The 70,610-nt window shown below is 42.7% G+C and overlaps 4 protein-coding genes across 12 annotated transcripts; all 4 read right to left on the bottom strand.

The window, feature by feature from the left end:
• Positions 1-12,076: 12,076 nt before the first annotated feature.
• On the bottom strand, positions 12,077-17,222 carry AURKAIP1 (aurora kinase A interacting protein 1). Of its 3 annotated transcripts, none has more exons than XM_070758254.1 (4): positions 17,019-17,222; positions 16,730-16,792; positions 13,369-13,841; positions 12,077-12,414 (listed from the first exon to the last, which is right to left on the bottom strand). In XM_070758254.1, the coding sequence occupies exons 2-4, from the start codon at positions 16,779-16,781 to the stop codon at positions 12,307-12,309; spliced, it is 633 nt and encodes a 210-aa protein (XP_070614355.1). In that variant the 5' UTR covers positions 16,782-16,792; positions 17,019-17,222; the 3' UTR covers positions 12,077-12,306. The 3 variants fall into 3 exon arrangements, with proteins under 3 accessions (XP_070614355.1, XP_070614354.1, XP_070614353.1); XM_070758253.1 differs by having other exon boundaries at positions 16,999-17,221; XM_070758252.1 differs by lacking the exon at positions 17,019-17,222 and adding an exon at positions 16,940-16,983.
• Positions 17,223-19,549: 2,327 nt separating this feature from the next.
• Positions 19,550-41,261, bottom strand: CCNL2 (cyclin L2). 7 transcript variants are annotated; one of them, XR_011559719.1, is made up of 12 exons: positions 40,799-41,219; positions 35,612-35,686; positions 34,116-34,225; positions 32,810-32,930; positions 30,613-30,677; positions 28,746-29,603; positions 26,426-26,525; positions 25,203-25,307; positions 24,618-24,756; positions 22,826-22,946; positions 22,043-22,135; positions 19,550-21,737 (listed from the first exon to the last, which is right to left on the bottom strand). XR_011559719.1 is itself a non-coding variant. In XM_070759138.1 (11 exons), exons 1-11 carry the CDS (start codon positions 41,150-41,152, stop codon positions 21,365-21,367), a joined length of 1,773 nt encoding a protein of 590 aa, XP_070615239.1. In that variant the 5' UTR covers positions 41,153-41,261; the 3' UTR covers positions 19,550-21,364. The 7 variants fall into 7 exon arrangements, 6 of the variants coding, with proteins under 6 accessions (XP_070615239.1, XP_070615240.1, XP_070615243.1 ...); XM_070759138.1 differs by lacking the exon at positions 28,746-29,603 and having other exon boundaries at positions 34,116-34,342; positions 40,799-41,261; XM_070759139.1 differs by lacking the exon at positions 28,746-29,603 and having other exon boundaries at positions 40,799-41,254.
• Positions 41,262-44,501: 3,240 nt separating this feature from the next.
• On the bottom strand, positions 44,502-47,904 carry MRPL20 (mitochondrial ribosomal protein L20). Its single transcript, XM_070759194.1, has 4 exons — positions 47,690-47,904; positions 46,183-46,293; positions 45,458-45,535; positions 44,502-44,756 (listed from the first exon to the last, which is right to left on the bottom strand). Exons 1-4 carry the CDS (start codon positions 47,774-47,776, stop codon positions 44,583-44,585), a joined length of 450 nt encoding a protein of 149 aa, XP_070615295.1. The 5' UTR covers positions 47,777-47,904; the 3' UTR covers positions 44,502-44,582.
• Positions 47,905-49,979: 2,075 nt separating this feature from the next.
• ANKRD65 (ankyrin repeat domain 65) lies at positions 49,980-59,251 on the bottom strand. Its single transcript, XM_070759192.1, is given in 6 exon segments — positions 49,980-50,495; positions 53,063-53,295; positions 53,298-53,611; positions 55,876-56,104; positions 58,639-58,835; positions 58,960-59,251. Coding segments are annotated over 5 exon segments (1,155 nt in total). The 5' UTR covers positions 58,646-58,835; positions 58,960-59,251; the 3' UTR covers positions 49,980-50,123.
• Positions 59,252-70,610: the final 11,359 nt, after the last annotated feature.

Here is a 70,610-nt window from a genome sequence, read left to right as displayed (position 1 = left end):
CCTTTATTTTTTTGAGAAGTATATACCATATTTTTCACTGTATAAGACACACCTTTTTACTTCCAAAAAGTGTGCCAAAAACTGGGTGTGTCTTATACAACGAAGGTTGCGTGGGGGGGAGTTGGGTGGTGGTCAGCAGCGGTGGCAGCAGCATTCCCATAGTCCTGCAGTGGTGGCTTTTAACATGGTTTGGCGCCATGCTGCCTCTACCAAACTGTGCAAGAAGCTGCCACCGCCAGACTTCAAAAACGATGCTGCCACCCCTGCTGCCACCGCTGCTCACCACTGCCGTGGCAGCTCCTCTCAGCGGGCTACTTCCCCGTGCAAGGTTTGGCGTAAGGATGCTGCTGAGGGACAAAAAGCGAGCCGATGGATCAGCCAGCCTTTGCCCAAATAGAACTTTTCCCTTCGAGCAGATTTGGAGGATTTTTTTAAAAACAGTTTTTATTAGAGTTTAAAATTCAAAAGAAAATATGAACATACAAACAATAACAACATAAAGAAAAAAGAAAAGTAAAAACATACACATAACACTGTAAATACATTTACCAAAACATCAGGATCAAACACCTTCCTTGTATTCTTTTGTTTTCTTGTTTCAGCAAAAAGTCTGTAAAAAAAAAGAAAAATCATTTTGGTTATTAAATTCTCTATATCTCTATATTTGTTATCTTTCCTAACACCCTATCTTAATCATTGGCACAAAAAATTATATAATTGAAATAGCCAAATTCAGTGTGTAATTTGAACAAAAACCTGTTTTAATATTCTGAAATTTTTGGATATATGTAATTCATACATAGTTATATTATATTTTTAATTTTCCTTCTTTTTTTTAACCAATCATAAAATGAATTCCAAATTTTATAATACTGTACTCAGTCTTTTTTATTTCTCAATTTTAATGTTAACCTGTCCGCCTCTGTGCAGTCCATGATTTTGATGATCACAATTCAATCAACAGATATTTCAACTTGTTTCCAATTTTGTGCTATTGCAATTCCAGCTGCTGTTAACATGTGAATAATTAAATAATACTGATTTTGTTCCATTTTCTGGTCAATAAAAAGCCTCAGGTTTTTTATTAATTGTCCCTTTAGTCATATCTGTCAACCATCTTCGCATTTTGTCCCAAAAAAATTTAATAGATGGTCCACCATATGTGAAAATAGGTTCCCAAATTTTCTTTACATCTTCAGCAAGAAAGTTTTAACTTAGGATACATCTGTCCTAGTCTTGCTGGTGCAAGGGAGATTTGGATGATTCTTATGCACACACTTTACCCTTAAATTACTGTTGACCTCTCCTTGATTCCTAAGAGGTCAGTAAGGGGTGTGCATGTGCACCAGCTTGCTTTTTGTCCCCTGTCCTAATGTTTCTCTCTTACTAGTATCATGCATATAAACATTGTTATATCTTTGTATACTACCAATACCTACTTGACAAAACAAATGAATAAAATAAAATAAATAAATATGAATTTGACCTAATTTCATCCATATTTTTTTTCTGGGCTGTTTTGAAGCTGACAGCTAAGCCAGCTAATTTGAAAATTAAGGGAGACTAGGATATATATGCATGTATATATAAAGATTATTTTAAAAAAAGATTTGCATTACTGCTTCTGTTCAGGCCCAGTTGGGCAGTCTTCCACAGAGATCAATTTGCACCCCCAAGTGTCAATTTGTAAGGGTGGGGTCTGTGTGTAAACCAGGGGCTGGAGTAGGGAGCAATTAGAGCACAGAAAGACTTCTATAACACAGTGTCCACCATAGATTCCAGGATGGGTGAAATCATGGGAGTAATAGCAGATTACAAGCCTGGCAGGCCTATAATTGTGGCTGTATTTCCAAGGGATGCCTTCTTGCGCAAGAAACCCCACCCTGCCAACAGCTAAATATTGTTAACCCTGCTAGCTGGATGCCTTTTATATGCCTGGCTTGAAGGTTTGGGGTACTCACAGGTGCCGATAGAGTATTGTTAAACCGTATCTAGTAGTGCCTTCCTACTGGTATGGATGAGGATGCCGTACTGGTAGTAAAACTGGAGTTGCGCCTGGTTTGGGGTCTCTGGTGCACAAGTATGTGTCCCAGCGAGATTTTGCTCCTGCGCATGCACAGAAGCAAAATCTCCTTGAGACAGCTCACCATAGAGGAGCTGTTTAGGGATGCGATGGTCTGGCATCCTAAGAACATGGCCTGCCCGGCATGTCTAGGCTTTCATCAGATCTCTTCTCTACTCTACTCTACTCTGCTCTACTGTACTCTATTCTACTCTACTCTTTACTCTACTCTATTCTTCTACTCTACTCTACTACGCTACTCTAATGTACTCTATTCTTCTACTTTATACTCTGCTCCATTCCATTCTATCCTATTCTATTATTTCAGACAGAAAACGGACACATATACAGTGGTATATGTTCTACTTACGAACTTAATTCGTTCCGTGACCAGGTTCTTAGGTAGAAAAGTTTGTAAGAAGAAGCAATTTTTCCCATGGGAATCAATGTAAAAGCAAATATGTGCGATTGGGGAAACCACAGAGAGGGTGGAGGCCCTGTTTCCTCCCAGGAGATTCCTAGAGAGTCCCCCACGGAGGTTTCTCCTTGCCTTTTCCTGCCCTGTTTCCTCCCAGGAGATTCCTAGAGAGGCCCCATGGAGGCTTCTCCCCACCTTTTCTGGTTACAGTTTCAGAGACTCAGGTTTGTAAGTGGGAAATGGTTCTTGAGAAGAGGCACAAACCCCCCGGTCCTTATCTAGAAAAGTTCATAAGTAGAGGTGTTTTTAGGTAGAGGTACCACTGTATATGCCAAAAGTCTTGGGTTCAATTTCCTGGAAAGATGAGCAAAAAAAAATTCTACATGGAACCCTGGAGAGCAATTGCTAATCAGGATAGAACGAGACCCATTGACTCAATACAATGTCATTTCTTATGTTTCCGATTCTTCTTTTGGGAGTGGGTGGCGGTGAAAACATCTCCCCTCTGAATAAATCTGAGACAGAGAAGCAGGAGGAAATAACAGAGCAATCAAATCAGCATCATTGAGGCCTCATCCAAAATCAGGTTTGCTTCCAAAATCTCCCTAACTGTCCAAAAGTAAAAATTCCATTGCTCTATTACTCATCTCTTGTCCAGCAGTTTTTGGAGCTAATGTTTCAAAAGTAAGCCAATCAAGTATTTTTTAAAAAAAGAAATATTTCTGTTTACCAGAAAGTTTGAAAATCCAGATTGCCACCGAGGTTTTGTTCATACACTGCCCCAGTTTGAAGACAATGGTGGCATTCGAGGTACACAACATGCTAGTGTTTTTGTGGTTAGGGAGTTGCACAATTCAACCTTTCGGTTTATCTTAATGAGTCAAACTATGGGGAAAGCCAGCAAATGAATTTAATAACAAGATGCTTTGGCTGAGAACAACCTATGTGGTCCAGTTTTACTCAAGCGGGTGATTTCCAAATGTGCTGGGTATCAAGTCCCATCATTCCCAGCCATTTACTGGAAATAGAATAGAACAGAATAGAATTCTTTATTGGCCAAGTGTGATTGGACACCCAAGGGATTTGTCACTGGTGTCTATGCTTTCAATGTACATAAAAGAAAAGAATCATTTGTCAAGAATCATGGTTACTGATCAGTTTCCGGTCACAATTCAAAGTGTTGGTTATTACCTATAAAGCCCTTCATGGCACCGGACCAGGATATCTGCGAGACCGCCTTCTGCCGCATGAATCCCAGCGGCCGATTAGGTCCCAGAGAGTTGGTCTTCTCCAGGTCCCGTCGACTGAACAATGTCGTCTGGCGGGACCCAGGGGAAGAGCCTTCTCTGTGGCGGCTCCGACCCTCTGGAATCAGCTCCCTCCAGAGATTAGAACTGCCCCTACCCTCCTTGCCTTTCGTAAACTCCTCAAAACCCACCTCTGTCGTCAAGCGTGGGGGAACTGAGACATCTCCCCCTGCCTATGTAGTTTTTGTGCATGGTATGACTGTATGTATGTTGTTTATATTGGGGTTCCTTGCTTTTAGATTTTTAAATGTACAATTGTTATTTTAGATTCTAATTATTAGATTTGTCATTATATATTGTTTTTATCACTGTTGTGAGCCGCCCCAAGTCTGCAGAGGGGTAGCATACAAATCTAATAAATAAATAAATAAATAGATGAGGTACATCTCTTAACGATTGTCATAGGGTGCAAATAAGCAGTCAGAAAACAATTAATATTAATAAAAATCATAAGGATACAAGCAACAAGTTACAGTCATAACTGGGAGGAGATGGGTGATGGGAATGATGAGAAGTAGTAACAGTAATAGTAATGAAGATTTAGTGAATAGTTTGACAGTGTTCAGGGAATTATTTGTTTAGCAGTGATGGCATTTGGGGGAAAAAACCTGTCGTTGTGTCTAGTTGTCTTGGTGTGCAGTGCTCTGTGGCGTCGTTTTGAGGGTAGGAGTTGAAACTATTTGTTTCCAGGATGTGAGAAGTCTGTAAAGATTTTCCCCGCCCTCTTTTTGACTCGTGCAGTATGCAGGTCCCCAATGGAAGGCAGGTTGGCAGCCATTGTTTTTCCTGCAGTTCTGATTGTCCTCTGAAGTCTGCGTCGGTCTTGTTGGGTTGCAGAACCAAACCAGATGGTTATAGAGCTGCAGATGAGAGACTCAATTCTGTCAACTCTGGATTGGCAGATTCAGGGCATCTTTGCCAATGCTTCAAACCACAGCATTCTCTATCTCCTCCATTCCGAAACCACATTGGGGCATCTGTCTCCTTGGGAAAAGCATATTTCTTCCCTTTTAAATTAACTCTCCACCTTGTAAGCCTGCCCATTATCCCAGCTGACAGGAGAACCCCCAAAAATGAAGGAATTCCCAAACCACCCACAAGATCAAAGAATTATTTCTTCAGTGGCTGCGTTAGAAGTTATACCTCTCCTAAAAATATTGTTTTAACAGTTGCCTGGGCTTTCCAAACCACTGTCCTTTATATATATATAAAGGATATATATATAGATCAAAATAGATCTCTGGGCTGCAGAAAAAGGCCACACAAGGTTCAATTGGTAGAAGAATTCCAGTGCCAAATGGAGAGGCCATGAGATAGAGTACATCCAAGTTTTGGGGGGGGGGTTCGGATTCCAAAACTGCTGATTAATTGAGGGGGGGGGACCACCACCAGGATACTATTTTAACCCTAAAATTAAAAAGTTTCATTTTGGGAATGTATCTCTTAGTTGTGTGACTCCAAGTTCAAGATGTTGAATCAAACAGTATCCCTTGGGTACCGTTTGTTGGGGGTGATGGGAAAAGGGGAGGTTGCATTCTCTTTTTGCTCAAGATCCCTATGTACAATTGGTGGGCCACTGTGTGACACAGAATTTATTTATTTATTTATTTACTTATTGTTATTTATTTACTTATTGTTATTTATTTATTTATTTATATTTGTTTATTTATTTATTTATTTATTTAGTTAATTAGTCCAATACACAATGAGAGTTTTAGTGGGTATATATATCTATATACACATAGTAAAATACATGATGGTTATAGAGGAGATACTCATAGTAAAATATATCTATGAAAGAATAGAAAAGAAGATATAGTAATAGAACATATCGATGGGCTTTGGCCCGATTCAGCATGGCTCTTCTTAGGTTCTTATATTCTTTTGTTCTAAAGAGGCAAATAGCTGGACAAGGACAATAAGCTGAGGGTCAGGGGTGAAATTCAAAATTTTTCGCTATCAGTTCTGTGGGCAAGGCTTGATGGGTGTGGCAGGGGAAGGATACTGCAAAATCCCCATTGCCTCCCCACTCTGGGACCAGCCAGAGGTTGTATGAGGGTTATCCGGAAAGTAAGATTACAAGGCATGTAGCTCTCGCGGGGAATGTTCGCGGGGGAAGTTGGTATTACTATCATGTAGGGGGAAGCCAATGGAAGAGAATGAGCAGTGCCAGTGGTCAGTAGATCATCGACTGGCGTTGTGGGGGAGGTTAGAGATGAGCGCCCTCATTCCGTTTCCCTCCAAGGGCAAAGTGCGCGTTGTAATACGCTACTTGAATGCTAATGGCATGAGCGTGCTGCGTTGGGTGCCCAAGATGCTTACTGAAGCACACAAAATCAACAGTCAGTGCTGCCCAAAAATGTCTTGACCATTTCAAGATTGAAGGCGAGGCTTTTCTTAACTGTATAGTGACAGGAGATGAAATTTGGGCTTATCACCCTACTCCAGAGAGCAAACGTCAATCAATGCAGTGGCGCCATACCCATTCCCCTTCAGCCAAAACATTCAAAACTCAGCAATTGGGGAGAACTTGGGCACCCATCGTGCACAAATCTTGGGCACACATCGCAGCAGCGTTCAGGCCCTTAGCATTCAGGTAGCTACTCAAAATTTCTACTACCCGTTCTCTGAACTACTCAACATTTCCGCTATCCATTTTCCGAACTACTCAAAATTTCTACTACCCGTTCTCCGAACTACTCAAAATTTCCGCTACCCGTTCTCTGAACTACTCAAAATTTCCACCAACGGTTCTCCAAACTACCCAAAATTTCTGCTACCTGTTCTCCAAACTACCCAAAATTCCCGCTACCGGTTCTCCAAACTACTCAAAATTTCCGCTACCGGTTCTCCAAACTACTCAAAATTTCTGCTACCGGTTCCCCAAACTACTCAAAATTTCCACTACCCGTTCTCCGAACTACTCAAAATTTCCGCTACCCGTTCTCTGAACTACCCAAAATTTCCGCTACCCGTTCTCCAAACTACCCAAAATTTCTGCTACCGGTTCTCTGAACTACCCAAAATTTCCGCTGCCGGTTCTCCAAACTACTCAAAATTTCTGCTACTGGTTCTCCAAACTACTCAAAATTTCCACTACCCATTCTCCGAAGTACTCAAAATTTCCGCTACCCGTTCTCCAAGCTACCCAAAATTTCCGCAACCCATTCTCCGAACTACTCAAAATTTCCACTACCCGCTCTCCGAACTACTCAAAATTTCCGCTTCCCGTTCTCCAAACTACCCAAAATTTCCGCAACCCGTTCTCTGAACTACCCAAAATTTCCGCTACCCGTTCTCCAAACTACCCAAAATTTCCACAACCCGTTCTCTGAACTACCCAAAATTTCCGCTACCGGTTCTCCAAACTACTCAAAATTTCCACTACCCATTCTCCGAACTACTCAAAATTTCCGCTACCCATTCTCCAAGCTACCCAAAATTTCCGCAACCCGTTCTCTGAACTACTCAAAATTTCCGCTACCCGTTTTCCAAGCTACCCAAAATTTCCGCAACCCGTTCTCTGAACTACCCAAAATTTCCGCTACCCATTCTCTGAACTACTCAAAATTTCCACCAATGGTTCTCCAAACTACCCAAAATTTCCGCTACCCGTTTTCCAAGCTACCAAAAATTTCCGCAACCCGTTCTCCGAACTACTCAAAATTTCCGCTACCCGTTCTCTGAACTACTCAAAATTTCCACCAACGGTTCTCCAAACTACCCAAAATTTCCGCTATCCGTTTTCCAAGCTACCCAAAATTTCCGCAACCCATTCTCTGAACTACTCAAAATTTCCGCTACCCGTTCTCTGAACTACTCAAAATTTCCACCAACGGTTCTCCAAACTACCCAAAATTTCCGCTACCTGTTCTCCAAACTACTCAAAATTTCCACTACCGGTTCTCCAGAACCTGTCCGAACCTGCTGGATTTCACCCCTGCTGAGGACGGGTAAGGAGAAGTGTCCTAAACCAACAGTGTAATTGAAGCTCTGGAATATCTTTCACAATTCCAGCCAAAGCTTAGTGGCTTTATAGACATAGTTTTAGAATATTGTTCCTTATGGTTTACTTAAGAATCCATGGAGGGGGGAGGCACAGGTGGCATTTTTTATTCTTGCCCATCTCGTGTGTCAGCACTTAATCAACCAGATTTTAGAAGACTTAAGCAGGGTTTGGCTCACACTTGCAAGGAAAACATCAGGAAATTCCAGGCTCGTAGACTAAAGTGGAATGTTGGGACGGGGGGAATCTTGCGGTTTGTAATCATTCTAAGCCCAGACATTCTAGATTTTGAAGAGGAGTTTTAGGGATAGGTTCCGAAATTATTCTATAGCTAGTGTTTGGTTTTACCGTATTTTTTAGAGTATAAGACACATGTTTTTGCTCCCTAAAAGTGGCTGAAAATTTTGGTGTGTCTTATACTCTAAAAAATACCCACAGAGTTGGCCTTCTCCGGGTCCCGTCGACTAAACAATGTCGTTTGGCGGGACCCAGGAGAAGAGCCTTCTCTGTGGCGGCCCCGACCCTCTGGAACCAGCTCCCCTCGGAGATTAGAACTGCCCCCACCCTCCTTGCCTTTCGTAAAGTTCTTAAGACCCATATCTGCCATCAGGCATGGGGGAACTGACACATTTCCCCCGGGCCAATACAGTTTATACATGGAATGTTTGTGTGTTTGTTTGCTTTTAATAATAGGGTTTTTAGTGTTTTTTAAATTATTAGATTTGTTCTTACATTGTTCTTGTTATTGTTGTGAGCCGCCCCGAGTCTACGGAGAGGGCCGGCATACAAATCTAATAAATAAATAAATAAATGAACGAACGAACGAACGAACGAACAAACAAACAAACAAACAAACAAACACTCTAAATGTAGCTTTTTTCGAAGCTTTTCTTTCCAGCCCTAACCAGGTGCTAAGGATCTTCCCAGCTCTTAACTTGCAGGCTCTTTCATTGTTACTCTCTGCAAATAATGTTTTCCAAGTCTAAGTCTTTGCAGTTTTTTTTTCATTGCTCTAACTTGCTCCAAATAAGTTTCTTTCCAGCCCTAACCGAGTCTTCGGAGAGGGGCGGCATACAAATCCAAATAATAAATAAATAATAAATAACCAGGTGCTAACAGTGTTCCCAGCTCTTACCTGCTTGCAAGCTCTTTTATTGTTACTCTCTCCGAAGAATGTTTTCCAAGCCCTGTTTTTGCAGGGTTTCTTTTATTGCTCTACTGGCTCCGAATAAGTTTCTTTCCAGCCCTAACCAGGTGCTAACAATGTTCCCAGCTCTTACCTGCTTGCAAACTGTTTCATTGTTAGTCGCTCCAAATAAGGTTTTTTAAAACTCTAACCAGGGGATAAAATAATATGCTGAAGTTGACCAGACTTAAGGGTGATAGCCAGATAAATATCTAGTAAGCAATTTTCCTCTCTATTTCCCTCCCCCAAAAACTAAGGTGCGTGTTATATTCCAGAACATCTTATACTCCAAAAAATACAGTAATTCAGATTTGGGCCTCATGCTTTTTGCAATGTTGGAAGGAAGACAAGCTAAGAAGCCGGACCAGTTCTGTGGCCAGTCAGGGAGACAAACTCCGTGGAGTATCCAGTTGGTTTTCCTCAGCAATTAAGCCTCCTCCTTTTTTTTTTGTCTAAGGCAAGATGACTTTGAGTTCAAAGTGCTGGTCCTGCACAACTTTGCCTGAACTTTTGCAGATCGTATCTTTTACGCGATGAAGTCACCCGGGTTGTAAGAAAGGAAATAGACTTGACTCAGAAATTATTAAAGTAACTAACTGGCATGAAAACTAAGGCTAAGTCCGCAACCACATTTATTTTGGCTTTCTCCCTCTTCTTCCAATCCCCTGTAAATAATTCACTGATGATTCTTCCTTTCTGCTTAGCTTTCTTTTAAGAGAGCCTTAAAGTTGGAGCCAAAGTTTCCCCACCATCATCCTTTAGTTCTCAGCGATATCTTTGTTTCCTGGAATTCGATGAATTGTTAGTTCTTACAAAAGCCTTTTTTATTTTTTAATGAAGAAGTGTCTGGCTTCCGAGGATGGAAGAAAAAGATTATGAAAGGCTTACTAACCACTGGGAAAAAGATCCATCAATGCCCTTTGATAGGGAATCCCTCACACGCAAGAGATAAATTGATTAGCATGGATCGGAGTCCGACAATTGAAGAAAAGTACTGAATTCTCAGCTCCCTTACCAGTGAAGGACTGCCGCCTTCGGTGCTAACAGTACGCCCTCTGATGTGAGATTTGGCTTCTGCACATGCGCAAGTGAAATTTTATGTGAGGACACGCACGTGAGCAAGAGAGCAAAAAATTGAAAATCGCCGAACTCTCAGTCCTGCAAGCGTCTTCACATGAGATTTTGCTGGCCTAGTTCTAGGTTGCTTCCCTCCTTGTTTAGTTTCCACCCATCGCTTCTTGTTCTACCCTCAAGTGCTTTGGAGAATAGTTTCACTCCCTCTTCTTTGTGGCAACCCTTGAGATATGGAAGACTGCTATCCTGTCTCCCCTGGTCCTTCTTTTCATTCAACTAGCCATGCCCAGTTCCTGCAACCGTTCTTCATATGTTTTAGCCTCCAGTCCCCTAATCATCTTTGTTGTTCTTCTCTGCACTTTTTCTAGAGTCTCAACATCCTTTTTGCATCGTGGTGACCAAAACTGGAAGCTCTTCAAGCATATTAGCTTAGAGTGTGTGCCATCTTTGGCTAGTCTTAAAAAAACTCATACAGGCCCAATATGGGTAGTGCCTGGGTGGGAAAACAACAGGGATATTCAGGCTACAGACAAGGAAGGGAAAACATTTTGGAAGGCAATAGTGATAAGATGCTCTTTTTATACAGACATTAGGAAAAAACATATTTTGCCACTAATCGCAAGGTATCCTGGCCACTCAGACACTACCTATCTCCAGTGGCTGCTTAAAGATAAACAGGCCATAATTACAACACAGGTGGCCAGATTCTGTGCAGTAGCAGTGGGGATTCATCGCAAGTGTGTGCCTTCATCATAGCGAGATATATACATCTTTTGTGTATTTACAATGGGTCAATTTTGGTTGCTCAGCCAAAAGTCATGAATTCTGTAAGTCATTTGTCTCCAGATGTCCAAGAGCCTAAACACCTAGCATGTCTTTGTTGACTTGGGTGACGACCAACTTTGGATGGTCAACGAACTGCTGTAAGTCAAGGACTACATTTATCACCCAAGAATCTGGTACTAGGATCAAAGAGATACTAAAATGTCTAGTTTCTAAGAATCTGAAACGGTTCTTGGATGTTGATGTTGGATTTTTAAATATTATTATTATTATATTGATGGTCTTTGACTGTAATAAAGGTCTATTATTATTAGATAACATGAATACAATTTTGTTTTAGATGTCCAGGAGTCAAGGAAACTTCACTCGCCCTCTGCAGCTCAGCTCAAACTAATGGGCCTTTCGCTAACAGATTCCTTGTGTGGGGGCTCCCTCTACCGTTCCCAGCAGTTAAAACCATGGCTAATGTTAAATACACACATAATCAGGAGTGAAGGTTCTTCTACCCTCAGAAAACTTAAACTTTGTAAGAATGCTGAATCATTTTCCTAATTTTTTCCCTTTCCCTTCTTTCAATATTTTTACTCAATCTCATAGAAACATAGATTGACAGCAGAAAAAGACCTCCTAGTCCATCTAGTCTGCCCTTATACTACTTCCTGTATTTTATCTTAGAATGGATCTATGTTTATCCCAGGCATGTCTGAATTCAGTGACTGTGGATTTACCAACCACGTCTGCTGGAAGTTTGTTCCAAGCATCTACTACTCTTTCAGTAAAATAATATTTTCTCACGTTATTATTTTTTTTCTTTTTCCTCAACAACTTCCTTGCCCAAATGGCTTTCATTGAGGGTTTTTTTTTTTTGGGGGGGGGGGGGGGGGCTGGGCTAAGAATCTGTTTTCAAAGTATCTTTTTCTTTTCAGGTTAGAATTGTGTCGCTTGCACAAGTAAAAAGTAGGAATTAGTATTGACTGCAAGTATGTATGTGGTTTTTTTTTAATGATATTTAGTTTGTATGGCACTGTAGATTTTATGGGTGTTTTTATTGCTCTTTTTATTAGCATTATATTTATGACTGTTGTTAGCCGTTTGGGGTGAGCAGCAATATAAATGCAATAAATAAATAAATGAATAAAAATAAAAAGATTTGCGTTCTGAGCCTCTGATAGGGTGACAGAAGTCAGAAGCGTTTTCTAAACGACTGCCAGCAGACTGTAAAAAAAAAATCCCTTTGTACTCATTATTGAAAGGACAGTCCAGCACAATCTATTTATTTTTTTAACAATCTGCCATAGAGATTCGACACTGCGACTTTGCCATAAGGATGGCTGTTCCATTTCAACATTCTTGTATAAATGCGGTATAATTCTCACTTTGGCTGGGGTGAAGGTGGGAGAAAGCAAGAAAAATTCTCTCTGTCTTTTAAATAATGTTTTTAATTAAAGACATTTCTACTCAAAGCAATTATCAAGATTTCACATGTCTGAGATAAATCTTCGGAGTTACCCAACCCTCTGGGGGACCTTTCAAGCCGGCTTTTTTCCACATCCTTTTCAGTTCCCTTTCTAATTTTTTCTGCAAAGAAAGGAAAAACAGAAATTGAAAGGCAAGCTGGTTTGGGAACGATGATCTTAAACCTCAGAATTCATGGCCTGATTTTAAGATTACAATCTCGTATCACCTGGATATAACAACTAAAAAAAAAACGTTTTTCCCCTTCATGCCATCACTTGGCCGAACAGAGCAGTCTTAGGTCTAAGTAACGTGTTTCCCCCAAAATAATAAATGTCCTGATATTAAGCCTGTTCTGTCTTGCACGGCAGCCAGCCTGTAATTAGCCTCAAATTAAAACTCAAACACAAAGGTTTCAAAATGAACAAGAGTCTATTTACAAAGACGTTTGTTGAACTGCACAAACACCAACCAAAACAATGTTGATAAAATAAAGTCCCACACAGTTGTTTCTCGAGCAAGTCTACTTACAATATTATTAACCCTATGAATGTCCAGTACTTTAGCAAGGTGTCAGGCCCAAAGTCATTATGTTGAGACAAAGTTTGTCAGACAAAAACACTCTTCACAGGCTCTTCTCCTCCGGAGGCACGAACGTTGGCTTCTTGCAAAGAGCACCTTCCAACTCCTCCTCCTTGTATACTCTCAGGGAGAGCAGACTATGCACAGCTGAGCTCACTTCCCCTTTCTGAGCTTCCTTAACTGCTCCTGCCTCCCCTGCATCCTTCTCACCCATAGTCAGGATCGGGTCCCTTATCTCCTCTTCCTCCTCCTCAGACCCTGGCAAAGTCCCAGTTGAGGGCTGCAAATCCCCAGTTGGGGGATCTATAACATCTGTAGGCTTCTCACACCCAGACTTTCCCTCTTCCTCCAGGTCACTGTCTGACTCCTCTGACAGCCACACAGGCAGACCGTGCCCAGATGGCCCCAATTCATCAGGCTCAAAGTCAGTTGCTAGAGGGCCTGGCTGCAAGCCAACCACAACAAAGCCCAAGAGGGCTTTTATGCCCAACTCACCTGTTTCTGCCACATCCGCCTTTCCTCGACTTTTCTCCGCGAAAACTTTGTACGTTTCATCAACTTCTTGTATTTGTGCCTATTCATCTTCCTCCTCCGGATCTTCAAAATGTTTCTGCATTCCATTCTGGGCGGGTTTGTCTCCCCTTTTTGCTCTGTCTCCTCTTCCTCCTCCGCCTCAGGGCCCCTGGAAGGAGCGGGGAGATCATAGTGCTGGAACGGCTGGGGAGCGTTTCCCTCATGAACGTTTATGATGCCTCCATTTTTAGGGAGGAAATACTGGACCGTCAGCCAGCTTTCGAGAGGCGAGATGGACATCTTGCGAGGCACCAGCATTTCTTCCAGTTCAAGGTCGAAGGAAGACCATTGGTGAGGCTTGGTGCCATTTTTGCTCGATGGGTGCGTGCTGTAACTTGTCAGAAAAGTGGCTCTGGGAGGTGGCAGGATAACAGATGGTCTCAAAAAAAAGCATCCTGTGGACAAAGTGGGAACAAAATTCATAAATACCGAATTTTTTGAAGTATAAAACACACCTTAGTTTTTTGGAGGAAAATAGGGAAAAGAATCTGCTTATCAGGTATTCATCTGGCTAGCATCCTTAGTCTGGTCAGCTTCAGCACATTATTTTATCCCGATTAGGGCTTTAAAAAAACCTTATTTGGAGAGATTAACAAAGAAAGAGATTGCAAGCCAGATAAAAGCTGGGAACATTGTTAGAACCTGGTTAGGGCTGGAAAGAAGAATTCTGAGCAAGTAGAGCAATGAAAAAAAAATGCAAAGACTTAGCGCTTGGAAAACATTCTTCAGAGAGAATAACAATGAAAGAGCATGCAAAGAGTAAGAGCTGGCAACTTCGTTAGCACCTGGTTAGGGCTGGAAAGAAACATTGGTAGCAAAGTAGAGCAATAAAAAAACCCTGCAAAGACTTAGGGTTTGGAAAACATTTTTCGCAAAGAGTAACAATGAAAGAGCCTGCAAGATAAGAGCTGGGAAGATCGTTAGCAGCTAGTTAGGGCAGCGGGATGGTGGTGGTACATTCAGAGTATAAGACGCAACCAAATTATCAGCCTCTTTTAGGGAGGAAAAAGGTGCATCTTATACTCCCAAAAATATGGTAGGTATTTGTGAGATTTTGTGAGAATAAAGTCCTGTTTATTTTATTTCCTTGCTGATTACATGCTGAAAGGAGACTCTGTCCAGCTTGCATTAAAACAACCATCATCATCATGTAACAACCCCATAATCCCTAGGCCCCATGGCAACTTGGGTGTGTATGTGTCTCCAATTTATCCCATTTATTGAGGTCTCCATCCTCCTATTCAGAGGAGGCATGACTCTCTCTTCACCCCCAGCAAAAGGAGACACACAAAATGATAGGGAAGCTCCCCACCCCTTTTTTGACCCCCAAAGCCCTGGCCAATTCCCAACCCAGTGGGAAGAAGCGGGTAGCTTCCAATCCTAGCCAAAAAGACATTGATTGATTGATTGATTGATTATTTCAATTTCTAGGCAGCCCGTCTCCCGACACTCAGGACCTGTCCTCCTTTTCTATATTTTAAAACTAATCTGTTAATTTCTGTAGTCAGAAAAGCTGCGTTGAACTATATGTGTCATGTATAGTTCAGAAAGACACGATTATGAAACACATGCACAGGGCACAAAACTTCACGTGTCTCCCCCTTGTCTCCCACCATTGCCTCTACGGAAAGGGGGCGGCATACAAATCTAATAAATAAAATAAATATTATACTTTGTGTTTACTTCTAGTGGAAATATGAAATTATTTCTCTCTTGGTGAACATGATAGCTGCAACATTTACCATAAAATTTAACATGAAGGATATTTCTTGCTCTGAAATTTCCAATACATTGGTGGAAAATGATATATGATACTCATTTAATGAAATAATTAAAAGGGATGTAAGCATAATTAGTGTATTTTGGTTTGAATTGATAAAATGTTTCATTTATTGACGTACTTTTTTCTTAAATTTTTTCATCCTCCTTTTCATTGTAAAAAAAAAAAAAGGTCCTCTTATTAGAAATCGAAGTTAAAACTAGGCCAATTCAAAATCTAAAAACCCATCAGGGGTACTAAAATCCAAATTAAAACGACCCTAAAAACCCCTATCTCAGACTCAATCCAGACAAGACGGAGGGGCTGTGGGTACTGCCTCCCAAGGACATGTCCATCTGTCCGTCCATCACCCTGGGGGGGGGGGGAGAATTATTGACCCCCTCAGAGAGGGTTCGCAACTTGGGCGTCCTCCTCGATCCACAGCTAACATTAGAATACCATCTTTTGGCTGTGGCGAGGGGGGCGTTTGCCCGGGTCCGCTTTGTGTACCGGTTGCGACCCTATTTGGACAGGAAGTCTTTGCTCACAGTCACTCATGCCCTTATCACCTCGAGGTTCGACTACTGCAATGCTCTCTACATGGGGCTATCTTTGAAGAGTGTTAGGAAACTTCAGCTTGTCCAAAATGCAGCTGTGCGAGCAGTTTTGGGCCTTCCAAGACATGCCCATATATCATCATCACTCCGCAGACTGCATTGGCTACCGATCTGTTTCCAGAAACAATTCAGTGTTGGTTATGACCTATAAAGCCCTACATGGCATAGGACCAGACTATCTCCGAGACCGTCTTCTGTCGCATGAATCCCAGCGACCGGTGGTCTCACAGAGTTGGTCTCCTTAGGGTCCTGTCAGCCAAACAATGCCGGCTGGTGGGACCCAGGGGAAGAGCCTTTCTCTGTGGGGGCCCTGGCCCTCTGAAATCAGCTACCCCAGGAGATTCGTACTGCCCCTACCCTCCTTGCCTTCCGAAAAAGTTTAAAAACTCATCTTTGCCGCCAGGCCTGGGGTTCCTTAGATCTTCTCCCCTGACCAATGAATGCTTTAGTTTGATTGTTGAATGAATAATATTGATAGTTTTTAAATTAGAATTTTAAAGATTGTTTTTAATGTATTGTTTGGATTGTTATTATTGTTCCAGTTTTTTTCTGTACATGCTGTGAGCTGCCCCGAGTCCCCGGAGAGGGGCGGCATACAAATCCAATTAAATCTAAATCTAAAATCTAAATCTTAAAACCCCCTTTTCTAAGAGGTCTCTGTAAGAGGCATACATAAGTGCACCTTTGTGCCTACTGTCCCTTGTCCTAATGTCTTTTTATCTTTTCTATCTCTACTTTATACTTATGTTAAATATACTACAATACAATACTATATTTTTATGTTATATATACACACACACAGAGAGAGAGAGAGAGAGAGAGAGAGAGACAGAGACAGAGAGAGAGAGACAGAGACATAAATAAATTCATTCACATTCATCCATCATTATTCATCATTCATCTTTACCTGCACAGCGCGATGCCCTCACGAGGGGAGCCCTCAGCCGAGAGACCAGCATGTCGAGGTCGTCTAGTGAAAAACGAGAAAGAAAGCAGGGTGGTTAAATAAAAGCGAAGAGGCCCAAAGCCGGACAGGCCCATCGAGTAAAGGCCCTATTCGAGGCTTCGGGCCTAGTTTTGAAAGAGGCAGGAAAGACCCCACGCGCGCTCTCCTTACACAAACACAAATCCATACACACAACGATACGCACGTACACAATCATATACAGTATATACCTCCCTGCCGAGGAGTTTACCATCAATTTTTTTTTAAGCCGGGGGAAACGATACGAGTGTGCACTTCCGGTCAGGCGCGCTTCAGCCCCGCTGTTTTAAAAGAGGCCCTCCCGGAAACGCGGCCTTCAAGGAAAAGGTTCTCCCCCTGTATTCCTTCCCTTTGTCGTCGTTGCTTTCCTCTCGGGGTAGAACGGCGCAGGTTGATGACGACAAGAGGGGAAGTCTAGTTGAGCTAAGCCGTCACAGAAGAGCCAACGTTCCCTACCCCTGAGCTAAGGGGTAGGCAAAGTTGGCTCCTCAATGACATATGGATTTCAACTCCCAAATTTTGAACCAATCGTGCTAGCTCAGGAATTCTGGGAGTTGAAGTCCACGTCATAGAAGGGCCAACTTTGCCTAACCCTCATGACTAAACAGATCCTTTAGCAATAAGGATCTCCAGTGTTGTAATAATGATCATTCCCTTGTTTAAAACTGGGCTGTTACATCATATTCATGTTTTTCTTTTTTAAAAAATTATAAATTCTTTTATTATAAATAGATTATAAATTCTTGTTATAAATAAAAAAACTTATAAAAAATTATCATTTCCCTTATTTTATTAACTCAATTTCTATGCTGCCTTTCTCCTGAGACTCTCTGTGGCTTACAACAAAAGTAATTTAACATGTTAGAAATCTAAATAAAATTACCATCTAAAATCCCCATAATTGAAAGCTAAAACAAATGATTCTCACACTATCCATCCTAGATTCATTCATTGTATGGGGCAAGATATTAAAATTTCAATGGCCTCAAGCCTGCCAGCAAAGGTGGGCCTTTATAAAATTTTATGGAAGGCAGGGAGAGTGGGGGCAGTAGCAGTAGGGAATCTCCAGGGGGGGGGTTTCGTTCCAAAGGGCATGGGCCACCATAGAGAAGGCTCTTCCCCTAGGCCCCGCCAGGTGACAGTCTAGCTGACAGGACCTGGAAAAGGCCAATTCTGGGACCTGACCAGTCACTGGGATGTATGAAGTGTTAAAGTATTTATATCTGTCCCTACCCTCATCCCCACCGAAGATTAAGGTAGTACTTCTACCTTAAGCTACTTTTTAAAAAACTTCTAGTACTTAAGGTCCCTTCCGGTTCTATTCTGACTGACCTATCCCATTCTTGCCTCTACTTTCCCCCCCACAACAACCTTGTGAGGTAGCTTGGGGTGGGAGAGGGGAGGAAAACTGTCCCAAGGTTACCTGATGAGCTTCCAAGACTGCGGGAGGACTAAAAGCTAACACACACACACACACACATACACAAAGAGCCTTCCCCTTTTCTGGGTGCTATTCCAACAGTTGAATTGCGACCCTCCCGTTTCTTTAATTTGCAGCCCATGACCCTGGGTGGTTTGCATTCGAACAATAAAAAGCATCAATATATATATTTAGAATAGAATAGAATTCTTTATTGGCCAAGTGTGATTGGACACATAAGGAATTGGCCATTGATGCATATGCTCTATGGACACAAGCTTTGTCTGTCATCTGCATCTCTATAACTTTCTGGTTTGGTTCTGTAACCCAACAAGACCGACAGACTTCAGAGGAGAATCAGAACTGCAGAAAAAACAATGGCTGCCAACCTGCCTTCCCTTGGGGACCTGTATACTGCACGAGTCAAAGAGGGCGGTGAAATTATTTACTGACCCATCACATCCGGAACACAAACTGTTTCAACTCCTACCCTCAAAACATCGCTACAAAGCACTGCACACCAAGACAACTAGACACAAGAACAGTTTTTCCCCAAACGCCATCACTCTACTCAACAAATAATTCCCTCAACACTGTCAACTTTTTACTAAGTCTGCACTTCTATTTCTACTAGTTTCTTCTCATAATTCCTATTTTTCCTCCCACAGGACTGTATGACTGTAACTTGTTGCTTGTACCCTAAGATTTTTATTAAGATTGTTTCTTCATTGCTTATTTGACCCCTATGACAATCATTAAATGTTGTGCCACGATTCTTGACAAATGTATCTTTTTCTTTTATGTACACAGAGAACACGTGCACCGAGACAAATTCCTTGTGTCCAATCGCACTTGGCCAATAAAAATTCTATTTTATATAAATTGCACGTTGCAAATAATCACTAAAACAGCATGAGATCAGTTAAAGGTAGCAAATCTTTCTTGAAACTTAATAAAATGGGGGAGGGGAGTAATTGTTACTCAATAGTTGATAACTGGACAGCTTTAGAGTTCCTAAGTCGTCCAATACTAGTGTTGAAGATAGAACTTCTAAAAAACAAGTCCACCATAGCTAATTTAAATGACAATGACCATGTGCAACTGACAGACCAGATTTCATCATAGATTTTGTCTGTTATTTATTATTTTGTTTTATAACTTTTGATTGTATATCTGCTGGGTGTTTTGTTTGTTCTGGTCTCTGATTGTAATAACTGTAATAGTGTCCTCCCTGGCAGCAATAAGAGTATGTCTGGGGAAAATTGGGATTTAAGAGTCATTTAGTAGAATGCACATTGTAGAGTCATTTAGTAGAATGCACATTGTAAAACCAAATGAAGTTTATTGAGAGATTAAAAAATAACCTAGAAAATAACCAAAAGTCTTTACTAGTAGAATAAATTATTTTCACATTGTCTGTTCCAAGTCAAGAATCTTGAGATTGAGAACTTCTTCAAAGTGCACTGCTGGAGAACGTTCGGCTTCGTGCTTGGAAGTGGAGTTGTATACATTTCAAAAAGGTTGTTATCCCACCGGCTTATTAGAGGGCGAATCTTTCACCAAATGTCTGGAAGCTGCCACGCCAAGTTCATACACCACACTAAACTGTCGTTCCTTTTTTCCCCCAACAACAGCTCTTCTTCCAGCCCTCTGATCCATCCACACAGCTCTCCTCTTCCACAGTAAAAATAAATGGGAAGAAAAAGTAAAACCAAATCAACTTCCGTAGTTTTGGAGCAACAGCCAAGGCCAATTATCTGTTATGAATTGTTGCTATGTGCTTTATGCGGGAGAACCACTTGGCAGTGTGGAAATATTTTTTGGATAATAAAACATTAAGGCAAAGTGCACTGTTATTTAAAAAAAAACTTTTCAGAAGCCAAAACTATATCCCCCTGGATCCAATTTGACACCAAGCGTCAACATTCTGCTTTGTATAAAAGACAAATTAGTAAAACCAGTAAAAATCTGGTACTGGGGGGAAAGAAAACATATCAGAAATTTAAACAGCTATTCAATACAGGGTTGAAGAGCCCAAGCCCAAACATTTAAATATAAAATCAAATACTTTAATGAAATGAAACTATAGGAGCAGGAGGACAGCACAGATATACCACTAAAACGGATATTCTGGTGCTGCCCACATTTCTCTCTTTAATATAAACACATTTTTCTTCAGCAAGCTAAAAACAGACAAAAACAATCATTTCTTTCAGACTTTTTGAAAAGATCCTGAGTAAATTTTTTTAATTAACTAAACCACGTAAAAGTTTTAAGCTTTATGAAATCATCCACAGCTTGGAATTGGTGACCAGCACCAGGAATTTTTTTTTCTTTTTAAAAAAAACCCACTTTCAACACGTGGAATTTAAATACTATTCCATAAGTTCTTTCTGTTTTGGATAAAAAAAATAACAACAACTATAATAATAATAAGTAGGCCTGTGGGGAGAAAAACCTCCAATTAAGGAACGTAAACATTTGCATTCTCAGGATGCGAGTTCCCAGTTCCAAAAATTACTTGAAACACATTTGCACTTTGAAAGGGTTTAAAGCTTTTCCTCCATCCTTCCCGTTTTAGCATCAGATACTTCTTCCCTCCGCAATCGCCTAATATAGGCACTAGATTTTAAGAATCTGGAAATCTCCTTTTCTGTAACAATGCAAACAGGTTCACTGTAAGAAAAAAAAGACGAGAGAACAGAAAGGAAAATGCTGTTAGCACCAAGCAAAATGTTGTTGGGGAGTGACCTTCCGAGATCCTCTGTGAGAGAGAAAGAAATTTAAGTTTTAAGAATCGGGAAGTAGGGGGGAAATCTCAACCCTCTATAAACAGTGTCCTGAGGTTCTCCTCCATAGAATCCGATGCAGGCCACAATCCTGCTTGAACAGTTCCAAGGGATATCACAAACCAGCAGGAAGCAGAGACAAAATCTAGCAGACGAGCAACAGCCCTATATCAAGACAAAGGGGGGGGGGGGAACAGTCAAACAGCCCCTCAATCCTCATTATTTAGGGTCCGTGCCCTTAACTAGTAGTCAAGACTGTTTGTAAGGCTCCAGAGTCTGGCCTTAGGCAAAAGAGGGGCTTGGCTGAGGACAGGATATGGGGGGAAGCTTTGGCTGTGTGGTCTAAATTCATCTCCGGTGTCGGCTGTGGCCGGTGTGATCCCTCTCGTAGCGATGGCTCGGCCTCTCGTACGGGTGGTGCCGCTCAGGCCGTTGATCCCTGCAGTAGTGGCTCTTCTTCCGGTACTTGCCGGTGTGCTCGGAGCGCTCCCGTTCCCGTTCTCGTGAACGGCTGCGGGATCTGGAGGAGCTTCGGCTGCGGGACCTACGGGCTTTGGGGGAGCTGTACTTGTACCCCTTGTCCTTCTTGTAGCTTCGCATTTTGGAGCTTTGGTAACCGCTGGAGGCGGCATGGCCGAACTGGTGGGGAGGTGAGTCGCTGCGGCTTCTCGAACGGCTGTGCGACTTGGAGCAGCTGGAGGTGGAATAGCTTTCGCTTTTCCTGCAGTGAGTGGGAGAGGGGAAAAGAGGAAGACAGGTTAGCTGTAGCTGCTGCGCCAAGGCAGGTTTTAAAAACGTTGAAAACTCCTTCCTTGCGTACCCAAATAAAATGAAAATATAGAAACATTGCACCCCGAATCAATGGAAAACAAAACCCTTAAAAAACAATCCGTATCTTCCTCAAAATATACAAAATGAATACAGTCTTAAGGTCTTAAGCATAAAGCTTATCAGGAAAGACTTTGTGTTGCTAAAAGTAACCGCCAGTAGAACTGACAAGGCAACTCCAGCCTTTCAGCAGCCTACCTCTTTTTGGGAGAAGGGGAGTGCGACGTGGATCGGGAATAGCTCTGGTCTCTGCTTCTACTGCGACTCCTGCTCTCGCGCCCTTTCTGAACGCTGCGGAGTCAAACAATAATGGAATTGATGCTCTGGATAGGGTCTCCCCCCCCCTCCAGTTAAACGATAAACTTTCACGGCAGAGGACAATCTTAAAAATAGGATCTCATGACAGCAAAGTTCCCCAACCAAGGCTCTTTTAAGGTGGGTGGATTTCAATTCCCACAATTCCCCAAGGCTGGCCAGAGAATTCTGGGAGCTGAAATCCACAAATCTTAAGAATGGCAGAGAAGGAGAGGGAGAGAGACAGACACACACAAACACACACTAAGAAAGAGAAAGTGTGAGAGAATGAGAGACACACACATATACAGAAAAAGACAGAGACACAGCAAGACAGAGACAAAGACAGAGGCATGCACCGAGAAAGTGTGTGTGAGAGAGAGACACACACACAAACACACAGAGAGACACAGTGAGGGACAGAGACAGACAGACACACACACAGAGAAAGTGTGTGTGTGTGTGAGAGAGACAGAGACACACATACACACACAGAGACAGAGACACAGCGAAACAGAGGGACAGAGGGAAAGACAAACACACAGAGAGAAAAACAGACACACACACACAAAGAGAAAGTATGAGAAAGACACGGGTGAGGGGGTAGAGATTCAAATTGGTGGAGGGAAACTCCTCCCCAAAATGACTCCTGTTAAGAAGAGGAAAACTTCCAGCCCGAAACCTTACCCATTAATCGGACTCTTGGACCTCAATCTCTTCATCCCTTCCATCTTCCTCTTTGCGTTTTTGACCGCCTGCACAGGAAGCGGAGAAGGCTTAACGTTGCCTTTGGCATCTTTGGGAGATTCTGGAGAAGGACAAGAGATAAGAGGTCAGGAAACCCAGCCAATCCAGAAGCGTTAGAAATGTAGGCAAGCGTTGCCCAATTCTTTGGCTGTGAGGTAGGAAAAAGAACCCCCGGGAAACCAAAAACATGACTCATCCTGGGACCCAAACAAAGGCCGTAAATCCAGCCGGGATTCTGTTCAATAAACCCTCCAACTGCTACTGGGTTGACAAGGTGACCATTTACAAATTCTTCTGGGCCAGAACATGTCAAGAGACGAACAGCTAGGTCAAAGAAGAGGCACTTCAAAATAGAACAAATTAGAGAGAATATTTGTAGCTCAGGGTCCTTGAGCTTGTTTGTTTTCTTGCAGACGATTCATTACCCAACCAGGTAACGTCATCAGTGCTAGTAAGGAATGGGATTTTCTCTGTGTTTATATTCTGGTGTCTGGCCTGGGATTCTTTGGTTGGGCTGTCATACTGATGGCCCTTTGGCAGTTTCTTCATTGGGGTGCTGTTTACTCAATTGTTGGCATTGCCTACTAGATTTAATTTAATTGACTTATATGTCGCCCAATCCCATAGGACTCAGGGCGGCTTACAAAAAAAAAATAATACAATAACAAAATAAAAGTCAAATATAAAACAGTAAAAACCAGTAAAACCACTATTAAATTCATCAATAAAAACCCTTAAATTAAGCTATGCTATCATACACACATACATACCAAGCAAATCGCAAAATCGATTGTTGGTCTGAAGTCAAAGAGAAGCTGAGGAAACTTACTAACCCACACATCCCCAGAACTGATGGCTAGGGGTTTTTTTTAGACAACTCTACTATTCCCTCCTATGCTCAGGACATTCCTGCTTATGTTTATGTCTTGTATATTGGAAGCGGAGACCCTCTTGGGAGCTTTACGCAACAAAAATCTCATTTTAATGCGAGACAATTGTTCTGTCTAGATAGGTCAACGATTAGAATAAAAAGACACACGCGCTCAAAAGATGATCATATCAAGAGCATCGGTTGAAAAAACGTTCAGGCATAAAAATAGCTAACTCTAATTAGTTCAGGCAGGCAGAGTTCCCGGATGAATGACAAGATAAGAGTAATCCAGGCTGAGCGCCAAAGAGTCATTAATTTGTCTTTGAATTGATTCTGGCTGTTTGACCAGACTTACAGTTCGTGGAAGACTGAATGAGTGAAAGAGCTCTGGAATCAGAAAATGCTCTCTCAGCTTCCGTTTACAAACAGCCACGATCTTTTACAAACATTGTTCGCCATGCCCACTTATCCCCAGACTGTCCCTTATATAGGGACCAGGCGTGGCTAAGTGTTCCCTGGAGCTACTAATGCCAAGACCCTTTCTTTCTCAGATATTCTTGCCTGAATATCATTCTCCTGACTCTTATATCTAACAGGAGTTCATCCTCTAAGTCATCTTCTTCCTCCGACTCTGTGCATACTCTAACTGGGGGTCTACCGTCTCTAATTGATCCTGTTTCTGACCCCACATCACTGTCATTCTCAGACTCCGGTAACAAGGACACTGGCATAGGATACCAATATGCATCCCTCTCCTGGCCCTAGAAATCCGTGACCAGCTGAGACAGACGTGGACCAGCCACAACGCCAAATAGTGCAGGTCCAATGGGACAAGTTATTCTAAGGCAAGGAAACACCCACCTGGTTTGGGGACAGGAGAAAACCCCGACAGTGCGAGATTCGGTGTTCCATCTGGAACGAGGCCTTTGGCCTGAGCTTTCTCCTCTTCCAACGCCAGCCTCCGCTGCTCAACCCGGCTTTCCAGGATGGCCAGGTCAACCTGAGGAATCAAAAGGGAGAGAGCCCAGGCTTTAGGGCAACCATGGCTTAGCCGAAAAGGCTGCGCGGAAGGGGCAAGCGGACGGCAAGGAAAAGGACCCAGGGATATGACGTAGTGGGAGTCCTTGACTTACAACATCACAATCGTACCATTAAGTGAACAACTTCAGGGACTCACTTAGTTGGCGGGAAAGGTTGTACAATGGGTCAAAACTCACTTCACAACCGTCTTGCTTAGCAGCGAAAAATTTCAGGCTCAGCTGTAAGCCAAGGATGACCTATATTCCTCCTCCCCACCCCACCCCAGTGCAGGCTGGATGAGAAGGTCCGCTGGAAGGGCAGGAAGGTTAGCCTTCCCAGCCACCAAATTGATCTAGGAGAGAGAAGGGAGTCTGTGGCCTCCCATTTCACCAACCTGTCCCCCACACCCCAGAAGCAGCTACTGACCTTCTTGACGGAGTAGAGCTTTAAAATTTTCAGGCAGACCTCTTGAATTTCCTGCTCCGTAGCCCCGAAGAGAAGAAACCAGTGAGGACGGTTTGGAAGAGGAATCTGCAAAGAAAAGGCATCGGCCGTTCGTCAACTAGCACTAGAGCTTAAGACTAATATACCGCTTCACAGTGATTTTACAGCCCTAAGCGGTTGTCAAGAGCCAGCCTCTTGCCCCTGACAATCTGGGTCCTCCTTTGACCCACCTCGGAAGGATGGAAGGCTGAGTCAATCTGGAGCCAGTTGGTCAGGATCGAACTCCTGGCAGTCGGCAGTGAGCCTGCAGTACTGCATTCTAACCACTTGGAGGGAAGGCCACACCCATGCCCTCCCACCACGCATGCAGACAACCAACACCAGCACACAGGCCTCACTGAAACCCCCAGACCCTTGAAGCCTGGGGACGGTGAAAAATGGCCCAATGGGCAAACCAGAACTTCAGAAAAATGGACTTTTGGTTTGCCCATTGGGCTGTTTGGTGCCTTCGAGAGGCTTCAGGAAAGCCCACTGAAGCCTGCGGTGGGCGAAACGGCCTTCTCCAAGGCCAAAAATCAGCTGGCCAGCATACACATGCACACTGGAGCTGACATAGGGCAACACTTCGTGTGCCCTCAGATATGGCTGAATGTGCCACCAGTGGCACGTGTGCCATAGGTTCGCCATCACAGCCCTATTCTACACTGCTCGAAAAAATAAAGGGAACACTTAAACGCAATATAACTCCAAGTAAACCAAACTTCTGTGAAATCAAACTATCCACTTAGGAAGCAACACTGATTGACAATCAATTTCACATGCTGTTGTACACATTCAACTTTGTACAGAACAAAGTATTCAATGAGAATATTTCATTCATTCAGATCTAAGATGTGTTATTTGAGTGTTCCCTTTATTTTTTAAGCAGTATATTTTAAACAAATGGATGTCCAGTCTCTTCTTAAAAACGGCCACTGTTGGCAGCACCCCAACTTCTGGAGGCAAGCCATTCCAATTGTCCTGTCATTAAATTTGACCTTAGTTGGCTGCTTCTCCTTGTTTCATTTCCCACCCACTGCTTCTTGCCTTGCCCTTCTGGTGCTTTAGCAAATAATGCCTCTTCTCAGTGGTAAAAACAATTCACTAAAAAGTAGCAATCCTGCTCGGCAATACAAAGGTCTAATTTTTATTTTTAACACACTGACCTGAAGTGTCCGAGCCGCAAGGTAAATGCAGGCGCAAGCAATCGTCTCCGGTTGATAACTCATAAAAACATCCGTCCTTAAGCTGTCGTTCATGTAATTCCTGAGATAATTGGGAGGGAAAAGAAAAAGAAGTAGAAACAGTTGCTAACCTGCCCTCCCCTCCCCTCCCCCAAAATTACTTCGTGTACAGTACTAAGCATCCTTTTTTTTTTTTGCAATTAAATGGAGCTAACCTTTTTCCTGCTAGCTAAACCCTGTGAACCCCAACAAGGTGGAAAAAAAGGGAACGAGCTACTTCCTCTCGCAGAAGAGCATCAATTATAGAAACATCGATCTGGAAGGTTATCAACTGCATGTGGGTGTTTTTATGAACGAGAAACCTGTTTTAACTTTCCTCTCGGCTAATAATCTCCCAGGATGGTCTTACGCCAAGCACAAGGTTACAGCGATCAAGTCATAAAGTTGTAAACCCCCCACCACCACCACAATGTGTCCACAATGCAAGAACGAGCAGTCTGCAGGGAACAGGTTCAATGGTTTTGGAGAAGGAAGGAGGTGCAGAATTCCAGAACTTTTCCAACAGCTGGACTCTTTCATCACCCGTTTCCGATGGGAAGATTCTCCGTTTGGGGGGAAAAGCCGCTGGACCCAAATCCGTTTCCAAGGAATCAGCCAGGAAAAAAGACAAACGTCCATCCTTTGCCAACGGAGATGCATAAATCGAACATGGCTTTTGGGTTCTCCTTGGGCTGTTCTTAGCCGCCCGGCTGTGACAAGGTCTCTCAAAACAAATGTTCACAAGAGTGAAGTAAAAACACACAGCACACTACCCTCCTTCGATCAATCCGTTTTGCGCACACTGGGACAAGCAAGGCAATGCGAGCGACATATTTTCATTACCTTTTTAAAAAAAAAGTATTTCCCCCCCCAAGTTGTCATCTGCTGGATTTAGGTGTTTAGAAGCTAGGCGGTATTACGCTATGGGTGCCTGCCTATTTCTTGCGAAGATTTGCACACCATATGGTTTTTGTGTAATTTCTGAGTTGCATTTTGTTACTACAAGAATCTGCCTATTCAACCTGCGTGTGGGTCTATAACAGGGGAGAAATGCTCCCGGTTCGCTCGTGCCTGTCAGTTGTTGCGAATGGCCTGCCCACCTGCTGCCATTTGGGTTTTTACCCTCTGTGCATGCACAAAACGCTTTGCGCAAGAGTAAAAAAAAACAGATGGCGGCATCCGGGCAGGTGGACAGGGCCTCGCCCTCCCGACAGACAAGCATGAGTGAACCAGGAGCATTTCATATCCCTGGTATACAATGATGAAAAAAAAATGGCTCAGGTGCAAAAATGGAAGAACAAAGTGGATGGAGGGGAGAAGGCAAACCAACAATTATTTAACAGGAAATGCCTCCCCCCCCCCAAACGCCACCAAGTAACCTAAAATTTGTTGTTAAATGAGACGCCGAATCAATTTATGCCCCGTTTTACAATCTTTCTTTCCAGAGTTAAGTGAATCACTGGCAGTTAAGTTCTGTCAGTAGCCTTGTCATTACGTGAATCTGGCTTTCTCCTTGACTTTCCTCGTCGGGAGGACGTAAAAGGGGATCATGTGACTTCAGAACACGCAACCATCATGAATAGGGGAGTCAGTTGCTGAGTGGTTTTAAGTTTTGATTATAAACTGCTCAAAAAAATAGAGGGAACACTCAAAGAACACATCCTACATCTGAATGAAATATTCTTGTTGAATATTTTGTTCTGTACAAAGTTGAACGTGTACAACAGCATATGAAATTGATTGTCAATCAGTGTTGATTCCTAAGTGGACAGTTTGATTTCACAGAAGTTTGATTTACTTGGAGTTACATTTTGTTGTTTAATTGTTCCATTTATTTTTTTGAGCAGTACATAACCATGCTGGCACAGTCGTGCATAATAGTAGCAGTCAATGTTTTTCAGTGCCGTCATAAGTTCGCACAGTCGCTAAACGAATTACTGAAATGTCAAAGACTACTTGTATTTAAGTCCACTGAAATGTTCTGAATGGCATCTTTCGACTGACTTGGGGCATGGAAAAAAAACAGTCCAGGTCAGGGGTAGGCAAAGTTGGCTCTTCTATGATTTGTGGAATTCAACTCCCAGAATTCCTGAGCTAGCATGTTTCGCTCAGGAATTCTGAGAGTTGAAGTCCACATGTCATAGAAGAGCCAACTTTGCCTACCCCTGGTCCAGGGAATGAAAAGGGAGGCTTGATAATAACCGTTCTTGGACGATGCCAGTCTAGAGCCACAAAGAGGAATGGGACCAGTTGTTGAACTAACCTTTGAATGGAGCTAAACTTCAAGTTTAGATTAGAAGGCACACCAAAATGAACTAATTATGGGGGCTTCCCAGGGTTACAGGAGCTAAATGAGCAAGGACAGCATCTGGAAACAACTGAAAAGTGTGGTTATGCAACATCAGATCTTGGACTATTCCCCCCCTCCCCACTTTATCAGACAGCAATAATTCCAGTAGAAAATCAAACATTCTAATTCAACAATTGAAGGCTTTTGTGCTGGGAGGCAATGAAGATCCAGCTTTTCAAAAGCCCAAATAGAACACCTGAGCCATAAGATGTGTGTAAGTCAGGAAAGTTGACATCCTTTAAAAAATAACAATAATAGTAATAATAATAATAATAATAATGATAATTACAATGCGATACAAAAACATAATAAATTTACAGATGCAATGTCCAGCGTTTAGAACCCCTTTTCCTCCCTCCCTCCCCAAACTTCAGCAACAATTTAAGAAAAAATAATAATAAATAGCCAAGTTGAATCAAAACATTTGCATTGAACTATAAACATGATAGCATCAAGAGCACCTGGACAGTAAGTTAACACAGGCCCGTCTTGGAAATAGTGTGGAAACAAAAACGGGAAAAGAGACTGGGAACAAAAGGGGTGGGAGGGGGTGGAGGGAATAAAATAAAAAATAAAACCAACAAGCAGCAGTTCGGCCAGTTTTTGTTTCGTTTTTAAAACTCTACTAGCGGACGCATACCACCTGTCTAGAGAATCAGCCTTTTCTCTGTTGGAGCCTGCTCGGGGTTTGACTGAAGACGCCAGTATTCCCTGCACCATTTGTGGGTGGGCAGCAGAGGTGGTCTTAGTCACTTACCCTCAGAGGCTACCCTTCGATCAAAAGAGTACAGAGAAAAAAAAGGAAAAAGTCAAAACAGGTCCTCTTTCAATGTCACGCCAAGACAGTTCATAACAATTGCTTTTTTTTTTCTTTTTGAGATCAATGTTTACACCCTGGTAAGGTTCACAGGTTTGCTGCCACCCTTTCTTACTAATGGGGTCAAGGACAGGCTGGCTAGGATTGAGATTTCAGAAAGAAATACCAACAGGGAACAGAACGGAGATATTTTAAGGATCTAAAACCTGGGGTAATGGGGATGTGGGCAAGTTCAGGGCTGTCAGGGGGGCTGTTGTAAAGGTGGCAGGGAGCCCACTAATCACCCAGAAGGTCTGTGTTAAAAGAGAGGCCCCAAAACCATTGCAGTTTGGCAGGTGGGAAAGGGGAACTGGGCTGTATGAGTGTTCACCAGCCCTTCAACTTGTACACTGACCCCTGGGCGGCTTGCATGCGCCGGCCCACCACTCAAATAGGCCATGGCCTGGTAGTAGCCCCAGGGGACCACACCTCTACTGATAGATTGCCACCCCACACCTAGAATTAAGACTCAAATTGTTTTTTCAACGGCAAACATTGCGCACAGAAGCTGTTTTCGTGCCCTTCCAAGGTTTATTTTTTCCCAGTGCTTCAAAGGGGGATAGGGGAGTGTTTTTTTGAGGGGAATGCATCCCCATTCCAAGCACAGATTGTTCTCCCTCCACCCTCACCCCCCAGGCCCAGAAATATCCCTCAAAATTTCCCACAGGAGAGAAAGGAAGAGCAAGGGGGGGGGGAGAGGAAGAGATTCACTCTCTTACCCTTTAAAGAGACAGCGCGTGTCTTTAGACTCTTTTAGAAAAGAGGCCCGTCCACTCGGAGGGACGAGAAGTGGCGTCCCGGGGTTTTTAAAAAAACAAAAGGCCATGGATACGGCAATGGGGCACGCGCACCACAGCCCCCAACTATGACACATTCCTGCCACTGCCCCGCTGGCCTCAAGAGAAACAAGAAGCATCAACTTACCATGAGGTCTGGACCAGGTGCTGGTTACGTTCACTTTCTAATACCTGAAGGTACATAACGATTATCTGGAAGATACGGGTGACGGAGTTATACACGTGGTCAAGCAGCGGAGAGAGGTATTAATTTAGAGAGGAGGCCAGCTGAACTAAGGTGCTCTTTTGTCAAGCTGCTCTGAGCCACAGCTAATTCTAGATATAGATATAGATATGCCCTCCAGAAGCAGAGAAGTGAGAGTCAGAAGTAAAAACCCGTAAAACAAAGCTTTCAATCCTGAGCATTTAACCCAGAGGTTCTTCAAACTTGGCAACTTTGTGACTTTTGGACTTCTAACTCCCAGAATTCTCCAGCCAGCATAGAGAAAGTATAGCAAAGGGAGGAGGAAGGGAAGAGAGGAGAAAGAGAGGAGAAAGAAAGAAAGAAAGAAAAGAGAAAGAATAGGGGAGAAAGGGCAGGAGAGGAAGTAGGGAAGAGGAGAAGGAGAGGGGGGGGTTTAGAAAGAATGTAAGTAAGAAGGGCTGTATGAGATAGGAAGGGAGGATGGTTAAAAAAGCAACCTTGAACTAATAAAGCAATAAGATAAAAATATAGAATATATGTAAAGATTTTGTAAAAGAATGGAATGAGTAATGAAATGATAGATATGTGAGCAATGTCTGAATGGGAATAAAAATAAAAAGTCTTAAAGTTGCCAAGTTTGGAGACCCGTGTTCCAAAGGAAAGTTAAAATTGGAGAGAACTCCTCTCTCCTTCAGTATCCACCTCAAAAACTGGACAAATTGCTGGAAAAAAAGACTGAAGCATGGCCAGAAATGAGTAAAACTGCCCAAGAGAAAAAGGGTCAGGGCATTCAAACTGATTCAGAAGCTGAATATTAAATTCTGAGAAGCAATAGCCCCTTAGACTTGTACAGTGTTTCACAATCCTGTCTAAGCGGTTTACAGGGTCAGCATCTCGTCCCCCAACAATCTGGGTCCTTATTTTATGGACTTTGGAAGGACGGAAGGACGAGATGACTTTGAGCCAGTCAGGATTGAATTCCTGACAGCGAGTTATCCTGCCCTTCGGAGAATGGCGGCATACAAATCTAATAAATAATAATAATAATACTGCATTCTAACCACGGCTCAGTATTAAAAATAAAAATTATCAGAAAGGAATTATTTATTTTATTTACTTAAATTTAAATTTATAGGCCACCCATCTCCTGATGGACTCAGGGTGGAAATTTTTAAAATTCAAGGAGCAACAGTGCATGGGCGATGGGTATCCTAAATTGGTATCCTATTTTTAGGATAGCCCTAAACTATGGCTGCAAATATCCTTCTTTCTGAAGCTGAGAAACCAGATTTCATTAATGCAAAAACATTTTATCCAGGGGTTTCCCCCACTTCCCCTCTATTCTACTCAAGTTCAGGGTGAGCGAGTCATAGCTCAGAGTGATGGGCCAGCCGACAAGGTTTAGGATAAACAGTCCGCTCACCATGCTCGTTTCCAAGAAAACTTATCAGGACTTTACTGATAATAATTGACTTTATTATGTCATTATGGGCTCTGATCAGAAAGATTAGAGAGTTAGGGATGCAATTTGGTTGGGGAGCTGTCAAGGAGCCTGAGTGGGAAAGCCTCGGGCCCTTTTCCTGGCATAATCAAGAGACAAAAGGCCAGGCTGTTTGTGAGGCATAGTGTAAATTCAACCACCTCTGATAGGATTCCTTTACCAAAAAGGCTCAGGATTAAGAAGACACAGTCTTTTTACTGCCTGGGGTTGCCAGCTTGTTTCACTCTCATAGATACTTGAATGTTGTTGAGTCCACCCACCCACCCAAAACAAAGGGAAAGGGGGTAAAGGAAGCCACACAGGAAAGCAGAGAAGTAGAAAGAGAACAAGAGAATCCCTTGCACAAGGGTTTGAGCATCTGGGAATATTTGGATGCACAAACGAGATACTGAAAAAATTAGAGTTACCTGGACATACAAAAGACACTCCTGCCGTGCGGATTGAAACAAGCAATCCTTAACATAGAAAGGCCATCAACGCTTAAATGGGAAGCCATCCATTCAGTCTCACATGAAACAGTGGGCCTGAAGAGGTATTTCTTCAAATGAGTAGGTGGGAGCGGGGGAGAGACCCAGATTCTTTGGTCTGCCCAGGCAACAGATATATAAGGAAGAAAAAAACAGGAAACCCAATACAAACCTTGTGAGGATGCTTCACATGTACGCAAAATCCAAGTTCTTTCAAAACTCTCCTCTCTGCCTTGATGATTTGGTTCTTCAAGTTAACGTATTCTTGATCCAGTATTAGGGGTAAGGGTTTCCTGCGTGAAGAAGGAAGGAAGGAGGTAGGTCTTGGCCGAAACCTCAACAGCCTAACGCCATTCTAGGAGTCTTAATGCCAGGCTTTTGTATAGTCTGGATGGAAAAATCAGCTCGATTGAAGCCACAGCCCTCATGTTCTGACCCAGCTCCCCAAACACAACAAACCCCCTGAAGCGAACTCAAGATTCCTTTATTAACAACTTTCTCTCACACCACAGGCTAATAAGACCATCTGACTGGGAGATGAATACTTCTCTGCCACATCCATTCATCTCCACCCCCTGCCTTTTATCCCCAAAGCTAAGGTGGGGCCTCTCTAACAGCGGTGGCTCTTCCATCCAAAAGACTGGTCCATAGATTTCCGCTGCTCTCCTCTCCTCTGCCTTCTGCGCATCAGACACTGGACCCAGCCATTTCTCCTCTTTCTCATCAGCCACCTCTAGACCTGGGGGCTGTTGACTCTCCATCTGAGGGCTGAAAGAAGGTCCAGGCTCTGCTTCTCTCTCTCTCTCTCTCTTTGACAGCTCTATTCCCTCTTCCCCCTTGGAGCTCTCAGGTTGCCTTGATGCTGGCCCTGACAACCAGGCCTCCTCTTCCTCCGATTCGGCTGAAGTGGTCGGCAGGCCACACAACACCTCATATCCCTTGACAGTTGAAGGGAACCAGATCGAGAAAGGTTTAAATTCTCCATCTGGAACCTGCAGGATCCTTTTGGTGAGTTTCAAGCCCAAATCCCCCCCCCCCCCCCCCCGGTGTCTTTTAACAGATCCTTCTGCCGCAGAGTGAGATTTTCTTCCTATGCAAAGTTTCACTCCTGTTATAGCCTTCGGCAATTATATTGCTTCTAGCAACAGAATTGCAGCCTCCCTCTTGCCAAGATTGAGAGCGAAAAACCTGGATATAAAAAGAATCCCAGCAACCATCTCCTTCATGAATGGAGGGGGTATAATCACTGCAAGGCCCTTTCCGGATTGGCTGGGGAGCCACAATCCAAGAAAAATGGGATCCTTAAAACACCCCCATATTGTGAGTGGATGCAGGAAAAGTGGCCAGACACAGGAAAGGCAAGGCAAGTGGATTTGTGCGTGTGTGTCAGGACCAAGTTGTACAAGAATTGTTGCGAGGTCAAACTACAACCGCAAGAACTAAACCCCCTCCCCAAGCCCATCATATTACAGACTTACTTTTTCTCTCTCAGTAACCGAAGTCTGTGGAATACATTGATCACGTCTCTTATGCGCCGTGGGGCTTCTTCGATTTTGGAAGCCAAATGAAGACAGGCCATCGACACGTGCTGGGAACAGACAACGGAAATTTCGTTCTGAGCTGCGAGAGAACCATTGGGACGATCCGAGTTTTTGAGCTGGTCTTCACGCAGCCCATCCAACAGCACCGAGCTGCCCTTTCGTCTCTGAGCATAATCGGGGGGAAAACATTTCACAGGTAATCCTCAACGTGTAACCATTCTTTTAGCGATTGGGGTTACTGTGTCCCCTTATGACCGTTTTTCACACTTACACAGGGTGGTCCAGGGGGAAAGCATTTTGAAATTCCCTGATATTTCCCTGTAACTTGCGATCTAGTTAAGGCGCGGTTGTAGATGACGTCAAACAGCTAAGCCGTGGAGAAATATTGGTAGCTGAGGAAGCAAGTTGTTGCCACAGTTATGCTCATTTTTGCTTGACTCTGCCCAGCAGCGCGATCCGTTGTTTTTTTTAACATGATTTTCCCCTGGCTTTTAAACATTTTAGTAGTTTGTCGTCCCCTCCCCCCTGATTTATTCTGTTTTTTTCACTATCACAGCCTATTGCTGCCTGCCTGCAGCCTAAATCAGCTGATGGTTGGGAAGTCGATCATCAGTGGCTTGTACTAATGGGCTCTCTGTGCTGTTTGCTGGAAGGAGGCAAATTGCTGGGAGGCAGAGGCCAAAGGTGGGGGTGGCTGGGCAGGGCTACATTTGGTATATAAGACACACCCAAGTTTTCACCCTCTTTTAAGAGGAGTGGGGGGGAAATGTGCAGCTTATACTCAGAAAAAAAGGATCTGCAGTAACTCAATTAGTAACTGTGCCAAGGTCGTAAAATAGGGCAAAATTCACTTAGCAACTCACTCGCATAACAATGGAAATTTGGGGTCAACTGTGGCTTTAATGACTTACTTTTTAAAAGGCTCTGCCATTATGGATCTGAAAAGTTAACTCTTCACTCACTCTACACACCACTGAGATTCAGGAAGGGACCTTATCATTAAGCTCCTCCCAGTTAAACTCCAAAAAAACCCCTCTAAATGACATCATTTTTGCTTTCATAATAACTTTTGGAAAGAAAGAAAAAAAAGCATCTTTTCGGTGAGTCATCTTTTTCTGATGCAGAAAGTAGAATTTCTCAATCTTTAAATGTCAGCAGTGAAGTAAAAGGAACATATATTTCAATCAACTCCAAATTTAGTGTCAATATGACACATTATGGATTCATATTAAGACAAAACTCAAGGCCTGAAAACATTTGTATTCGAGATCAACAGTAATGTCGACTGGAGTCCTTTGGGAGTTGAGCGACATATAAATAAAATAAAATAAAAGTCAGCTTGAGATGTTAAGCAGAAAAAACTCTGATGTTCCAAAATGGCAACAGAGTTTACAGCCACCCCCGCCCTCAGTTTCAAATATCAAACCACGTACCTGCATGGAATGCTTCACAAATGATTTTGTATAAAAGAAACGCTGGAATAGCACCTGCCCTGTAGCCATAGCCACCTGGAAAACAAAAAAGCAGAGGCAGTATATATATTAATACTCTTCCAATAAAAAAAATTAAATGGAACATGAGCTCTGAATCTATAAACAATCTGCAGTTGTATTTCCCCCCATCAAAAAAGAGCCGGGGTGGCGCAGCAGGTAGAGTGCTGTACTGCAGGCCACTGAAGCTGACTGTAGATCTGTAGGTCAGTGGTTCAAATCTCATCACCGGCTCAAGGTTGACTCAGACTTCCATCCTTCCGAGGTGGGTAAAGTAAGGACCCGGATTGTGGGGGCAATAGGCTGGCTCTGTGAAAAAGTGCTATTGCTAACATGTTGTAAGCCGCCCTGAGTCTAAGGAGAAGGGCAGCATAAAAATCGAATAAATAAATTTAAAAAATGTCTTCTAAGTTTGTTTTATACCTAGCTTGACTTGGGAAAAACTCTTCCAAAGTAACCGTTTTTCCTTATCTTTCCTTATTTCCTTTTTTAAACATATTTTTATTAGATTTACATTAAAAAAACAAGAAAATACAATACAAACCAACCCCCCCCCAAATAAAAAATACATTAAACAACACACTAACAGAACCCCTAGGGTTCTCTCACAGCAATTCATATCAACAAGTTACATTAATACGGTTTGTATAACTTATATTATTTCTCTACTATTCTTTCCCCCCCCCCAGGAGTATCTTTTCTTTATAACTCAGTTGCAACTGATATAGTCTCATATTATTTACAAAATGCCATTTCCATTAATAAATTGAGTATTAACAATTCTATATATTTCATTTATTTATTTTATTTTTTCCTCCTTTCCAACCAATTGTAAGTTCCAAATTTTGTAATATTCCGAGTCCTCCATATCTTTTACTATTGAGAACTTAATTTTGGCAATCACACATATTGCACAGGTTATACTTCCCAGTGTCCAAGGAAATGAGGGGGAGAAACCATTTAATGTATTTGAAAGGACGGCCCTGTCTTTTCATCACTTCTGGTTTCTAATAGCAGGCAAGTGAGAAAAGGGCATTGTTTGTTTGGTGTCAAGACACAACTTAAAGGGATTCTAAGGTGGAAGACACTCAATGAATGGCCTTCCGCCCCTTTCTTTGAAAAATGAAAGAGGGGGAAGCCTCTTTATTGCCCCAAAGGCCCAATGTTTTTTTTTTAAAAAAAGAACCCAAGGGGCAATTTAAAAACCCACTCTGCCTAAGAGACAGTTTGGAAGAGAAACCAAAGACAAGATTCCTCAACAATGGGAAAGGGAATTTGGGGATGAGTCAGCCAGAGTGAAAGTCTGGGAGTTGTAGCTCCAAATTACTGTCATTCAGTATGCCCTCAAAAAGAGCAGTAAACAGCTGGTTTCCTTGGCAAACAACAAAGAATTGCGAGGGAGGGAATCGCTGTCATTTCAGGCCAAAGGGCTGTTGCATCACACACATTTCCTGGAACAGAATGCCGGCTTGCCTGAGCTGCTGTTAGAACACTTCTGGTAAAGAAATATTACCCCCCCCTTTACCCCCATCCTTGCTTCCTTATCAGGACTCCCCCTTGAGAAGTTTTTATTTTTACAAACCTGGGAATGTTCAATTGTTTAATAAACGAAAAGAAAAAAGCCCTGAGGTTTAATCAGCCTGGAGAAGAAAAGGAAGCAGAAACAACTAATTCAGGGGCAGCCCATTTGTACTAAGTTCCTAAAGACTTCCTGGACTTAGAACACTGCATGCCACACAGATTCTTCTTTTTAACACTTTAAAATATCTAGGGGGGTGTTGGTTTTTTTGTCCTGAGAAGAGAATTCCAAGTTCTTTCATCTTCCAGTTTAAATATAACTTTATATTTATACATTCCTTTTCCTTTATTTGACTTCAAGTGGAAAGACTCACAATCTAGTGACATAAGTATCAATAACAAATGTCTATGGAGATTCTCAGTCATCTATATCAGGGGTGGGCAAAGTTGACTCTTCTATGACTTCTGGACTTCAACTCCCAGAATTTCTGAGCTAATCATGCTAGCTCAGGAATTCTGGGAGTTGAAGTCCACAACTTAGATCTTTAGTTATTAGTGTTCCGAGGTCCTTGACCGAGTGGGGATTATCTGTGATAATTTGTTTATTAAGTTTGTATTTGAAGCGCTTTTTCAAGAGGCAACTGGACTTTCTATGAGATGAAGCTGCTTGTTGGATGGGAAGCGAAATGTCTTCAAAGAAAAACCACACAAAGTTCAGTTGCCTCTTGAAAAAGCACTTCAAATACAAATTTAATAAACAAATTATCACAGATAATCCCCACTCAGTCAAGGACCTCGGAATACTAATAACTAAAGATCTAAGTGCCAAAGCCCACTGCAACAACATCGCTAAGAAGGCCTCAAGAGTTGTTAATCTAATTCTACATAGCTTCTGCTCTGGAAATCTCACATTACTTACCAGAGCTTACAAAACTTTCGCCAGACCCATCCTCGAATACAGCTCATCTGTTTGGAACCCATATCACATCTCAGACATTAACACCCTTGAAAATGTTCAAAGATACTTCACAAGAAGAGCCCTTCATTCCTGCACTCGAAACAGAATACCCTACGAAACTAGACTTACAATCCTGGGTCTTGAAAGCTTAGAACTACGACGCCTTAAACATGATCTAAGTATTGCCCACAAGATCATATGCTGCAATGTCCTGCCTGTCAGACTACTTCAGCTTCAACCACAACAACACAAGAGCACACAACAGATTCAAGCTTAATATTAACCGCTCAAAACTTGACTGTAAAAAATATGACTTTAGTAATCGGATTGTTGAAGCGTGGAACTCATTACCGTACTCTGTAGTATCATCTCCTAACCCCCAACATTTTACCCTTAGACTATCCACGGTTGACCTCTCCAGATTCCTAAGAGGTCAGTAAGGGGCGTACATAAGCGCACTAGAGTGCCTTCCATCCCCTGTCCTATAGTCTCTCCTATATCTCGTATTTCTTCTCTACTATATCCTCTATAACCTTCATTGTATTATTGTGTATTGGACAAAATAAATAAAAATAAAAAACAAATTTGGAGGGACCTTGGAGGTCTTGTGGTCCAAACAGGAAACTCTAGACCAATTCATATGGAGACTTTATATTAAAAAAAGTTGTATAATGACAAATGCAAACAAGAAGTCCACAACCACATTTGTACATAGAAGGCTGACAAACATCCTATGGTCAGTATTGCACAGTGATACACATCCAAAATATTTTGGAACTATGAACCAAAGAATGAAACAAAACTTGAAATCTAACACTACTATATTTCAATTAGCTGAGCAAAGAAAAACTTTTGAATGACTACAGGACTATCATATAGGAGAATTAGACTAGTACTGTACATGTCAGTACCATTGATGACATAATAATACAAGTCATAATCTAGGATTGTTTGGAATTTTGAATTTCATTCTGAAGTTTCAATATTGTTCAGTACTGGTCCGGATTTGTACAGATCGAAACTGACAACTCTGAACAGAATATCCTCAGATTCCAAATTTTGGAATTAGTTCCTAAAAGTACCAGCAGCTACAAAATCCCTCATTGTTATTAAAAATGAGCACAGATGGTACATGTCCACAAATCATAGTTTCATAACAGCCTCTCATCCTTCACAAATGCATGATCTAATACTAACTTCCTCCAAAGAGCAGCACTATACCTTAATTTTTGTCTCTTTCTGTACAACAAATAGGCTTAGAGGAACTTTTTTCTTTATTTGAGATTAAGTTACAGTGACAACACAAGGATGCTTGGATTGTTAACAATGCCCTCTCCATCCAGCACAACCCACACACTGGTGAAGGTAGATCATGTGCTCAAGAGGCACTGTTTCTCTCTTTTTTGATCCTGGCCAGGTTGTTTAAGGCATCTGCATAAAGGGTTTAAGGCAGGCTTAAGTCCTCCTTTTTAAAATGCTAATAGGGACCATTGTCCCCAGCTCTCTTTACACTAGATAAGGTTGCAAAGAGGAAGAAAACAACTTGGAAAACAATCTCTCAGGGACACTTCCCCCTCACTTAATCTAATCACTTAAAAAGATGATTAAATTCTAAACAGTAAAAGAGCAGAGAAGCATCTTAATTAACTGAAAGTATAAACAGGAAGGGAGCAACAGCAGCTAAAGGGGGGGTCTGAGTGGGGGGGGGGGGAACGAGGAGTACGTTGGACTACAATACCCATCTCCTGGGGAAGTTGGGAGTTGTAGTCGGCCAGGATCTTAATGGATTAAAAAAAGAAAGAAATAGAATAAAGCCAGTGTAGAAATAGAATAAGTTAGTGTTTCTCAACCTTGGGTCCCTCTTGAAGAGGGGTGGACTGCAGCTCCCAGAAAGCTAGAAAATGGGGGAAATATGGTAGTTGTAATTTGGAGGTGGGGAGATTGAGGAGGAAAAAGCAGTTAGTGAGGAGCATGTTTGGACTACAATGCCCATTTTCTGGGGAAGCTGGGAGTTGTAGTTGGCCAGGATCTTTAAAAAAGGGGTAGACAAAGCTGGTTCTTCTATGACTTATGGTCTTTAATTCTCAGAATTCTCAAGCCAATCATGCCAGCTCAGGAATTCTGGGAATTGAAGTCCACATGTCATAGAAGGACCAACTTTGCCTACCCTTGTCTTAAACAGAATTTTTAAAAAATAGAATAAAGTCATTGTAGAAATAGAATAAGTCAGTGTTTCTCAGCCTTGGGTCCTCCTCGAAAAGGGGTGTACAACTCCCAGAAAGCTGGAAAATGGGGAATTCTGGGAGTTGTAGTCCACTCCTCTTCAAGGGGGACCCAAGGTTGAGAAACACTAACTTATTCTATTTCTACGCTGACTTAATTCTATTTCTACATTGACTTTATTCCATTTCTAGACTGATTTTGTTCCGCTTCTACACTGACTTAATTCTATTTCTACACTGACTTTTTTTTTTATCCGTTAAGATCCCGGCCGAACACAACTGCCATCTTCCCCAGAAGATGGACATTGCAGTCCAAACCGGCTCCTCACTAACGTTCCCCGCTTTTTCCCCCTCGACCCCCTCCCCTTTTTAACCGTCTCCCAACGGCCCGAGAGATTCGAACGAGGCACGAGGCCTCCTTCCCTTTCTCACCTGAGGAATCCTGAGGAGAATGCCGGCCGACTGGATGAGCTCACAGCCCGTGATCCGGAGCTGATTTTCGGTCTCGGCGTCGAGGCCGTTGCTCAGGGAAGGGGTGAAGCGAAGCGTCTCCTCAGGCAGGAGGCAGTTCTCCAAAGTGAGCAGCACTCCCGAGTAGAGCCGGTCGCCGATGCGGATCGCCCCGGGCGGAGGCGGCGCGGGTGGCGGCGGGAGATGGCCCTGGGCGCCGCTACAAGACGACGACGACGACGAAGACGACGAGCAGCCGACCAAAGCTGCGGCCGACCTCGCCGAGGCGAGTCCGAAGCCGGCTGGAGCCGCCGCGGGCGCCAACATCGCCGCCATCTTGTCCGGACGACGTCGCCACCTCCGCTCCCTCAGCGACGGATTCCTCTCCACTTCCGGTCTCCTCGCGCCCGGCTTCCGGCTCGTGCTAGCAGCCCGACTCCGCCCTGAGGCCGCGGCGTCGCCGATTGGCCAGCCTTCGGGAGACCTCGGCTTTCCCATTGGCCAGCGCCAAAAGAACATTTTTCCCCCCTCTCTCTCTTTCTCCCCCCCCCCACCTCGCGTGACGCAACGTTGGAAATTTTCAATTTCAACTCCTCGGCGGAAGTTTCGCACGAAGGGGAAAGAGAGCGCGAGCGAGAGACAATCGGTGATTCCCGTCATGCAACGCGCGTGCGCGGGGGGGGATTCTTTACTCAAGGAAACGTTGGGCTCTACCACTTCAAAACGCGGGGGTGAAGTGTGGTAGGCGAGTGTAGCCGGTTGAAGGGAATCGGCCGGCTTTACGTTTTGCCAAATATCCTCCACGGAGAAATAAGAAAAGGCTTTTTTTGATAACCTTTCCTCTTATTTTTCTATCCTTTCAAAAGGGGAAGAACTTCTCCATCGGCTCCCCCCATTCGTTGTGATGGTACGACCCAGGTACATTCAAAGTTCTGGATTCCCAGTTTCAATGGATTTGCTTGCCAAAAATGGCAGAATTAAATCTATTCTGGTTATTTCGTTAAAAAACAAACAAACCTCTGATGATAGTTCCCGTGCTAGCTCAGAACTATGGGCATTGTAGTCCTCCTTTCCCTTTTCAGTTATGAACATACACCAAATCACCCTGGGGTCCCATCCACTGCAGCATTTCCTATTATTACTGACATAAAAAGCTTTACCAAGTGTGCTCACAATCAGAAGTGATTTCCTTATATGGGCCTTGTGCTGGTTGTCATGGCAACTAGATATCAGAACACTGTTTTCCCCAATGCCATCACTCTGCTAAACAAATAATTCCCTCACCACTATCAAAATATTCACTAAGGCTGCATTTATTTATTTATTGGATTTGTATGCCACCCCTCTCCGAGGACTCAGGGAAGCTCACAACATATCAAAACATTACTATTCATTATTATTAGTTTTCTCCTCTTTCCTATCATCCATCTTCTCCCACTTATGACTGTATGACTGCAACATGTTGCTTGTATTTTTACAATTTATATTAATATTGTTCCCCGGTTGCTTATTTGTACCCTGTGATAATCATTAAGTGTTGTACCTCATGATTTGACAAATGTAGCTTTTCTTTTATGTACACTGAGAGCATCTGCACCAAAGACAAATTTTCCTTGTGTCCAGTCACGCTTGGCCAATAAAAAAAATCTATTCTATTCTATTCTGGGAATAGCAGAGTGTATGTGTATTTATACAGTGCCTGTAATATGTGACTTTTTAGTTGATTATTGGGGCCTGTTGATGACTGGCTTTTAAATCGTTGGCCTTCACCTTCGGGAAAACTAGAAGCCTTTAATATCAATTTGCTCAGTTTTAAGTGTTGCCCCTCATGATTCTTGACAAATGCATTTGAGAGCATCTGCACCAAAGACAAATTCCTTGTGCATCCAATCACACCTGGCCAATAAAGAATTCCATCCATCCATTTTATTAATTGTACTTGATATTGTCAGATTCCCATGATGCCATGCAGTGGCAACTCTGTAGGCTGTGTTTTTAAGTTCAGGATTGGCAGAGCCTTGCTGGGTGATGGCGTAATGAAAGCAAATTAGGGCAGTTCCTAATATGGCTGTCTGAAGGAGGTACAGTAGATCTTTGTTATGTAGAATAGACTGGTCCAGACTACCAACAAAGGTGGAGGGGGATGAATGAGCTGGGCCATTCCTTAATGGCACACTGACAAAGATGGACGGGGGTTACTAAGAGTAATTTTTCTACCTAAAAGCATATTTCCGTGGATATTCTATATAATACTGTATTTTGCTTTTTTAAATATCTCTTATATTTCATTTTTTTAGGAGGGGGTGGATGTTAACTTCCTACAATATGCTGGTGATTAGGACTCCTGTTCACCGAGGAAAGGCCCCACTTCCCAGACTTCAATCACATCCCTGGCTGTTTTTGTGCCTGCTCATCCGACAATCTTAGCAGCTGTAAAACTGAATGTGTGTTTTTGTTTGTTGCAATATGAGGCTACCTCTGTCGTCTGACCTCTTGCTTCTGTCCTGTCTGTCCTAAATAGTCATGGGGCAATCCATGCAGGGGATCTGGTAGATTACACTGGAGGTATCTCCCACCTCCAAGCAATCTCTACAATGCGTAATTCACCCTCGTACAGTTACTCTGAATTTTTGTGTTTTGAGAACTTGGCTTCAGAAATATGTTAAATGTTAATAATCAACACCCTTTAACGTCATCCTTTGCTTTAGTGTAAAGTTCATTTTATGCATGTACGGTATTCTTCTCCCTTTGTTTTGCTTCCGGTGTTTTACTGAATAAAAAACTGGGGAGGGAAATTACGTCTCTGAGCTAGATTTTACCCAACAACTTAGTGCAGATGAGAGATACCTGGTTATATTTAATATCTCGATACCTGAACATAAGAAGAGCCGTGCTGATTCGGGCCAAAGCCCATCGAGTCCAGCATTCTGTTTCACAGAGTGGCCCACCAATTGTCCATGGGGATCTTGAACAGAAAGGCAAAACCCTCCCTTTCCCTTGACCCCCAATAAATGGCACCCAGGGGACTCCTGACTGCCTCAACCAACATAGAGGCAGTACTTGGACATCCCTTTCAATAACCACTGATACACTTGGCATCTCTGAATCTGTCTAATCCTGCCTTGAAGCTATCAAGGCTGACAGCTGTCACAACCTCTTCTGGAAGTGAATTCCATAAACCAACGACCCTCTAGGTAAAGAAATATTTCCCTTTATTTGTCCTCACTTTCTTACCTATGAGCTTCGATCAAGTCACAACTTAAACGCCATCTTTCAAGGCTGAAGAGACCGAGGCGTTGCAACCTGGTTTCATAAGGGAGGTGCTCCATTTCCTTGATCATTCTTGTTGCTCTTTCTGCACCTTTTCCTGTTCCATTATATCCTTCTTGAGATGCGGTGACCAGAACTGTACACAGTACACAGTGTGGTCTCACCATCGATTTGTACAGAGACAATACAACACTTACCGACTTATTTTCGATTCCCTTCCTAATCATGCCAAGTATGGAATTTGCTTTTTTTACTGCTGCCGTGTACTGGGTTGACATCTTCATTGAGCTGTCCACCAAGACCCCAAGATCCCTTTCTTGGGTTGTCTCAATATACCTGGATATATTTGAATAGCCACAAGCCAAGGCCCAAACTGGATGACTTTCAGTAATCATCGATTTGGTTCAAGCAGGGAGAGGAGAAAAAATAAACCATTTTTATTTTTTAAAAATGTCTCTTTTCGATTTGAGCAGAGCTCATCGGGAGCACGTCCCCTTCACGGATGTTTCAATAGGCGGGAAAATATTCCTTCAGATTCCTTCCCTTCCCCCTGAGCTGCAAGCAGTCCTTCTTCTCCTCTTCGTTTGGCTAAAGCAGCTAAAGATTTGAACGTCTTTGGTTCATAGATAGCTAGATCAGCTAATGATTTCCGGTTCAGTTCTAATTGACACTGCAATGTGGGAGAGATAAAGAAAAAAAAGAGAGATGAGTTGGTCTGATTCTGGATGTGTATTTCCTGTTATTTTTATCCTATCCAACCAGCAGATAAAGGCACAATTGGAATATATTGTATATATTTTAGTTGTCATAGACAAAGAAATATTAGGGGGAGGGAATGGTCTCTGAGGATGGGTTATGCACTGTATTAATTTTTTTCCTTTTCCTTTTTTTTGTATTTAGATATATGTGTGCTATGTTTGTATTACTTATATTTAAAATAAAAAATAAAAAATCCTATCCAACCATTCTCAAGCAAGGAAAAAAACCCCAGAATTGAACTTTGTACAACATATATATTGTTTTATATATACTAGAGAATTTGGCCTGCTATGTATATATTTGGACAGCCTACTGCAATCCTTCCCCATTTAAAAAAAAAATAAATTTAAACTCACTCATGCTCACATTGATGAATCATAGCCCCTATGGCCATCAATGAGACAGAAAAAAATAAATAAACCAAAACCCACCCCACCTTAAAGTAAAAGAAAACATTCCACATATAAATTTAAAAGGATAAAATAAAGCAACACTAACAAAAAAAGTAATGCTAAATTGGTGGTGTCTTTTCATCGCCTATAGGCTACAATGTTGAAAAGCATCTGGAAATTTACAATAGAAGAAAGGGGGAAAAAAATCAAAGTCAATTACCTTATAAAGGCCACTTATGAAATTATGGTACTTCACACCATGCTCTAGCGATGCCGCTTCGATCCTGGTTTCCCAAAGCTGAAAATGCAATATTCGTAAGATTTCAGTTAAGAAGATGTTTGCATAGCTGTGGGCCATCCCTATATTAGAAATCCAAACCTAAAATGAATCTAAAACCCTGCTACTTAAAAACAATCATGCACATTCATCCCATAATAATATATATTCACATCGTGGTGTGGGCTGGAGTAAGGTGTTAACACTCAACAGCCCCAAGCCTGCCAACAAAGGTGAGTTTTAAAACCTGGCAAAAGGCCAAGACGTAACTTGTGCATGGACAATGGCTATGGAATTTGATCATTTTTAACTGAAACTATTACATAAAAACACACACAAGACATTTTATATAATATTCAATTAAGGATGACCATATTTCTTTCATCTCTCTCTCTCACACACACACACACTTTACATTGTTGTATTTGCATTGTTGCTTGCTTTTCTCTTTTTGGTTATTCAACTTTGTCCCAATCTAATAAATAAAAAAAAGCACATTTGCTTAAATGATCCCCCAGCAATTACAGAAGGTAGAAACCCAGCAGAAAATGGGTGCTTCAGTATGCACAATAATTTTATAAACATCTCAGGGTCCATTTGGAGCGAGCAGCATAGAAATACAAAATAAAATACAATAAATAAAATAAATGCCTTTGGCTCTTCCTTACAATCCTCATATCTTTCTTTTTGAGGAACCTGGCCCTGGTGGCGTACACAAAGGCCCTCCGAACAGCTCGGTACGCCAAGCTATAGCAGCGGTTCTTCCGTCCACGAAAATGCTGGAGAGGAGGGAAAGGAGGACGCACAGAGATCAAAACAAAAATATTCCCAATCCTCCTCGATACAAGAAGCTCCTAACTCATCAAAACCAGCCTTTGAAGGTGTTGCGTGGCACAACTGGAGGTTGTGCCGAACCCTGAAATTGTCACCCTGTCCCTTAAGCCCACCCATCGAGCATTGCAATGATCCATATATATGTAGGTCTCATACATAGTTCAAATCCCAGTAAGGGTATGATTACTTGATGAGGGCAAATAAGCCTGAAATAGATCTATAGTAGTCTCCCTTCCTTTTCACTATCAGCAAAAACATGTTACATATATACACTGCTCAAAAAAAATAAAGGGAACATTTAAACAACAGAATTTAACTCCAAGTAAATCAAACTTCTGTGAAATCAAACTGTCCACTTAGGAAGCAACATTGACAATCAATTTCACACACTGTTGTGCAAATGGAATAGTTGTGCAAATGAAATATTCAATGAGGATATTTCATTCATTCAGATCTAAGATGTGTTGAGTGTTCCTTTTATTTTTTTGAGCAGTAGTGTGTATATGTGTGTGTTTGTAAATTCCTGGCGACGTTTCAACGAAGTCCAACTCGTCATCTTCAGGCTGGTTCTTTCGGCGTTGTTCTCCTGAGCAGAAAGCTGAAAGCACACATCTGAATGAATAAAATATTCTCATTGAATATTTCATTTGCACAACTATTCCATTTGCACAACAGCCTGTGAAATTGATTGTCAATTAATGTTGCTTTCTAAGTGGACAGTTTGATTTCACAGTTTTACTTGGAGTTATATTCTGTTGTTTAAGTGTTCCCTTTACTTTTTTGAGCAGTGTATTTATAGGTTATTTGAATACTGTATATATAGTTCAAATAACATATGTTATTAACTAACCTAACATATGTTATACCATTTAATAATTATGTTATCAAATAATCTAACATGTTATTTGAATATTATTTAAATAACATGTTATTTGAATATATATAAAATTCATATAACATATGTTATAACATATAGGTCTTTCATACGTTATATGAATATATAACGTATGAAAGACCTCTAGCTTCGTCCTTTCCTCCTGGTCTCCCATCCCACCGTCTCCCAGGCCCGCCTAGCTCCCATAAAGATCAAGTTATTGACCCTTCCCTTGCTCGGGGGTTCAAAGGAGGGAAGGTGGGCGGGAAGGAAAACTGGGGAGGGGGGGAGGATGGATTATTGGGGGACCCCCTGGCCCAGAGGTAGGCCAAATTGGCTCTTCTATGACTTGTGGAGTTCAACTCCCAGAATTCCTAAGCCAATCATGCTAGCTTCAGGAATTCGGGGAGTTGAAGTCCATATGTCATAGAAGAGCCAATTTGCCTAACCCTGCGGCCTGGCCTTACCCGGGCATGTTTGAGGATCAGCTGCTTGCGCCAGAATCGGTGGGTCGGCAGGCTGCGGCCCCAGAGCGAGAAAGTGAGGAAGACCATGGCCGGCGGCGTCGACCCGTCGCTTTGCAAACCAAACGGCGGAGGGGTCGCCGGGATGGAGGCGACTGAGCCACGCGGTGCAACTTCTTTTTTCTCCCCCCTCCACTTCCGGCCGCCGGACCGCAATTGCCGCTGCACAAAAAGATAAACGGAAAGGGAAAGAGCGCGCTTGGTGTCGTCCCAAAGTTCCGGCGCTGGTGCGGTTGCGGGGGGAATAAAGGGGGAAGAAGCCGCCATTTGAGTGGAAGAAGGGATGGGGAGGGAAGAGGAAGAAGATCGTTGCTTTCCGATGGGGGTCTTTGGGGAGGGGAACGGCCGTCGCTTCTTTGCACCGGGCGATCTTCGTCCCTTTTTGCCACCGTTTTAGTCAGTCGCCCCGCATAAAGAGAAAAGGGGAAAGGCCGAACGAGGAGCGTGAGGCAGCTATGGTTGTGATCGACGCCTCCCCCATCCCTACCCCAGGGAATTTAAGAAAGGGAAAACTAACCCGTTTCCTGTTTTTTTTCCACTTTTGGATAATTTGGAAAGGCTCTATCCGCTAGTGGTTCTCAACCTTTCCAATGCCGTGACCCCTTAATACAATTCCTTGTGTTGTGGTGGCCCCCAATCATAAGTTGAGCGCCAATTCTCCCAACAGAGCTTGAAGCTGATTGGCAGGAAGGTCAGAGGGACACCCCCACTGTCAACGCCTGATTGGTCAGATTGTAAAAATATGTCCCTAGGCGCCAGAATTGAAGTTTTAGTTCCTAACACCATGGGAAATTTGTCTTTTCCCGTAGTCTAAGATGACCCCTGTGGAACAGTCGTTCGACCCCCCCAAAGGGGTTCTGACCCCCAGGTTGAGAACCACTGCTATATCGGATCGGGGCTCGTTTAGAAAGGGAGACCACGAGGAAAGCCCAGCTTTGGCCTCAGGAGGAGATCAAACTTTCTGGAATGAACATGTTAACAAATGTTAACTGACAGCTAGAAAATAAAGAGAATAAAGAAAATAGAGAATAAAAAAAGCAGAAAGGGACTTTGATAAAATGTAGGACAAAATAGTATGAGTGGTTGGATAAGAAAAATAAAACTAAGATAAATAATATAGATGTGACACATAAATGTGAATTTTTAGAATGGTACAGTAATTTGGAGATAAGGGTGTAATTAATTAATTATAGTACGAAGTATTTAGTAACAATACATTGCAGATTATAAAATGTAAATGTGTTAAATTATATGAATAACTGCATAAAATCTGATAAGAAACAATTAAGATTGGGACAGTTATGAGAGAAATAAGATATTTCTCTCTTTTTAAATGGTGCTATTTCTGGTTTGTTTGGGGTTTTTTTCCCCTCTGCTTTTTTTTGGTCTTTTTTTGTTGGCTTGCTTGCCTGTTATTATTACCATTACAGAGGTACTTCTACTTACGAACTTAATTCATTCCATGACCAGGTTCTTAAGTAGAAAAGTTTGAAAGAAGAAGAAATTTTCCCCATAGGAATCAATGTAAAAGCAAATAATGCGTGCAAACCCATTAGGAAAGAAATAAAAGCTCGGAATTTGGGTGGGAGGAGGAGGAGGAAGAAGAGGAGAAGGACAGTCGCTGCCAAAGGCAGAAGGCGAGGTAATGGCAATCAAAATATCCAAAACTTTAAGGCTTTAAAAAAAAAAAGGGACTCTGACTCTGAGGCGGCGAGGAGGAGCACGTGCCTCCCATACACCCGGCGCGAGGCTGCCTCCCATACGGTGCGCCAGAGAGAGAAACCCAGGCGGGCGAGAGGGGGGAACCTCCCTCTCCTCTGACCGAAAGGTGGCTGCTGCTGCTGCTACCTGCTTCCTCTTCCTTCCCATGCTGAAGGGCTCCCCCACTCCTCTCGCTAGCTCACTTTGTAGCTGGCGACTTTCCTTCACTTCCTTCACTCCTCGGTTTGGCTGAAGCCGAAAGGCTCCCCTGACAGCCCAGAAAAGCCCGAGATGGCCGGGATTAAAGGGGGAATGGCAGGAAACTGGCCGGGCCTTCATGCCACTCTCAAATTTCCTGGGAAATTTTTCCATGCTCGGGTTCTTAAGTAGAAAATGGTTCTTGAGAAGAGGCAAAAAAATCTTGAACACCCGGTTCTTATCTAGCAAAGTTCTTAAGTAGAGGCGGTCTTAGGTAGAGATACCACTGTACATATATTGTGAGTGATTTTTGTAAATACATTACGTATGTAGCTTTTTAAAATAATAACATTTATTTTAAAAAAAAATTTAAAAAGAGAAACAGAAAGTTAATTCCGGTCGTTAAGTCGAGGACAATCTACACGTTTGGCGATGCCAGGGAGAATTTCTGGCTCCCGGATTCGCCAAGGCCAAGTCTTCAGCGGTCCTCCTTCCACCAAGTCTTCTGGCTAAGATCTGCGCCATTTGCTACCAAAAGTTCCATCAGCGGATAGGATTTTTGCTCTGCCGCCAAATGCAGAGCGGTTTTGCCCAGCCACCCAGCCAGGTTAACATCCACGCCGTGCTCCAAGAGACAAGCGGTGATGTTGGCGTGGCCGCGGAAGACCGCATGGTGAAGTGGTGTGAGCAGGAGGGCATCTCTTTGAGTAACGCTGGCGAGGGAATTTCCTTGGAGCAAAAGACGGACCGACAGGAGGCAGCCAGCCGCGGCAGCCTTATGGAGAGGAGTGCAGCCCCAGGAGTCCGCTAAGTTCCGATCCGCTTGGTTTTGGAGCAAGAACTTCACAAGCTGCAGGGAGGAAGATAGGAAAAGTCATGGACACCGATGGAAAAATCTAACACTCAAGTTTTGTGCTAAGCTTCACTGACATCATTTGACTTTTTCCGCCCCAGAGCTGGGCTTTCAAAGTGAGATGGATGATGTTTGGAAATACAACGGGTCGAATTCGCCCACAGAGAAGCCTATTCAATTGCTGGCCTTGGGATAGAAATCAGAACTGCAGAAAAAACAATTGCTGCCAACCTGCCTTCCATTGAGGACCTGTATACTGCACGAGTCAAAAAGAGGGCGGTGAAAATATTTACAGACCCCTCGCATCCTGGATATAAACTGTTTCAACTCCTACCCTCAAAACGATGCTATAGAGCAGTGATTTTCAACCTTTTTTGAGCCGCGGCACATTTTTTACATTTAAGAAACCCTGGGGCACATTGAGCGGGGCGGGGGAGGGGGCAAAAAAGATTTGGACAAAAAAATTCTCTCTCTCTCTCTTTTCCTTCTCTTTCTTTCTCTCTCTCCATCCCTCTTTCTTTCTCTTCCTTCCTTCCTCTATTTTTTGCTCTCTTTCTCTTCCTCCTTACCTCCCTCTGTCTTTCTCTCTCTCTCCTTCCCTCCCTCTCTTTCTTTCTCTCTCTTGCTCTCTCTCTTGTTCTCTTTCTCTCTCTTGCTTTCTTTCTCTTTTGTTCTCTTTCTCGCTCACTCGCTCTTTCTTGCTTTCTTTCTCTCTCTCTGTTGCTTTCTTTCTTTCTCTTTTTTTTCTCTCTCTCTTGCTTTCTTTCTCTCTCTGAGCTTCGCGGCACACCTGACCATGTCTCGCGGCACACTGGTTGGAAAACACTGCTATAGAGCACTGCACACCAGAACAACTAGACAGAAAAACAGTTTTTTCCCTGAGCGCAATCACTCTGCTAAACAAAAGATTCCCTCAACAATGTCAAACTATTCACTAAGGCTGCACTGCTATTACTACTAGTTTTTTCTCATCATTCCAGAATATCTCCGAGACCGTCTTCTGCCGCATGAATCCCAGCAACCGGTTAGGTCCCACAGAGTTGGCCTTCTTCAGGTCCCATCGACTAAACAATGTCATCTGGCGGGACCCAGGGGAAGAGCCTTCTCTGTGGCGGCCCTGACCCTCTGGAACCAGCTCCACCCAGAGATTAGAATTGGCCCCACCCTCCTTGCCTTTCGCAAGCTCCTTAAAACCCACCTCTGTTGTCAGGCATGGGGGAATTGAGATACTCCTTTCTCCCCTGGCCTATACAAGTTATGCATGGTATGTTTGTGTGTATGTTTTGTTTTTTAATAAGGGGTTTTTAAATGACTTTTAATAGTTAGATTTGTAATACAGTATATTGTTTCTATTATTGTTGTGAGCCGCCCGAGTCTGCGGAGAGGGGCGGCATACAAATCTAATAAATAATAATAATAATAAAATAATAATATCCTATCACCCTTTTCCTCCCACTTAGGACTGTATGACGGTAACTTGTTGCTTGTATCCTTAAGATTTTTATTAATATTGATTGTTTCCTGATCACTTATTGATCCCTATGACAATCATTATAAGTGTTGTACCTCATGATTCTTGACAAATGTATATTTTCTTTTATGTACACTGAGAGCATCTGCACCAAAGACAAATTCTTTGTGTGTCCAGTCACACTTGGCCAATAAACTATTCTATCCCATTCCATTCCATTCTATTCTATTCTATTCTACCATTTTGGATAATCTCAGATTCAGAGGGCAAGGGCTTTGGAAATTCAGATATCACGATCCAGGCCTCTGAATCAAATCTTCGCATTTGCAGAATGAAAAATGGAGTACCTAAACAATCGCTCCTGTTCAGTTATGAAGTAGAAGAGGAAGAGAACTTCTGATTGGGAAGATGGATGGATGGATGTCTGCTTTTATGTATGTATATTTATTTTTGAAATATATATGTTTTATACATATGTGTAAAAAAGATGTGGAGGCTCTAGAAAGAGTGCAGAGAAGAGCAGCAAAAAGGATTAGGGGCCTGGGGGCTAAAACATATGAAGAATTGTAGCAGGAACTGGGTATGTCTAGTAGAATAAAATAGAATATTAGAATAGAATAAGATAAAATATTGGAATAGAATAGATAGAATATTAGAAAAGAATAGAATAGAAGAATAGAATAGCATAGAATAGAATATTAGAATGTAATAGAATTTTAGAATAGAAAAAATAGATAAAATATTGGAATAGAATAAATAGAACAGATTAGAATAGAATAGAATTCTTTAAGTGTGATTGGATACACAAGTAATTTGCATGCAGCCCCCCTCATTGATTTAGGGCTTCCTGCCTGAGCAAGGGGTTGGACCAAAAGATCTCCAACTCTATTATTCTTTCCCCAAAATATTTTTTTCTAATTGTGATAAAGAGTAATCATAATTTTAAAAAAACACCCAGGCCTGAGCAACAATCCACCCCTCCTGAGCTTCATCATATTAATATTAATTATGACGCTGACAATAACAATGCTGATAATAAATGAATAAAAACACCGATCTTAGTATAGATCTGATCGAAAAAAGGAAGACCCGCCTCATGACGGCTGTTTCCAGAAGCGACGGAGAGCGCTGTCCTTCCGCGGTCATCCTGGAGATTCACTTCGGCCCCTTTGGCCAGCAAAAGGTGCACCGCTTCGGCTCCCCCGATCTCGGCAGCTACGTGTAAAGGCCCGATGCCCCCCTTGCCTTGGAGGTTGGGGTTGGCCCCTTGGGAAATCAACCCATTCATGATGTGAAGCTGGCGGCCAGCGGCGGCCCAGTGCAAGGAGTCCACTGGTTACTGTCGCAAACATTGGGGTCCGTCCCGTGCCGTAGAAGCAGTTGGGTCATCAAGGTGTGTCCGTTGGCGGCCGCCCAGTGGAACGGGGTAAGGCCCCCTTTAGTGGAGGCCATCACCGGTGCCCCCCGAGCTAGGAGGAGTTCGGCAACTTGGGTATGACCGCTCCAGGCAGCTTGATGGAGAGGTGTGTAACCAGCCTTGTTCTCGGCTTGGACCGTAGCTCCGCGCTGGAGGAGAAACTTCACCAAGCAGAGATCACTGTGGAAAGATGCGACGTGCAGGAGCGTCCATCCGTTGTCGTCTCTAAAAAGTGTCAGCGGGGGGAAGAAATAAGAAAGCTGAGAAGGCCTGGGATGGAAAGCAAGGGAGAATCGGAATCATTCCGTGTGAAATGGACAAAATTTTAAAGATCATCCCCACCTTACTTTTGCCAGTTTATAAAGCCTTACAAGGTGTGTAGATTCTCCAAATATCTCCAACATACTACTGAAACTGCCGCGTTTACAGCTTCTAGAAGTTGGCCCCAAATGTCATTTTTGCCGACTCAGCATTTTGCAAACTATTTGACGTCTCCTAGAACTGTGTTTTTCAACCAGTGTGCCGCGGCACACTAGTGTGCCGTGAGACATGGTCAGGTGTGCCGTGGGGAAATTAAACATGAGTCCTCAAACTACCATTCCTGGCAGGATATCCCTTTTGTGTTCATTGAAACATGCCCAGGTTTCACACTAAGTGAGTATAAATACAGAAACTATATTATTAACTATATGTATAATATGTACTGTGTTAGAGTGTAATTTTGTGACATTTTGGTTGGTGGTGTGCCCCAGGATTTTGTAAATGTAAAAAATGTGCCGCAGTTCAAAAAAGGTTGAAAATCACTGTCCTAGAACTCCCAACAAGGGCGCACAATCTGAGGTTAGTTGGGGGAAAGTTCAGAAGCAACGTGAGAAAATATTATTTTACTAAAGGAGTAGTAGGTGCTTGGAACAAACTTCCAGCAGATGTGGTTGATAAATCCACAGTGACTGAATTTAAACATGCCTGGAATAAACTTATATCCATCCTAAGATAACATACAGGAAATAGTATAAGGGAAGACTAGATGGACCATGAGTCTTTTTCTGCCATCAATCTTCTATGTTTCTAATGTCCCTCCCCCCACCCCCTTGCAAAGCAGGGACATTTGAGCAATGTGTAAGAAATATTTCTATACTCTCTTGTAATATACACTGCTCAAAAAAAAATAAAGGGAACACTTAAACAACACAATATAACTCCAAGTAAATCAGACTTCTGTGAAATCAAACTGTCCACTGAGGAAACAATCAATATTAATAAAAAATCTTAAGGATACAAGCAGCAAGTTACTTGTTGGATAACCATCTGAAGTAGTGTAGGGTTTCCTGCCTAAGCAAGGGGTTGGACTAGAAGACCTCCAAGGTCCCTTCCAACTCTGTTGTTGTTGTTGTTGTTGTTGTTGTTGTTGTTGTTATTATTATTATTATTATTATTATTATTATTATTATTATGAGATGGGGTGGCACAGCACGTAGAGTGCTGTACAGCAGGCCACTGAAGCTGACTTGTAGATCTGAAGGTCAGCGGTTCAAATCTCATCACCGGCTCAAGGTTGACTCAGCCTTCCATCCTTCCGAGGTGGGTAAAATGAGGACCCGGATTGTGGGGGCAATAGCCTAGCTCTGTTAAAAAAGTGCTATTGCTAACATGTTGTAAGCCGCCCTAAGTCTAAGGAGAAGGGCGGCATAAAAATTGAATGAATGAATGAATGAATGAATGAATGAATGAATGAATAAACAAACAAACAAACAAACAAACAAATAAATAAATATTATTATTATTAAGTCCTCGAGCCCACTGTAACAACATTGCCAAAAAAGCACTAACAGTTGTTAATCTAATCTTACACAGCTTCTTCTCTGGCAATATTACACTGCTAACCAGAGCTTACAAAAAATTTGTCAGACCAATTCTAGAATACAGCTCACCTGTCTGGAACTTGCATTGCATATCAGACATTAATACAATCGAGAGAGTCCAGAAATATTTCACAATAAGAGTCCTTCACTCCTCCGCCAGCAACAGAATACTTTACTCCACCAGACTTGAAATACTGAGATTAGACAATTTACAACTACGTCGCCTCCGATCTGATCTAACTGTAGTTCATAAAATCATTTACCAAAATGTCCTTTCTGTTAATGACTACTTCACCTTCAACCACAGCAACACACAAGCACGTAATAGATTCAAACTCAATGTAAACCACTCCAAACTCGACTGCAGAAAATACGACATCTATATTGCTACAGGGGAAGACAGCAAACCTCCACTTAGCACTGATGACATTAGTTAGTTTGGTCATGAAACTAACAAGCCAAGCTCAGTGAGCACCAAGGACCTTAAACTTTCCTGTAAGTTAGTTGGTGCTTTTTCAAGAGACAGAAAAAAAGAAGGCTATAAATGCAATAGGGAATTTTTTTTAAAAAATAGACACCTGCCCAAAGCAATAGCAGGAAGTTTCTACCGGTGTCCTTAGACCTCACCTGCTATTTGTAGACGCACCTCGCTTCAACAGCTGTTTTACCAGCTTCAGGTCCCCATCCCTGGCTGCCTGATGGAGCTCCTTCCACCCTGATGCCTTGGTGGTCGGGACCAAACCATTATTGGTTCCGTTTTGGATAGGTTCCAAATCTTCCGCTTTTTGGATTCTCTCGACTGTAGTTTCGGCCAACACCATCCATTTCCTCACCAGCTCAGCCTGGGTCTTGGCCACTGTTGAAGGAAGGATGGGAAAAACCAGATCAGTGTTAGAGTGATTGCATTGGCAAAAAAATAAAATAAAAATGATATGGAATAGAATAGAATAGAGAATAGAGAATAGAATAGAGAATAGAATAGAGAATAGAATAGAGAATAGAATAGAGAATAGAATAGAGAATAGAATAGAGAATAGAATAGAGAATAGAATAGAGAATAGAATAGAGAATAGAATAGAGAATAGAATAGAGAATAGAATAGAATAGAATTTCTATTCACAGACTTCAGAGGAGAATCAGAACTGCAGAAAAAGCAATTGCTGTCAACCTGCCTTCCATTGAGGACCTGTAGACTGCACAAGTCAAAAAGAGGCCCATGAAAATATTTTCTGACCCTTCGCGTCCTGGACATAAACTGTTTCAACTCCTACCCTCAAATCGTCACTACAGAGCCCTGCACACCAAGACAACTAGACGCAAGAACAGTTTTTCCCCAGACGCCATCACTCTGCTAAACAAATGATTCCCTCGCCACTGTCAAACTATTTACTAAATCTGCACTACTATTATTATTAGTTTTTTCTCATCATTCCTATCACCATTTTCCTCCCACTTAGGACTGTATGACTGTAACTTGTTGCTTGTATCCTTAAGGTTTTTATTAATATTAATTGTTCTTTCATTGCTTATTGGACCCCTATGATAATCATTAAGTGATGTACCTCATGATTCTTGACAAATGTATATTTTTATTTTATATACACTGAGAGCATACGTACCAAGGCAAATTCTTTGTGTGTCCAATCACATTGAGCAATAAAGAATTCTAGAATAGAATAGAATAGAATTCTCCATTATTGGCACATCTGGGAGAAATCTGAATTGAATTCCCGTGGGTTTTCTCCACCCAGTTGAAAGTTCATCCGCTTGTTCCCACACCTAGAAGTTCATCACGTGGCCCAGTCTGTTTCTGCCAACTTATCCCATCCTCCCCTCAATTTCCAGGTAGGTGCTGAACCAAGGATGACCTTGAGACTCTAGAAGGAATTCGTTATGGCTACCACTCTACAATGCAACCTCATGCAACTGACCCTACCAAATTCCCACGGCACTAATACGTTCTGCATTTTCATACGTGGCAGGCCAAAGTCTCCAACCCAGGGGTAGTCAATGTTGGCTCTTCCATAACTTGAGGACTTCAACCCCAGAATTCCTGAGCCAATCGTGCTAGCTCGGGAATTGTGGGAATTGAAGTCCACATGTCATAGAAGAGCCAACTTTGACTAACCCTGCTCCAACCGATGGCTACAGCCTGACATCATCATTAAACCACCTTTCCCATCAGCCACCATGTTTCCAGTGTGTTTTCGCTGGCTTGGAACGAAACCAGATGGCTATTTCTTCCAGCATATGGCTGTCTGGGGAATTCTGGGAATTGAAGTCCACAAGTCTTTATCATTGTCTTTACTATCTTTACCATTAAAAACATGAGTCTTTACTCATATCCAATGACCTGGGTGCTAAATCCCACCGTAAGAACATTTCCAAAAAAGCACTAAGAGTTGTTAATCTAATCTTACGTAGCTTTTTCTCTGGCAACATCTCATTGCTAAACAGATCATACAAAACATTTGTTAGACCAATTCTAGAATACAGCTCACCTGTCTGGAACCCGCATTGCATATCAGACATTAATAGAATTGAGAGAGTCCAGAAATATTTCACGAGAAGTGTCCTTCACTCTTTTGCTTGCTAAACAAATACCTTACTCCACCAGACTTGAAACACTGAAATTAGACAATTTACAACTACATTGCCTCCAATCTGATCTAACTGTAGTTCATAAAATCATATACCAAAATGTCCTTCCTGTTAATGACTACATCACCTTCAACTGCAGCAATATACGAGCACAGATTCAATGTCAATGTAAACCGCTCCAAACTCGACGGCAGAAAATACAACTTCAGCAATAGAGTGATCGATGCCTGGAATTCACTACCTGACTCTGTGGTTTCTTCCCCAAACCCCCAAAAACTTTAGCCTTAGATTGTCTACAGTTGACTTCTCCCCTATTCTAAGAGATCTGTAAGGGGCGTGCATAAGTGCACCATTGTGCCTACCGTCCCTGTCCTACTGTCCTCATTTATCATCACTTTTTACTTATGTTTATACAAACTACTATGCTACACAGGTTTGACAAATAAAATAAATAAAAAATAAATTGCCAAGGTAGGAGACCCCTGATCTTAACCAAACTGAGATTACTGGGTTAGAAACATAGAAACATAGAAGACTGATGGCAGAAAAAGACCTCCTGGTCCATCTAGTCTGCCCTTATACTATTTCCTGTATTTTATCTTAGGATGGATCTATGTTTATCCCAGGCATTTTTAAATTCAGTTGACTAACCACGTCTGCTGAAGTTTGTTCTATGCATCTACTACTCTTTCAGTAAAATAATATTTTCTCACTCTCTCAAAATAATATTTTCCCACTTTCTTTAGGCTTTGTTCTAAAAGCCTTAAAAAATACATTTTTATCCCTTACCTGTCATTTTGCACCTCTTCTGCTGAATTTCGATGCCCGCACAATGCTGCTTTTCCAAGGATGAGTAGGAAAGGCTGTTCGTGCCTTCGAGTCGGCTTCTTTCCAGAGGCTCCTGTGAAACTTGGCAATCTTTTCTCCAGAAATTTCTTTTATAGCCCGAGAAGGTGAGTGCACGGTGGTGTAGCTACTCTTGACACCTGAAGCAGAATTTAATAACAATAACAACAACAACAGAGTTGGAAGGGACCTTGGAGGTCTTCTAGTCCAACCCCCTGTTTAGGCAGGAAACCCTACACCGCTTCAGACAGATGGCGATCCAACCTCTTCTTAAAAACTTCCAGTGTTGGAGCATTCACAACTTCTAGAGGCAAGCTGTTCCACGGATCAATCCTTCTGACTGTCAGGAAATTTCTCCCTAGTTCTAAGTGGCTTCTCTCCTTGTTTCAAAAGCAGCTCTGAAAAGAAAGGGAACAGATAAAAGACAAGAAGCAACCGGGCCTATTGTATAGTCTGACAATATTTGCTCCGTAAATATCCAGGCAGTCCAGGAATGTAGGCGGCCAGCAGAGTCCAGCAAATTGTTTCTTGCAAATCTATGCCTGTGTGTGCCTGTTTACTTAATAACTAAGTAGAGCTAAGGAGGGAATGAGACGTGTCCACATATCGGTGATTGGATGTCACCTAGCCAGTCTGTCTCCCTTTTCTGTGTACACACAAACAGAGGGTAGAAACCTTGACGGAACCTGTATGGAGTTGAAGCAGCCTGATGTTGGAGGAACATGGGGTTTGTAGTCCAACACAGGCATGGATGTCTGGTTCTATTGTGTTGTTTAAGTGTTCCCTTTATTATTTTTGAGCAGTGTATAAAAAGAGGGGAATATTCAAGAATATGAGGCAGGTCCTGAAGAAGATGGAGAGGCGACATGAAAGACGTTCTATGACAACATCAATGAATAATAGTTGGGGCTGCCTGAAGAGGAGGAAGAGAAAGAGGAAGGAGGAGGAGGAAGAAGGAGGAGGAGGAAGAAGGAGAAGAAGAGGAGGAGGAGAAACATAGAAACATAGAAGATTGAGGGCAGAAAAAAACCTCCTGGTCCATCTAGTCTGCCCTTATACTATTTCCTGTATTTTATCTTAGGATGGATATAGGTTTATCCAAGGCATGTTTACATTCAGTTACTGTGGATTTACCAACCACGTCTGCTGGAAGTTTGTTCTACTCCTCTTTCCGTAAAATAATATTTTCTCACTTTGCTTCTGATCTTTCCCCCAACTGACCTCAGATTGTGCCCCCTTGTTCTTGTGTTCATTTTCCTATTAAAAACACTTCTCTCCTGTACCTTATTGAGCCCTTCAACATATTTCAATATTTCGATCATGTTTCTATCAGAGGGGAGGGGAAGATGAGGAGGAGGAAGGAGAAGAGGAAGGAGAAGGAAGAAGGAGGAATGAAGAAGAGGAGGAATGGGAAAAAGGAGGAGGAGGAGGAGGAAGAGGAGGAGGAAAGAAGGAGAAAGAAGGAAGAGGAAGAAGATGAGGAAGAAGAAGAGGGGGAAGAGGAGGAGAGGAAGAGGAGGAAGAGGAGGAGAAAGAAGAAGAAGAGGAAGGGGAAGGAGGAGGAAAGAAGAAAAAGTTGTTGATGATGATGGAGGAGGAAGAGTGGAGGAGGAGGAAGAGGAGAAAGAAAGAGGAGGAGAAAGAAGGAGGAGAAGGAGATGGAAGAGAAAGAAGAGGAGGAAGAAGAAGAGGAGGAGGAGGAAGGAGCAGAGGAGGAAGAGAAGGTAGAGGAAGACAAAGAGGAAGAGGAAGGAGGAGAAAAGAACAAGAAGATGATGATGATGGAGGAGGAGGAGGAAGAAGAAGAGGCAGCAATGAGCAGGGAGGAGATGTGGGGTATAGACCAGGATGTCCTGCTTCTTCCCAGATGAAATCCCATCATTCAGGATTTGCAGAAGAGTGTGAAGTTCTCAAATAAAGCAAGATGCTTCGTTTGGAAAAAAAAAATCAGATCCAGAGTTTACAAATCCTCAGCAAACCCAGACCGAAAGATCCGCATTGCTGGATTCTTTTTTTAAATAACAAAACCTTTAAAATATAAAGTTTGGAGTGCCAAATCCTCCCTCGCCCTTCAAGGGGAAGAACGGAAGCCCCCAGTTTGACTCAGTCCTGGGCTTGCCAGTTGCCATTGTGGCTTCTGAAAAGAGAGAAAACAGCAACAATAACAACCCTGAATGGACAGCTTAGGGGCCAAGAGACATGTCTTCTTCACCTTGGAAAAAAAGCACACACACACAAAAGACAAGTGGGCGATTTTTTTGACAGACAATCTGGCATGCTCCAACATGCCTCCTGGCTGACGTGACTTCTGTTATTTAATCCTCACTTTTGTTTTGTTTTTGTTACTCAAGCCTGGAATTTTTCTTTATACAGTATATAGATTATCATGTTTCATTATCAGCAAAAAAAAAAAGTTTTACACACACACACAAACACGCACACATGTGTGTAACATATTTTTGCTGATAATGATAATGAAATATAAAGGAAAATTCCAGGTTTGAGTAACAAAAACAAAACTGAGGATTAAATGTGTGTGTATCATTTTTAAAAATATATTTTTATTTACCTATTAAAAGGAATTACTATTAATTTGGTTTGTTAATTCGGTCTATGGCAATATTTGTGATACATTATTTGGATTTTCCTCCCTCAAAATTGTTTGTAATTGTAATTGTATTTTTTTCTTAGTAAGGGTTAGATTTAATTTAAAAAACAACAACTGCTGGACGCAATCTGAAATTTTTCTCTTTTTTCTTGATTTTTTTAATCTTTTAAAGGGCATTTATTATAAGAAGGTTAAGAAGCATACATGGAAATTGATTTCGAGGATATATGGAAAAAATTGAAGCATGATGGCCTAATTAATTAGATCTAATTCAGATTAGAAACAGCTGTAAAAGTGTAGTAGCTAATAGCTTTTTAAATATCATATAAGAAATTTGAGTAATTATTTTTGTCCAGATGTTAAAAGTAAAGGAGGTAGCGTTGGTTGGATTATGTATACCAAAAATTTAAAAATGATTTATTGTAATACAAATTCAATATTGATGGTATTTCAACTTGTATATGTGATTGGAGTGAAAAATAAAAAATTCTTTGCCAAATGTGTTTGTGTGTGTGTGTAACATATTTTTGCTGATAATTGAAAAGGAAGGGAGACTGGTATATATCTATTTTATGCTCTCGTCAGGTAGACATACCCATGTCAGGATTTGAACCCGTAGACTTTTGCTTGCGACAGAAAACATGTACTGTATATACACATATACATATACCGGTGCGGCCCACTGTTCCGGCCCAGTAGAAAATTCCGGAATGCAGATGTAGCTGCGTGTCCCTGACACGCCCCCATGTGCCCCCACAGAAGGTTTGTATTCTGCACATGCGCATCAAGCGAAATCTTGTATGGAGACGCTTGTGTGAGGGAGATTTTGGCGCTTTTCACCAATTGTTTGCTTCTGCGCATGCGTGGACACAAAAATATTGGCGAAAATTACCGAAATCTCACTCTCGCGCATGTCCTCACACAAGTTTTCACTTGTTGCGCATGTGCAGAAACTAAATTTCACACCAACAGGCCCCTGCGTGCCCGCCAGAGACGGCCTTGTGGGGGGGCACACCAGTAGTGCCGAAGACGAGCGGCCCTTCGCTGACATTGACATACACATACATATACGAGGGTCGCCCAGAAAGTAATGCACCACATTTTTTTCTTCAACAATTATTAGCACCAGCCGGAAGTACAGGGGAGGATCGTGGATGTTGAAGAGAACCGGAGTGGTCCATGTGATGAACTTGTCAGCGTGGGGATGAGGGTTGAACCTTAACCTGGGTGGGAAACTGTAGGAAAAGTTAGTATCGGATTGACTACCATTCGTAACTATTGGGGCTGAATCTGGCCCAGCTCCTGCCCCATGGAATGTGGAGGTGGAGGCAGGGGAAACGTCAACATGTCCTAGGCCTGTTTTGTTGCCGGCAGAGTCAGGGAGTGCAGTTTTCTAGGACGAAGAAGAAGGTGGGGGTGACTTGGAAGAGGGGGGCTTGGCACACAGCGCAGGAAGCCAATCACCATTATCTTCGGTCAATTCGGATGATGAAGTGTTAGACCCATGCAGTCGCAGACTTATGCATCGAAGAGACCAATTGAGGAAATATTACAGGAGATAAGAGAGGCCACCTGTGTTTGGGTGGGGCTCCAAGTAATTAGAGCTGCTGCTATAAATAGCAGCGTGCTAGTTTGGCCGTTGTGGAAGATTATCTGATCGCAGTTCTTCAGGATCGTGCCTTGCTGTGTCTAAACTTTGTTTGTGGATTTTTCACAACAGCCGACAAGGTTGTTTTGGGGAAGAGTGCTCTTTGCAATACAAAAAGGGTGCTTTGTTTCTTTTGAATTTTGTGATAAAGGACATTGTTTTGAATTTTCAAACGTGTGTATGTCTGAAATTTGTACCTGTGAATTTTCGGGAGGCTTCTACCAGAGAGCCCGGCAGAACAGTAACCAACATTGCTCTGTTAATAAATTGGAATGCTGACATGCGGTAGTTGCCAAGTCAACAAAAGCCTGCTTCCTCATTCTCGGCATATATATATATATATATATATATAGATAGATAGATAGATAGATAGATAGATAGATAGATAGATAGATAGATAGATATAGATATAGATATACCGTGTTTCCCCGATAGTAAGACAGTGTCTTACTATCTTTTTACCCGCAAAAGCCCCACTAGGTCTTACTTTCGGGGTATGTCTTACATACCCCCCCCCTGCCGTTTCCCGCCTCCACTAACCAAATTGACAGGGTGAAGTCGGGAAGACCCAGGGAGGCCGCCCAGCAGCTGATCTGCTCGGTTCCCTCCGCTTTGACGGCGCTGGTCCGCTCGCTCGTTCCCGCAACCGACCCGCTTCCCCGACACGCGTCTGGAGGGGAGGAGCCGCTCTGCGCAGTTGGGCAGCCCCACCTGCCTGCCGGAAAGGAGGCGGGCGAAGGAGGGCGCAGCTCCGGCCGCCCGCTCGGCTCGCTTCTACAACTTCGGACTAGCGCCGTCCTTCGCCTCGCATTTCCGGGTTGGCGAGCCTGGATTGTTTTTCCTGCGAGCGCTGGTCCCCGCTAAGCCGCAGAAGGCTTAGTGGGGACCAGCGCTCTCAGGAAAAACAATCCAGGCTCGCCAACCCGGAAATGCGAGGCGAAGGACGGCGCTGGTCCGAAGCCTCACTCGGCGAGGCGAGAGGGAAGAAGGAGAAGCGCTTCTCCTTCTTCCCTCTCGCCTCGCAGAGTCAGGCGCAGAAGGCTTAGCGGGGACCAGCGCTCGCAGGAAAAACAATCCAGGATCGCCAACCCGGAAATGCGAGGCGAAGGACGGCGCTGGTCCGAAGTTGTAGAAGCGAGCGGGCGGGCGGAGCTGCGCCCTCCTTCGCCCGCCTCCTTTCCGGCAGGCAGGTGGGGCTGCCCAACTGCGCAGAGCGGCTCCTCCCCTCCAGACGCGTGTCGGGGAAACGGGTCGGTTGCGGGGACGAGCGAGCGGACCAGCGCCGTCAAAGCGGAGGGAACCGCCGCCAGGGTGCTGCGAACTGCTCCCTCGCTTTTAGTACCGTGTTTCCCCGAAAGTAAGACATATGTCTTACTTTCGGGGTATGGCTTATATAAGCCGACCCCCCTGAAACCCCCCATATGTCTTACAATCGGGGGGGTCTTACTATCGGGGAAACACGGTAGATATAGATATAGATATAGATATAGATAGAGATAGAGATAGAGATAGAGATAGATATATAGATATATATTATATTATATTATATTATATAATATATATATATATATATATATATATATGTCACATATATATATTGCACGCACACAAGCAAATCCAATGTTTTTCCACCAGGATTGTCACATGTCGTCCTTGTTTCCTTTTGTTTAACGCCTCAGCACATCTCAAAAGGGCCTGTGTCATGAGTGTAAAATACATCCTCATCTGACCCAGCTTTTGTGACGTATATTTATTTATTGCATTTCTCTCTCTTCAGCATTGAAACTTTGGGGGTGGGTGGGAAATCCCCAAATATGGGGGGAAATACAAGGGTCACCCAGAAAGCAATGCACCACATTTTTTTTCTTCAACAATTATTTATTGAACACAATGAAACTTACGTACACGAAAGAAGGATGTTTCTTCTACACTTCCTATTTCCCCATGTAATCTCCGTCCTGTTCTATGGCCTTCCTCCAGCGAGACACAAGGGCGTGTCAGTACCATTCCTTGTTCTGGTCATGAAGCCATTTCTGCACTGGTGAATCACCTCTAATGGTCTCACCCTCAGCGACTAACCGTACTTCTGTCGACTGCAGATTCTCCATAAACTGGTGAATGTTCCCAACAGTTTCTTTCTCCGCAGTGAGAAATTCAATGATAACACGCTGCTTGTAATGTCCATCCCTTACAGACGCCATTTCGAAACACTACTGCAACTACGCTATCTGTCTGTACCACAAGGGTCTATTCTGGGTTCTATTCTTTTTAATATCTTTGTGAGTGACATAGGGGAAGGTTTGGTAGGGAAGGTTTGCCTATTTGCTGATGACTCTAAAGTGTGCAATAAGGTTGATATTCCTGGAGGCATCTGTAATAAGGCAAATGATTTAGCTTTACTAGATAAGTGGTCAAAGCAATGGAAACTGCAGTTTAATGTTTCCAAATGGGCAAAAGGAATCCACAATCTGAGTATTGTATTGGCAGTTCTGTGCTAGCAAAAACCTCAGAAGAGAAGGATTTAGAGGTAGTGATTTCTGACAGTCTCAAAATGGATGAACAGTGCAGTCAGGGGGTACGGAAAGCAAGTAGAATGCTTGGCTGTATAGCTAGAGGTATAACAAACAGGAAGAGGGAGATTGTGATCCCACTGTATAGAGGGCTGGTGAGACCACATTTGGAATACTGTGTCCAGTTCTGGAGACTTCACTTACAAAAAGATATTGATAAAATTGAACGGGTCCAAAGACGGGCTAGAAAAATGGTGGAAGGTTTTAAGCATAAAACTGATCAGGAAAGACTTCATGAACTCAATCTGTATAGTCTGGAGGACAGAAGGGAAAGGGGAGACATGATCAAAACATTTAAATATGCTAAAGGGTTCAATAAGGTTCAGGAGGGAAGTGTTTTTAATAGGAAAGTGAACACAAGAACAAGGGGGCCCAATCTGAGGTTAGTTGGGGGAAAGATCAGAAGCGACGTGAGAAAATATTATTTTACTGAAGGAGTAGTAGATGCTTGGAACAAACTTCCAGCATACGTGGTTGGTAAAGCCACAGTAACTGAATTTAAACATGCCTGAATTTAAACATTTAAACATAGATCCATCCTAAGGTAAAATACAGGAAATAGTATAAGGGAAGACTAGATGTCTTTTTCTGCCGTCAATCTTCTATGTTTCTAAGTTTCTATGAACAAACACAAAATTGACACACGCACTCCTAACAATTCAAATAATGTATGTCTAAAGTTTCGCATTCGTACTGCAGGCTGAGAAAAAAAAAGTGGTGCATTACCTTCTGGGCGACCCTCATACATATACATATACATATACATACCATATACATATACACATATCCCTAACGAATGTTACTTGTTAAAATAAACACGGTCGAAAGAAAGGTGTCTGTGCTGAATACTTATGAATTTTTTAATGCATTTCATAATACTTATGAATTATTTATTTTTAAATAAAGAAGAGAACAGGGAGGTGATTATATTCGGTGCCCAGAGCTGGGTCTGGGAATTTATTTAGAGCAGAGAGAGAAAAAAACAATGATCATTAACTTGGCTTCTCGGCAGGGGTCTCGCCAGCTGGCCCTTTGACACCTTCTGCATCATTACCCACAGCTTGTAAATTGCAGGATGAATTTTTTTAAAGGCTAACCACAGTTCCCTGAACCCAAGGCTCTTTATCGGGCTGAGAGGTAAAGGTTACACAAGAGGCCCAGGAATTAATCACAGGCAACAGAACTGCGAAGGGATCCAAAATCTGGGAAGGTCCTTTTGAAAAACAAATTATTTGCAAGCCATTGTAATGGTCTGAATGATATTTTGGCTTTGTGCTAGGGCGGACAAAGCCCTAGCACGAAGCTGAAAGCACCAGCCCGAAGATGACGAGTGGGACTTCGTCGAAACGTTGCAAGATACTTTGAACGTAACCTGACAATGAAGACTAAGCTAGTATGCATTGTTGTGTTTTTTGACAAGGCGACCATACAGGACTAGCACCTGCCTAGAATCGGGCAGTTTCTCAATGCGCGTAAAATAAATGAACGTGTACACCTGTTGGGCCACATTCCATTCATAACGTGGTGGGTTAAATTTCAGCTCACAAGAAACCACAAATGTTTTGCATTACGGACTCCACGACTCTCGTAATTTATCGTCGCGGTGTTTCCTTTCCCCAGCCAAGACTTTGTGCTTAAAGCTCGTGTTAGCGGTCCAATCTGTCTTAAACAGCCTGTTACGCAGGGAAGCTGTTAAATTTATGGACCCAAAGCTGCCATATTGTATGCCCTGTTTTTTTTTATATTGTTGTTTATGACATTTGCCTCCTCTACTCTGGGACGTAGAAGCGTGCAGGATTTCCCCCACCCTGCATTTTCTACTCCACGTAAGGAGGATCGGATGGTGAGGTTATGGCGAACCTATGACACATTGGAGAGGAAGCGAGGCTGTTATGCTTGCAAGTTGTTAGAATAAAGGTGATCGCTGATTGGAGCAGGGCGACCAATAAGAAGCCTGCTAGCGCAACCAGTGGGAAGCCTGGGCGCGACCAATAAGGAGCCTCCGGGCTCAACCAATAGGAAGCTCCAGCGCGAAGTCTTGAAACATTGTCACCAATCCCTGCACTAGTAACAATGTATATAAGGTGCGGTTTTGGCCGCTTGTTTTTTAAGTCGCTATCTGCCTGCGAGCTGGTCACTTTAGATGTTCCTGATTATTAAATAAAGAGCTGTTATCCTTTTCATCGGCCTCTAGCCTCTGATTTAACAGAGGCTTTGCCTTTTGTTAGTTCCAATGCGCATGTGGGCACTAACCAGCTGATTTTCGGGCTTCAGAAAGGCCGTTTCGCCCTCTGGAAGCTTCAGGAAAGTTTCCCTGAAGCTCCGGAGTGCAAAAAACAGCCAAACAGGCAAACTGAAAGTTCAGAAAAACTAGGAGATTTTTCTTCATGTCGGATGAACACAAGATGGTGCTGTAAGCAAGAAGAAAAGAGAGGGTGTCATCGTGGTTAGCAGCCACAGAAAGACCTCTGGCATCTCCAGAAGAATGAGTGTGTGACAACCCACCTTCACTATGGTCCATCCTTTGAAAATTTATATACCGTATTTTTCAGAGTATAAGATGCACTTTTGTTTTTGGGGAGGAAAATAGGGAAAAGAATCTGCTTACCAGGTATTCATCTGGCTAGCGTCCTTAGTCTAGTCAGCTTCAGCACATTATTTTACCCCCTGGTCAGGGTTTAAAAAAAATCTTATTCAGAGAGAGTAACAATGAAAGAGCTTGCAAGCCAGTAAGAGCTGGGAACATCATTAGCACCTGGAAAGAAACATTCAGAGCAAGTAGGCCAAGGGGAAAAATCCTGCAAAGACTTGGGGTTTGGAAAACATCTTTCATAGAGAATAATAATAATAATAATAATAATTTATTATTATTATTATTATTATTATTATTATTATTATTATTATTATTAATTGGATTTGTATGCCGCCCCTCTCCGTAGACTCGGGGCGGCTAACAACAATGATAAAAACAGCATGTGACAATCCAATAATAAAACAACTCAAAACCCTTATAATAAAACCAAACATACACACAGACATACCATGCATAACTTGTAATGGCCTAGGGGGAAGGAATATCTCAATTCCCCCATGCCTGGAGGTATAAATGAGTCTTGAGTAGTTTACGAAAGACAGGGAGTGTGAGGGCAATTCTAATCTCCGGGGGAAGTTGGTTCCAGAGGGCCGGGGCGGCCCCAGAGAAGGCTCTTCCCCTGGGGCCTGCCAAACGACATTATTTAGTCGACGGGACCCGGAGTAACAATGAAAGAGCTTGCAAGTGGGTAAGAGCTGGGAACATTGTTAGCACCTGATTAGGGCTGGAAAGAAACTTACTCAGAGCAAGTTAGAACAATGAAAAAGGCCTGCAAAGACTTAGGGTTTGGAAAACATTTTTTACAGAGAGTAACAATGAAACAGCTTGCAAACAGGTAAGAACTGGGAACATCATTAGCACCCGGAAAGAAACATTCAGAGCAAGTAGAGCAATGAAAAAAAAGCCCTGCAAAGACATGGGGCTTGGAAAACATTCTTTGCAGAGAGTAACAATGAAAGGGCTTGCATGCGGGTAAGAGCTAGGGACATCATTAGCACCTGGATATGGCTGGAAAGAAATTATTCAGAGCAAGTTTGAGCAATGAAAAAACCCTGCAAACACTTAGAGCTTGGAAAACATTCTTCGCAGAGAGTAACAGTTGAAGAGGGTGTAAGGTAAGAGCTGGGAAGATTGTTAGCAGTTAGGGCTGAGGAGGGGGGAAAAGAAGAAGCCACATTCAGAGTATAAGACGCACCCAAATTATCAGCCTCTTTTAGGGAGGAAAAAGGTGTGTCTTATACTCCAAAAAATATGGTATATAGTTTCCGTGGTTGGGCGAAGCAGAATAAAATGAGGATTGACAAATTCCCAAGGGCGATAAAATGCCAAAGGAGAGTGCTTAATTCTGCGCCAATTAAAGCCCTCGTTTCCAGCAGCCGTTCATCACACTAATGCTGTCATGTGTTAGCGTTGTTAACTTCATTAGCACTTGGCTGGCTGTGTAAGCCCTGCTAGAAATCTCTGTCCTACTTTTTGCGGAGCCTACAAATCAGGAGAGCCGTTCTGAGCCAGCCTGAAACGGACTCCTTCTCACGAAAACATCCTCCTCTTTTATTTACCTCTTCTGAATGAATTGCATTCACTTGGATTCAACTGACGGCCTCTACTGGTGTGCTTCCTGTGGAGCTCTTTGAGCCCAGCGCATGCCCGCGCGCATCCAAGTGAAAATTTGCCTCTGCGCATGTGCAGGAAGCAAAATTTCATGAGTGGACGAGAGCACGAGCAAGATTTCGGTGACAAAGACTTAGGGCTTGGAAAACATTCATTGCAGAGAGTAACAATGAAAGAGCTTGCAAGCTAGTGAGAGCTGAGACCATCATTAGCACCTGGTTAGGGCTGGAAAGAAACTTGTTCAGAGCAAGTTAGAGCAATGACAAAAACTCTGCAAAAACTTAGGGCTTGGAAAACATTTTCACAGAGAGTAACAATGAAAGAGCCTGCAACATAAGAGCTGGGAAGATCGTTAGGGCTGGGGAAAAAAAAGCTATATTCAGAGTATAAGACGCACCCAAATCACCAGCCTCTTTTAGGGAGGAAAAAGTTACGTCCTATACTACAAAAAATACTGTAGCTTTGCTACAGGTTTTGGAATGGACATGTGTGCAATGCTTCTGCGCATGCACAGAGCATTTTTAATTATGTCCGGGTGGTTGGGCGGAGCCTCCCACCCCTGCCGCTACGGGTTCACCATCCCGGGTCAAACTGGTAGCAACCCACCACTGGTTATGGGCCCAGTCCGGTGTGACTAGAGAAACCAGAAAGAAAATAAACCCAATCAGAGTTTGCTCTGGAGCCAGAGATGCCACACATCGTGGTTTGTGACTCCCAAATGCAAAGACAGGCAAACAATACCAACCGCTGTCTCTACCCCGCTGGTTTCCATGGCTTCCGTTGTGTTGGAAGAGGCCTCCGAGTCAAGTTCCAGCTTTGTGAATCAAACAAAGGTAACCGATGCAGCGAGAAAAGATGCCGAAGGACTTAATTGCAAGCCTTTGT

The sequence above is a fragment of the Erythrolamprus reginae genome, chromosome 8 (genome assembly GCF_031021105.1).
Source record: "Erythrolamprus reginae isolate rEryReg1 chromosome 8, rEryReg1.hap1, whole genome shotgun sequence".
NCBI classification, from domain to species: domain Eukaryota; kingdom Metazoa; phylum Chordata; class Lepidosauria; order Squamata; family Dipsadidae; genus Erythrolamprus; species Erythrolamprus reginae.
Note: the sequence above shows the minus strand (reverse complement) of the source record. Positions and strands in the feature narration are given on the sequence as shown.

What these genes read in the sequence shown, in the direction of transcription:
- AURKAIP1 (XM_070758252.1), bottom strand. An exon ending in GAGGGCATCGCGCTGTGCAG is followed by an intron (nt 13,842 to 16,729) that starts GTAAAGATGAAT and finishes CTTTGTCCACAG; the next exon opens with GATGCTTTTTTTTGAGACCA. An exon ending in GGCGGATGTGGCAGAAACAG is followed by an intron (nt 12,415 to 13,368) that starts GTGAGTTGGGCA and finishes CTTTCTTTGCAG; the next exon opens with AAAAAATTAGAAAGGGAACT.
- MRPL20 (XM_070759194.1), bottom strand. Translation starts at nt 47,776, where the DNA reads ATGGTCTTCCTCACTTTCTCGCTCTGGGGCCGCAGCCTGCCGACCCAC. An exon ending in AAAAGAAAGATATGAGGATT is followed by an intron (nt 45,536 to 46,182) that starts GTAAGGAAGAGC and finishes TTGCATTTTCAG; the next exon opens with CTTTGGGAAACCAGGATCGA. An exon ending in TCATAAGTGGCCTTTATAAG is followed by an intron (nt 44,757 to 45,457) that starts GTAATTGACTTT and finishes CCCACATTGCAG; the next exon opens with TGTCAATTAGAACTGAACCG.
- CCNL2 (XM_070759138.1), bottom strand. Translation starts at nt 41,152, where the DNA reads ATGGCGGCGATGTTGGCGCCCGCGGCGGCTCCAGCCGGCTTCGGACTC. An exon ending in TTGTGAAGCATTCCATGCAG is followed by an intron (nt 34,343 to 35,611) that starts GTACGTGGTTTG and finishes GATTATGCTCAG; the next exon opens with AGACGAAAGGGCAGCTCGGT. An exon ending in AGCTCTACTCCGTCAAGAAG is followed by an intron (nt 24,757 to 25,202) that starts GTCAGTAGCTGC and finishes TTGATTCCTCAG; the next exon opens with GTTGACCTGGCCATCCTGGA.